Below are 72,089 nucleotides of genomic sequence, written 5' to 3' on the forward strand. Positions count from 1 at the left end.
GATGGTTGTTTGCAGATGTTTCTGCACAATTAGGTAATATCATCAGTGTTATTGAGTGTGGGGTTTGCTCTCAATTTATATATAGAAGCTTGTCCTGACAGTTTTGGTGGGGATGTGGTTTTCTACTTGTAGTTCCTTGAATTGGGTATTGTTTTTTGCTTGACTGTTATCTGGTATTAATCCCTGCTTATCTGAGTGTTGGCTGCAGGAGAGGATATGTTCTGGTCTTTTTTAGCTTTTCTGATTTTATTTTGAATGCTGTGTATATATGATTTGTTTTTATGTGTTTGTTGATGGTTTATTTGGAAAAATCACAGAATCTGATGGACGTTATCAGAAGAGCTGGTGGCATCTTTCTATCTTGCTTTTCCTCTGATACAGGAAGTAGTGCTAATATAAGTACTAAATACCAATACTCTAATATAGGAAGTATCATTAATATTACCACAATACTACACTCTTAGATATTGTATTAAGGATTGATAGTATTGGGCCTAAATCTTTACATTTCTATGAGCTTTATTCATAGTCATTTCCAGAATATTTTTATTTTTCTTGTGAAATATCCTAAAAAACTTATCTTTCGCCTAGTGTTTCATTGGGTAGTTTTTCCTATACCTAAACAAAGATGTTAAGGATTTTTTAATATTGCTGCTTTCTTATCACACATACCAAGAAAAAAGGAATAATGCTTGTGCTGCAAAAGGAAACAAAGGACGTTTCTGGGTGGTTTGCTTGTTAGTAACATTCCATTACATTTCAAGGTTTTTCACAGTTTGCTTAAGAGCAGTGGTGTGAATTTTTTCCTCCTAAAATGAAAGTTTTCTATGCTCATTCACCTGCTGAAAAACTCCTGAGCATCTTGCATAAAAGTTTGGAATAGTGAATTGGTTTATTTCCTGTTCGTGTGACTTTTGAGTATATTGATTCATAAATCCATTCTAGCCCTGTTCCTCATGACCAGGCAATTACAGTCAAATAGCTCACGGAAATGCACCTTCCTAGTCGTATTTTCTTTTAAAATACATACTTTCAAATGAAGTTTGATACATTTTTATCTGATAAGCAGTAGTGGGTTGCTACAAGTTTGCCCCAGTTCAGGCGAACTGGTAGCAGCAGCGGCAAGAGGCTCCACCCACCCGCTCAGACATCATCAAATACGCTCTGTGCATGCGCAGAAGTGATGCGCACGTGACTGAAGCAGTAGCAAAGGTAAGTGAAACCCACCACTGCTGAAAATTATGTGAGAATATTTGAAGAATACAAAGGTCAATGGACAATTAAATTTCAAACTTACATAAAATTTAAAAGGTTGAAACATTTTTCTCTCTTTCTTTTGGTTAGAGGTTAGGGGCAATAGTTACAGTTGTTTGGGGTGGGGAGCAAATGAGAAAACGTGTGTTGCACAATCATTGTCACAAATGCTTCCTTCATGTTCCTCGCTATGATGTCATGATGCAAATATGAAAGGACAGATCATGGCCCATGATGTCACAATGTATATTTTGTCACTTTGGCAGCATCATGGTTAGGAACAGACACCTATAAGGGCTGAATTAAAAGTAATGCCTCTCGCACCCAGAGAGACAAGTGGCTGTGTTGCTTTACTCTATGCAAAAGGCAAGGGTAATAATAAATGGGGAGACCCCAAATCTGTTTAAGACAATGAAAGGAGTTAGGCAGGGCTGTCCACTTTCACCTCTGCTCTTTATCCTGATCCTAGAGACACTACTACAAAGAATTAGACTAAATGTGGAAATAAAAGGAACTAAAATTAAACAGGAAGAGTGCAGGCATTCGCAGATGATGTGGTATTTAACATAGAGGACCCATTGGAATCTGGACTGATATTATTGCAAGAGATAGAGAAATATGGGGAGGTCGCAGGCCTTAAAATTAACAACAACAAAAAAAAGTTAGTCAAGAATTTAACAGAGAAACAAAAGGGAGAACTCGAGGAAAGAATGGGGCTTCAATTTTTTTTTAAAAAAGTGAAATATCTATGTGTTTGGCTAAGAGCAAGATGCTCAGCATTAAAAAAGGATAACTACACAAAATTAATACAACAAATAGGGAAAGATTTGGAAATATCGGGAAAGTTACAGCTGTCATTATTAGGGAGAATTGCAACAATTAAAATGAATATTTTACCAAAATTGCTTTATCTATTCCAAACGATTTCCATAAAACTAGACAAGAATTTTTTTAAAGAATTAAATAAGATGACTATGAAGTTTGTATGGGTAGGGAAAAAAGGCAAGGATAAAATTAATGTCACATCAGGATAGTAGAAGTAGAGGGGGCTTTAGACTCCCTGCATGGGAGAATTATTATAAAGCAGCAAGTTTGGTTTGGGTCAGGGAACGGATAAATTTAAAGAACAGGAGAATTCTAACATTGGAAGGACACGACCTTCAGATGGGGTGGCATGCTTTCATATGGAGGGAAATATACAGTGGAGTACCCCAGGGCTCTGTTTTAGGCCCAGTACTCTTCAACATCTTCATCAATGACTTGGACAAGGGGATAGATGGGGAACTCATCAAATTTGCAGATGACACCAAGCTGGCAGGAATAGCCAACACTCCAGAAGATAGGCTCAGAATACAGAAGGATCTTGACAGACTGAACTTTGGGCGGTAACTAACAAAATGAAATTCAACAGTGAAAAAAGTAAGGTTCTACATTTAGGCAAAAAAAAAAATGCACAGGTACCTTGTATGTGGTACCTTGCTCAATAGTAGTAACTGTGAGAGGGATCTTGGAGTCCTAGTGGACAACCATTTAGATATGAGCCAGCAGTGTGCAGCAACTGCCAAAAAAGCCAACACAGTTTTGGGCTGCATAAACAGAGGGATAGAATCAAGATCATGTGAAGTGTTAATGCCACTTTATAATGCCTTGGTAAGGCCTCACTTAGAATATTGCATTCAGTTTTGGTCAGCACGATGTAAAAAAGATGTTGAGACTCTAGAAAGAGAAGAGCAACAAAGTTGATTAGGGGACTGGAGGCTAAAACATATGAAGAATGGTTGCAGAAACTCGGTATGTCTAGTTTAATGAAAAGAAGAATTAGAGGAGACATGATAGCAGTGTTCCAATATCTCAGGGGTTGCTACAAAGAAGAGGGAGTCAAACTATTCTCCAAAGCACCTGAGGGTAGAACAAGAAGCAATGGGTGGAAACTAATCAAGGAGAGAAGCAACTTAGAACTAAAGAGAAATTTCCTGACAGTTAGAACAATCAATAAGTGAAACAACTTGCCTGCAGAAGTTGTGAATGCTCCAACACTGGAAATTTTTAAGAATTAAATAAGATGACTATGAAGTTTGTATGGGTAGGGAAAAAAGGCAAGGATAAAATTAATGTCACTTCAGGATAGTAGAAGTAGAGGGGGCTTTGGACTCCCTGCATGGGAGAATTATTATAAAGCAGCAAGTTTGGTTTGGGTCAGGGAACGGATAAATTTAAAGAACAGGAGAATTCTAACATTGGAAGGACACGACCTTCAGATGGGGTGGCATGCTTTCATATGGAGGGAAATATGCAGTGGAGTACCCCAGGGCTCTGTTTTAGGCCCAGTACTCTTCAACATCTTCATCAATGACTTGGACAAGGGGATAGATGGGGAACTCATCAAATTTGCAGATGACACCAAGCTGGCAGGAATAGCCAACACTCCAGAAGATAGGCTCAGAATACAGAAGGATCTTGACAGACTTGAACTTTGGGCAGTAACTAACAAAATGAAATTCAACAGTGAAAAAAGTAAGGTTCTACATTTAGGCAAAAAAAAATGCACAGGTACCTTGTATGTGGTACCTTGCTCAATAGTAGTAACTGTGAGAGGGATCTTGGAGTCCTAGTGGACAATCATTTAGATATGAGCCAGCAGTGTGCAGCAGCTGCCAGAAAAGCCAACACAGTTCTGGGCTGCATAAATAGAGGGATAGAATCAAGATCACGTGAAGTGTTAATACCACTTTATAATGCCTTTGTAAAGCCACACTTGGAATATTGCATTCAGTTTTGGTCGCCACGATGTAAAAAATATGTTGAGACTCTAGAAAGAGTGCAGAGAAGAGCAACAAAGATGATTAGGGGACTGGAGGCTAAACATATGAAGAATGGTTGCAGGAACTCGGTATGTCTAGTTTAATGAAAAGAAGGACTAGGGGAGACATGATAGCAGTGTTCCAATATCTCAGGGGTTGCTACAAAGAAGAGGGAGTCAAACTGTTCTCCAAAGCACCTGAGGGTAGAACAAGAAGAAATGGGTGGAAACTAATCAAGGAGAGAAGCAACTTAGAACTAAGGAGAAATTTCCTGACAGTTAGAACAATCAATAAGTGAAACAACTTGCCTGCAGAAGTTGTGAATGCACCAACACTGGAAATTTTTAAGAAAATGTTGGATAGCCATTTGTCTGAAATGGTGTAGGGTTTCCTGCCTCGGCAGAGGGTTGGACTAGAAGACCTCCAAAGTCCCTTCCAACTCTGTTATTATGTTATGTTATATTAAATATTTCTATAGACATACATTGTGAGATTCTCTGATACAGACTTGGTAGGGAATCAGGAAGAAGCACTATTTTAAAATACCAGGCTGGCTATCCACTATGTAGGCAATGATCCATCCTAATACATTAGACATTGGTAAGATGGTAAAATATAACGAAATTCTGGATAACGGGAAGTTTAAAATCCAACGAAGAATTAAAGGAGCAGGGAATAATTATAGATTGGTGGCTGTATCTCCAGCTACAATCGAGATAAAAAAAAAAGATTTAGAGGAATTTGGATTTGAACTGAATTTAACACAACTAGACAAATTATTAACAGGCCTGGAAGAGAAATTACTATTTAAAATATATAATTACTCATTAAACTTTGATTTGGAAGAGGAAATTGTAAAAGGGCCAATGATAGCATGGGCTAAAAATGTGGGACATAATATTGAGTTAGAAGATTGGGAAAAAATCTGGAAGAAAAATTATACATTAACAAAATCCACCGCATATAAAGAAAATCAGTATAAAATGTTCTATCAATGGCACTTAGGCCCAACAAGACTTGCAAAAATGTATCCCAGTTTAAACCCTAATTGCCCGAAAATGTAAAAAAACGCAAGGTACCTTTTTTCATGTATGGTGGCTTTGCCCAGAAATAAAAAAATACTGGATTAAAATGGCTAAATGAAATTACACATTGCCAAATAGAATTGAAGCCTGAACTGTTTCTTCTGGGGATTATTAAAGGAAAATATCCTAAAAAGATTAAATATGTGATCATTCATATCACTACAGCAGCGAGAATTGTACTTGCACAAACTTGGAAAATGTCCATTATACCGACAGATTGTGTAATAATCAGGAAAATTTTTGAGTGTGCAGAAATGGACAAGTTTACTATAGAATTAAATAATAAGGAAGACTCAACTTGGGAAAACTGATATCAATGGATAGAAAATAAAAATAGGAAATATATAGATCAAAATAGGACATAAATTGTGTTTATATATACTTGATCAAGTAGGAATATCTGGGAATATATGAATAGAGTTAAGATTTGTGTACTGTCAGAATGATGCTGAATTGTACAATTATTATGGATGTATTTTTGTTACAGATGTATTTGTATTTTAATATTTTAAACTTTAATAAAGATTTTTTGAAAATAAAATAAATAAATAAAAATAAAATTAAAGTAATGCCTCTACCTACATTAATATAGTTTAAAGAATAAATTAAATAGAAAAATAATCCTTGACATGAATTCTTTTATTATCTTCTCCACTCTTTGCTACACAATTTTGCGAATGGTAGACAAGCTTCTTAAAGCCATTACAAAAGAACTACAAACTCTTCAACCAGGGGCTGATGGTTCTTTTCACCTCTTCATCTGTGTCAATGAGATGCTCTAAGTATTCCTTAAATTTTGGGAAAAATGTGGAAGTTCTGTGGCACCAAGTCTGGGCTACCTGGTAGATGAGAGAAGATGGTGAGACCCTACTTCACAATTTCCTCTTGGATAGCTCATGACAACTAATTTTCTCATGTTGCAGCAAAATGTCCTTAAACTTTCATTTTCTGCTTAAAAATCTCTGTTTCAAAGTTGGTGGGATTCCAATTTTCCCCCACAAAATTGTAAGCTAGAGTTATCCTGGTGAAGGCTGGATTTTGATTCTTTTCCCCCATAGCTGAAGCTTTGTGATGATATTCCATGGACTGATACTTCATTTATGTTTCCTAGTGATGAGCCTATGTTTCATCAGCTCACAGTGCTATGAAGAAAAACCTCTTCTTCATTCTTGTAGCATGGCAACATATGCTGGTAAATTTGAACTCTTTAAACTTTCATATCTGCCATCAATATATGAGGAGCTCATCTTATACAAATGTGGCCCACAAGTTCTAGTGACATGCCACGTTTGACCACAATTTGAGTAATCCACCAAGGTCCTTAATTAGCTCATCACTTTTTCTTATATTAAACTCCATTGGTATCATTACTTCATTCTTGATCATATTTATCAGCTCTTCTCACTTCAACACCTTTATGTAATTTTTGGCCTGGTATCACACAGTACTCACAGCAGCAGTCATTATTTCCCAGGGGGTATGTTTCATCCAGAGTGCAGGACGTAATTATAATACAGCACAATTGGTTTATTGACAATGCCTGAGGCAAAAACACTGCTAAAAAGGTGCATCCTCTTTGTAAACTTATTCAAATCAGATTATATAAGAGATCAGACACAGCAGCAAGGTATTTGATTTGGCACAGTACATTATATATCTAATCTCATCAGTGAGGCAATTAGGGTATAACCATGAGGAAATAGCGCAGGACTACAATGGAGACTTGAAAGAACAAAATGCAGTATTCTAAAATATAACATTATTCATTTCTAGTGAGTAATTATCGTTTGCTTTTCCAGAGCTTTGCTTGCCTCCCAAAATTTTTCCTGGTTTATCAGCATTCCTTGCTTTCTAATATTTTATGGCTGGCAGATTAGTTTCCCAGGGAAGCATTTATGGAATAGCCTTGCCAAATTTTCAAATTAGCAGTTGCCTAATTTGACACCACAAAGCTGGACTAGTATAGGTAGTCGTCGACTTACAACAGTTCATTTAGTGACCGTTCAAATTTACAATGGCACTGAAAAAGTGTCATTTTCACTTTTCACACTTACGATTGTTGCAGCATCCTCATGGTCATGGGATTTATATTCGGATGCTTGACAACTGACTCACATTTATGATGGTGGCTGATCCCCATTTGCAACCTTCTGACAAACAAAGTCAATGGGAAAGTCAGATTCACTTAACAACTGTGTTACTAATTTAATATCTGCAGTCATTCAATTAACAAATGCGGCAAGAAAAGTCATAAAATGGGGCAAAGCTCACCTAACAAATTTCTCACTTAGCAACATCAATTGTGGTTGTGAGTTGAGGACTACTTGTGCTTTGTTTTCTTTGAGGAAGATGTATTAGTGTTATGATCTTTAGTGGAACACCCCAAATTCTCTTTCATTTGCCATTAGCGATGGCTCCCAGCAATGCTCTTAGTAGAAGAAAATCAAAGTGAGAGGGATCTTGGAGTCCTAGTGGATAATCATTTAGATATGAGCCAGCAGTGTGCAGCAGCTGTTAAAAAAGCCAACACAGTTCTGGGCTGCATAAACAGAGGGATAGAATCAAGATCACGTGAAGTGTTAGTACCACTTTATAATGCCTTGGTAAGGCCACACTTGGAATATTGCATCCAGTTTTGGTCGCCACGATGTAAAAAAGATGTTGAGACTCTAGAAAGAGTGCAGAGAAGAGCAACAAAGATGATTAGGGGACTGGAGGATAAAACATATGAAGAACGGTTGCAGGAACTGGGTATGTCTAGTTTAACAAAAAGAAGGACTAGGGGAGACATGATAGCTGTGTTCCAATATCTCAGGGGCTGCCACAAAGAAGAGGGAGTCGGGCTGTTCTCCAAAGCACCTGAGGGTAGAACAAGAAGCAATGGGTGCAAACTGATCAAAGAAAGAAGCAACTTAGAACTAAGGAGAAATTTCCTGACAGTTAGAACAATTAATAAGTGGAACGACTTGCCTTCAGAAGTTGTGAATGCTCCAACACTGGAAATTTTTAAGAAAATGTTGGATAACCATCTGACTGAGATGGTGTAGGGTTTCCTGCCTGGGCAGGGGGTTGGACTAGAAGGCCTCCAAGGTCCCTTCCAACTCTGATGTTATGTTATGTTATGTTAAAGTTGCCTCTACAGTATATTGTACTATATTTCTTTGTGAGCACATTATTTATATACATGTTCTCACACGAACCCCTTACTATGTGATTAGGATGTGATTAGAATTTTGAGAAAGAAAAACAAGAAGTTATTCAATAGGACATCTATCAGTATGAAAGGTTTTAGCAAGCAATAGCAAAATTCATTCTAGTAATTTATCTACCTGTGTCAATTCCCATTGACATCTTGAAAATCAGAATCAATATTAATGATACATTTTCAGTACCGTTCCTATGAACGTATATTTAATAAGCACAGCACAGAAATTATTCTTGACCTTGTGCCATAAAGGACAGATAATCAATATCCCAAATGTCCTTGCCCAAGGTGAACTCTGTCCTTGGATTATGCTAATGAAAAACTAAACAAACTGCTAGGCTGTTATAATTAAGAAATGGAGGAACAGAACAAGGAAACAAACAGCATGTGGTTGATTTAATATTAAAGGTATTTGATAATGACAAATTCTTAAGGCAACTTCAGCTTGCTCTAAGTATATTGTTTGCTTACAAGGAAATAGGAAGGTCATTCCAAATATAAAGCAAGCAAGGAGAGCTTTAAAAATAGTGGTAAAGTGAGGAACACTCGAGTCAAAGAATGAGATTCCAGTTTAGGTAAATTTTGTGAGCTGAGAAAGGAGAGATGTGCAGCAATTTGTGAATTATTTCTGACATTTTATGCATACTTGTAACAAATTTGAATAATTTTTTTGGAGTTAGTCTCATGGCTTAGAAAAATTAACCACTCTCTAGCAAAGGTCAGAGCACTACTAAATTGCAGCAGAATAGAAGTTTAAGAAATAACGTAGTTTTCAGAGTATAAGACGCACTTTTTCCCTCCTAAACGAGGGTGAAAATTTGGGTGCATCTTATACACCGAATGTAGCCCCGCCCATGCGGGTCATGTTTTTGGCCTCTGCATGCTGTTTTAGACCTATTCCAGGCTGTGGGGATCACCACAGCACATTGCCACCTTCGTGCCTTGTGTTTTTGGCCTCCGAAAGCTCTGTTTTATATCCATTCCAGGCTGTGGGGATTGCCATAGCACATCGCCGCCGATCGCCACTGGTCGCCACCGATCGCCACATCCATGTGTTTTCAGCCTCCGTGCATCGTGTTTTTGGCCTCCGCACACTCCATTTTTGGTCTCCACGCATCATGTTTTCAGGTGGTTTCAGGAAGAGGGGAGCAGTGGTGGCGGCGGCAATCCCAGCTGCCTGGAACCACCCAAAAACACAACATGCAGAGGCCAAAAACAGAGCATGTGGAAGCCAAAAATGCAATGTGCGGAGGCTGAAAACACAACATGCAGAGGCAGCAATTGGTAGCGATGTGCTGTGGCGATCCCCGCAGCGTGGAACGGGTATAAATTGGGAGGATTTGGAGGCTAAAAATGTGAGGCACAGAGGTCAAAAACGCGAGGCACGGAAGCGGCAAGGGTCTGTGGCAATCCCTGCAGCCTGGAACAGCTGATTGGGCGTATTCCGGGAGGCCAATCCACCCACCAATCAGTTGCTCATGCTGAATCAGACTGTGATAATGTGCTGAAGCTGACCAGGCTGTTTGCTATTTTCTTCAAGGACGCTAGCCCAAATAAAATTCTATTTGATTTTTTTTAAAAAAATGTTGTTACTTTTTACAATAAGCCTTGTATCTGATGCAGCACAAATCAATGACTTTCTCAAGTGAGTTCTTAGCTTTCATCATTCCCAGAGATGTATATCAGATGGGGATCTCACCTTCTTTATCTCTTCTCTCCCAGTCCTTGAACTGGACCTGAGTGATAGTCACAGTGGATTGAAACTGCATGTGATTCTATGTAGTCCCTGAATCCAATAGTAGAGCATATATGCTCTTCAAGGGTGATGTAATGTATCTTTAAGGGTTTTGGAGGGAAAATAGAGCGGGAAATAGCACGTTGCTAATTGGCTGATAGCCTCCAGCTGAACTGTATATAAGGAGGGGTTTTTACCGTTTGCGGTTGCTGGGTTCACCATATAGTAAAGAGCTGTTGTTACTCATCTGGTCTCCTGCCTCGTTATTGCCCGAATCTAACACTGGCGACGAAGGTGGGATCTCGAGGCAAAAGAGCACCAGGAACGAACCCAGCAAAATAAGGGCAGTTAGCAACGATGTCCAGCTATACACCGCCAGCGCCATTCGACCCAGCCAAAGAAAATGGGGTCATACATGGCTCGCTTGAGTGTTTCCTCGAAGCCAACGAGCTCAAGGAGTCTCGGACAACAGGAAGCAGGCGTACTTCCTGAGTCACTGCGGTCCCGAGGTTTTCGACACATGGAATCGCTTTCTGAGCCAACGCCGGTACAGGCGGTACCGTGGCAAACTCTGCAGACCGTTTTGAAAGCCACTATGCTGCGCCTTCCAAGTTCGTTCAGCGGTTCGAATTAAGGCAGCGCATGCAGCAAGAGGCGAGTCCATCAGTGTGTACATGGCAGCACTGAGGAAAGCCGCGAACCATTGTGAGTACCGAGACTTGGAAGATGCGTTGCTCGACCAACTAATTTGCGGGGTCAGGGACATCCGTTTGCGGCGGCTGCTGTCCAGAAGCAACCTAACTGCAATCGCCTGGGCGAGGCAAGGGCTCACGAGATGTCCGCAAGCGGCAGAAACACTACAAAGCCGGTCGCGCCAGGGCGGCAGCGAAAACAACCCCGGTCCACAACGAGGAAGTCCAGGCCGAGTCGGAAGAGGAGGAAGAGGAAGAAGTCTTCCACACCGGGAGGCCGGAGAGGGAAGACTGGGGCAAATGCGCGAGTTGCGGGGGCCAACATCAACGGCAACATTGCAAATTTAGGGATGCCACGTGTCGGCGGTGTGAAAAAAAAGGGCACATCGCGAAAGCCTGCCAAGCGCCCCAACCTTCTCGCCAAAAATTCAAACCGACCAATCAAAGCGCGGGAACCCTGAAACGGCCTGGGATTGGTCAAGGGAAAAAAGGCGCGAAGTTGAATCAGACCGCCGTAAGAGTGGGCCAGGCATCAACACGCCTAGAAAAAAAAATCTTTGTTAAAACACTCATCAAAGGAGTGCCATGCCGAATGGAAATGGACACTGGATCTTCAATTACAATCATGTCCTGGAGCAACTTAGAAAAAAACTTGCCGGCTATCGCGAAACGCAAACTGCGGCCACAGAAGCTACGAGTGCAGGACTATCAAGGGAACAGGATCCCTGTCCGAGGGGCGACGACCGTCCACGTCAAGTATGGACAGTTCGAAAAAACTCTGCCCATCACCATCGTCGATGGGACTCTGCCGAGTTTGTTGGGACTAGACTGGTTCCGGGCATTGGGCATGGGAGTGACCGGAGTCTTCCGAAATGAAGTCGACCTCAGGGCGAACTCATGAAGGAGTTCGAGGCGTTTTCAAAGACTGCCTGGGCAAGTACAAGGGGACCCCTATCTCCTTCAATCTAGACCCTCAAGTTGCCCCTATCCGTTTAAAGGCTAGGAGGTTCCTTCGCCCTGAAGCCCAAGATTGACCGGGAACTGGACAAACTAGTAAGCCAGGGATACTAGTGCCAGTCGATCATGCAGTGGGAGGCGCCAATAGTCACCCAGTGAAACCAGACGGTCAGTCAGGATTTGCGCCGATTACAAGGCGACGCTTAACAAAGCTTTGCAAAAGCGCTTACCCGTCCTGTGGTACAACACTTGCTACACTCGTTAGGGCAGGGCAGGTTTTGCTAAACTAGATTTGGCCCAAGCCTATCAACAGTTACCGTAGATAGCAGCACGGCCGAAGCTCAAACAATCGTAACGCACAGGGTGCTTTCAAATGCACCGGGTTACAATTTGGGGTCAGTGTCGCACCAGGATTATTTCAAAATTTAATGGGCGGCTTCTGCAGGGCTCCCGGGGTGGTACCGTACTTTGATGACGTACTGGTATCCGCCGACAATATGGAAGAACTTGGGGTGCGACTGAGAAAAGTTTTAAGTATTTTCCGGTCCGTCGGTTTAAAAGTCAAATTAAACAAGTGCCAGATCGGGGTAGGATCCGTAGAATTCCTGGGCTACGGATAGACAGGAGGATCCACCCACTGAGAGCAAGGTTAGGGCAATCAGAAAGGCCCCAGCACCCCAAAACAAAACAGAGTTGCAGGCGTTTTGGGTCTGGTAAATTTTCTGTGGTCTTTTTGAAAAACAAGGCTACCATAGCCGAGCCGCTACACAAATTACTAGGGAAAAATGCTGCATGGTCTTGGGGAAAGGCGGAAGCTAGAGCATTCGAAGCAATAAAAAACCTCCTGTCTAGCGATAGCCTATTGATACAATACAATAGCACACTACCATTGGTGCTAGTTTGTGATGCATCCCCCTACGGGGTGGGGGCTGTGCTCAGCCACAGGCTGCCAAATGGCACAGAAGCCCCTATAGCGTTTTACTCCCGAACAATGTCCTCAGCTGAAAGGAACTATAGTCAGTTGGATAGGGAAGCCTTGGCCATAGTCTCCGGGGTAAAGAAGTTCCATGAATATGTTTTCGGTCGCGACTTCGAAATCGTCACAGACCATAGACCCTTGCTAGGGTTGCTGGCGGGCGACCGCCCAACGCCCGTGGCACTTTCGCCCAGATTGACCCGATGGACTATCTTTCTGGCTGCATATTCGTACAAACTGCTACATCGGCCAGGAAAGGAGTTAGGGCATGCAGACGCCTTGAGCAGATGCCCTTTACCAGCGACTATCGAAGACCCCACTCCGGGCACACCCGTCTTGTTAATTGACTCTTTGGACTCTGGTCCAGTCACTTCCAAGGAGGTGGCTCGGGCTTCTTACAAGGACATTACATTAAGGACTGTAATGGGTTGGGTGCAAAGAGGATGGCCCGCTGCGCGGGTGAGCGTTTTAGGGAATTTGTAAAAAAGCGCGGGGAATTGTCGGTGCAAGGGGGGTGTCTGCTCTGGGGGGATAGGGTGGTAGTCCCAGAGAAATTGCGGAAAAAAGTTCTGGAACTTCTGCACGAAGGCCATCCTGGGATCGTGAGAATGAAGGGTTTAGCCAGGAGCTATGTGTGGTGGCCCTTGATGGACATGGAGATTAGCGATAGGGTTGGGAAATGCCAAGCATGCCAGGAATCCAGACCACTACCACCAACGGCCCCAATCCGAGAATGGAAGAAACCCCAGGGCCCATGGTCCCGAATCCATATCGACTTTGCCGGCCCGTTCCACGGCCAAACATTCTTAGTGGTGGTAGACGCATTTTCCAAATGGCTGGAAATCATTCTAATGAAATCCATGACCGCAGAGGCTGTAATTTCAGTCCTGCGGCACCTTTTTGTAACACACGGGTTACCAGACACACTCGTTTCAGACAACGGGCCACAGTTCACGGCGACCCTTTTTGAGGGATACTTGGCGGAGGAGGGCATCCGACATGTCCTCTCGGCGCCTTTCCACCCTGCGACGAACGGCCTTGCAGAGCCGGAGCGCAAAAGAGGCATTGTCCAGAATCAGACCCGGGGATTGGCAATTAGAAATTGACACCTTCTTAGCGGTACAACACAGAACCCCTTGTGTAGCGACTGGCCGCAGCCCAGCAGAGCTACTGATGGGGAGAAAGCTTAGATGCCCGTTAGACCAGTTAAACCCAAACTACACACCAGACGGGTACAAAACAACACCGGGCAAAACAAGAGAATTGACAGTAGGAAGTTCCGTATGGGCACACAATTATGGTGAAGGCCCAAGCTGGAAAAAGGGAACAATCCTAGAAACAACCGGGCCCAAATCATATCTTGTAGAAATAGAGGATGGCCGGGTTTGGAAATGCCACATAGACCAGTTAAGGAAAAGAATAGCCACCAGTCTAGAAACAGACGAAACAGGCCCTGACTATCCAATAATTGAATCCACAGCTAACTCAAACCCGAGAAAACCGCAGGACTTATCTGAGTTCCAGCGACACCAACCGGTCCCTCCGAAGGAAAGCAGGAACGACTCTGCAAGTAATCCAAGGCCGGATGGCCTGGAGGAGGAGCTGAGAGGAACGAACAGTCCCTCCGGCCAGCTCGACTCACTCCCAGATAATGAACTGCGCAGGTCCAAAAGAGTTAGGAGACGCCCTGCGTACTTACGTGACTACGTTGAAAAATAATTATTCATTTTATGTAAATAGGGGTAAAAAGTTTTCTGGGAGGGGAGGAGTGTAATGTATCTTTAAGGGTTTTGGAGGGAAAATAGAGCGGGAAATAGCACGTTGCTAATTGGCTGATAGCCTCCAGCTGAACTGTATATAAGGAGGGGTTTTTACCGTTTGCGGTTGCTGGGTTCACCATATAGTAAAGAGCTGTTGTTACTCATCTGGTCTCCTGCCTTGTTATTGCCCGAATCTAACAGGTGAACTCTTGGGTTTCGAGACTTTTTTTGAGTTTGGTTGTTTTCTTGCAGACATTTCATTACCCAACTGAATAACATCATCAGAATGCAGGAAAGTGAGGATTAGTGGCTGCTTATATAGTAGCTTGATCTGCCAGTCTTGGTGAGAGTGGAGGGAATGTGTTCTGGGATCTTTGTCCATGAATCCCCTGAGTTGCAGTGCAATTCATCAATCACCTATTTCTTTGCTTAATCCCTTGGCCCACCCACTCATTTTTCTATATAGCAAGTCACAGATCTGGCTAAATCAAGCAATGTGCACAGTGCTTTTGCACATAGAGGATGGAGACTATGCTCTATTCAGCAGAACACAAAGTTTAAAAATAAACCCAAACCCCTACTTTACCTACAGAAACATTGTCTGATTTATTGCCTGCTGAAGTCAGCAATCTGAGATTCCGGGTTTTCTGGGTGTGGTGAATTGATTGAATTGGATTTCATGAGGGTAAGCCAGGGGTGAAATTAAAAAATTTCCCCTACCAGTTCTGTTGGGAGGAGGTCATGTGACTGGGTAGGCATGGCCAACTCAACATCACTCACATTGAGGGGCTCCTCCCCGGCTCCTCCCCTTCCAGCCACTCCTTGTCACGAATGGCAGGAAAATGGGGAATATTCCTGCCTACCATCCTTCCCTCTGTCTGTGTTGAGATTGAAGAATGTCTGACAGGCAGGAAAATCCCCTTCCCCATTTTCCTGACTTTCACAAAAATGGCTCCATTCCAGCTGCTCCCCCTCATCCCCCTCCCTCCTGGCGACTACCTTAAAAGGGACAGGCTGCAGCAGCTCCGTTCTGAATGGAGAGAAAAAAGTTAGCATTCTCTCTGTTGCATTTAACTTTGAATTCTGTGGAATATCAAGCGGTAAGAAGAGGTGAGCAGTGACCAGCCGGGCATGGGTGGAGCCAAGGAGGGGTAATTACTACCAGTTCAGCGAACTGATGCCCATAATCCCTAGTGGTCCACCCAAACCTGTCCGAACTGGTAGGATTTCACCCCTGTGGTAAGCTACAAATATCTAAAGTAACTAAAGGTAGGAGGCAGAAAAATGGAAAGATGTGTATCTGTGTGTACTTTACTATTCTTACTATTCTTCAGTTCCAACTCAAGTATTGGTCATGCAGTGATGTTGATTGTAAATACAGGGAGGATTAGTTTTTATTTATTTATTTATTTATTTTGTCACAACATCATACAAAAAGATTATATAGTATATACACATATAAATATATATAGGAAGAAGAAAAGAAAAACAATAGGACAGGAACGGTAGGCACGTTTGTGCGCTTATGACATATATGGTCCTCTTAGGAATGGGGTGAGGTCAATAGTAGAAAGTTTTTGGTTAAAGCTATTAGGATTATGGGAAGAGACCACAGAGTCAGGTAAAGTATTCCAAGCACTGCTGATTCTGTTGCAGAAGTCATATTTTCTGCAATCTAGATTAAAGCGGTTTACATTAAGTTTAAATCTATTGGTTGCCCTTGTATTATTGCAATTAAAGCTGAAGTAGTCTTTGACAGGAAGGACATTACAATAGATGATTCTGTGAGTTAAACTTAGGTCTTGTCGAAGGCGACGGAGTTCCAAGTTTCTCTCTCCCTGTCTCTTGTACAACTGAAGAACAAGCTAAACAGATTGCTGCAAAAAGAATCTTGATATAGGAGCACGGAAAGTTAAAGCCATCCTCAGTAAGGTTTGCACCTTGGAATGGATGAGCCAGTATAAACATGCTTTTCAAATTGCCAAAGGTACAAATATTGCCTACACATTTTAGGGCAGTATTTACTAGAGCAAGATTTGAGCAGCTGAGCACAATGGTTAAATGTGGAGAATTTAACCAAGTCCCTCATGATGAATATACTTGCCTTTGTGAAGCCCCAGAGACATATATTACTTTAATATTAATTGTATAAAAATGTTATTGGACCACAATTTAGACAAATGATCTATTGGGGCACTTATATTAGAACAACATATTTTATGTGCACTCAGAATACAGAAATCACGTATATGGCCATTTATTTATATAATGCATTCAGTTGAGATCTGCATTTGTGAGTCTGACTGAGGTAAGTTGTAGGGGTGACACAGAAATAAGATTCATTTTCTTTACTCTATTTAATCAGTTTCTTTTGTTCCAAAACTGACACCATTTTTACATATATGTAAAACAACTGTATGTATAACAATAACTCTGAAGAGGCATTTTCAAAATGAAGCAACTCTGTATTTTTAAAGGCATTATTGAAGTTACAGTCAGAAGACCAAAAGGAGCATTTACACAGCGCACGTATTCATGTAAGTTCATTGCTGACAGCAACGTGAAATCTTTTCAAAATTTTATCTTTGTTGGTTTGGCTGGACAAATGAGTGTTGAGTCTTTTTGGAACATTTCATGTTCATTTGATGATGGATTTGGAAGCTTGCTGAACTTTTGAAGTTCAGAGCAATCTGTCTATGCTCTCATGCCTTGATGATTATGGAGTCTTAATAGTACATTGAGAAATATAGACTTTGGGTTGGTTTAGCCCATTTTGGCAAGCTTTTAATATCTACTGAACAGTGTGTTTTCTCTTCTGCCTGTTAATTACGGGGAATTTGGAATATATTTTCCAGGCAAAACCTGTAAAGTTGTATTAGCTGACTTTTCAACCAATGATATGTGTGCATTCAGTCCAGCATGTCAGTTACTGTTTGAGACATCACCTTTGAGTTCCAAATTTCAAAGTTATAATACTGTAGCAAAAAAGGCATATATTTAATTTTATATACTGTATAACACAGTACATACTCCTCTTCCCATTTCATGCATTATTGTATGACATTCAGATGCCATTCAGTCATAAAAAGTGTTAGTGCCACTTTATAATGCCTTGGTAAGGCCACACTTAGAATACTGCATTCAGTTTTGGTCGCTACGATGTAAAAAAGATGCTGAGACTCTAGAAAGAGTGCAGAGAAGAGCAACAAAGATGAGTAGGGGACTGGAGGCTAAAACATATGAAGAACGGTTGCAGGAACTGGGTATGTCTAGTTTAATGAAAAGAAGGACTAGGGGAGACATGATAGCAGTGTTCCAATATCTCAGGGGCTGCCACAGAGAAGTGGGAGTTGGGCTGTTCTCCAAAACACCTGAGGGTAGAACAAGAAGCAATGGGTGGAAACTGATCAAGGAAAGAAGCAACTTAGAACTAAGGAGAAATTTCCTGACAGTTAGAACAATTAATAAGTGGAACGACTTGCCTGCAGAAGTTGTGAATGCTCCAACACTGGAAATTTTTAAGAAAATGTTGGATAACCATCTGTCTGAGATGATGTAGGGTTTCCTGCCTGGGCAGGGGGTTGGACTAGAAGGCCTCCAAGGTCCCTTCCAACTCTGTTGTTATTATATTATTATAAGTTGTTGACTGGGGAGTTAATATATAGGCTTTGGCCTTTGGCCTTATATTATATATAAAACAATTGATGAATATAAATACAGTTGAAATCTCTTTAATTTAGATACTTAGTTTTCATAAAAATGAGCACCACACAAGCAGTGGCAATGTTTAATGATTAGATCAGCAATTGTGGATTAACTTTGCCACCTAGTGCTGAAAAACCAGACATGCAGAAACATATTCACCAATGTTCTGTACAATTTTGGTTTAAAATGTTATGAATTCAAGCATACACATTCTTTGTATACTGCTCAAAATTAGTGGGCTATCTTTGCAATTCATAATGGGGAAAATGTAGCATAATTAAAGAACAGGTTCAAAACAATGCAGGTATTTGGGCAAATATGCGTCGCCAGGGAAAATAGTTCAGATAATATGGGACAAAGTAGATTTTTATGCACTTGGATGTAGCAGTAGATTTACAAAATAGATTCAGTTATTGAATCTTCTGATGCTTAGGAAAATGGATATTTAAGATTCTCAATATAAGGAAGTTTCCTCACTATTTTTTTTATTTTTTTTCTTTGTAGCTATCCTTCACTCTAATATAGATTTTGGATTTTTCTTTTATATTGCCAAAACATCTCATTTTACTTTAATAAACTGGAGGCTACTGTGCTGTTTATTTATTAAACAGTAGGAATGAGGTTTGAATAATTCCTGAAGCTAGAATACATCCTAGCCAGGTATTTCTTTAAAAAGAAATTACCCAATCACTGGTTTCCAGATTTGTTAATGTAGCTGCCCTGAGTTTAAGAGGCTGTCTCTCTTAAAACCTGTCCAGGTAGGATCTTTGTGAACTCTTTGCAATTTACTGTGAACAAGTCTGTTGCCTAGTTTTCCCTCATCTTTTTTGTAAATTCAAGTACAAATCTTCCAGTTGTGAACATTTACAGCTTGTGCAATGGAGTGCATTGTTGGAAGAACAGAAGGACTAGCTTAGGAACAGATAATTACGGAGAATTCTGCTCAGAGTCATATGCAAGTGATGGGGCCATATAAATTTAATAAGTTAGAAAGAGTCAGCAATAACTTTACGGCACTTCATTATCAGCACATTATCAAACAATACATGTATGACAGAATAAATGTAAACAGCTCTGAGCTATTAAACCCATGAGATTTGGCAGAGCCCTTACTACTACTTACACACAAGTGAGTAGTTTCCTTAAAGTTGCAGTACATCTTTAAGGCACAATTAATACATAAACACTCCAAACAATTCAAAGTATCTTACAAAATACAAAAAGCAACGAGACACACAATATTTTATTTTCTGTTTTCTCTGTTCATCCTTCCTTCTGTACTGGATTGGCTTGTTTAGACCAGTCCACTTCTCCTCCCTTTCAAAGCTTCAAGTACAGAATAGGTGATACCTGGCTCAATAGCAGTAATTGTGAAAGTTATCTAAGAGTTCTAATGGACAGCCACTTAAATATGAGCAAGTATTAAAAAAGGGACAGAATCAAGATCACATAAAATGTTAGTACCAATTTATAATGCCTCAGTAAGACCATACTTGGAAATTTGCATCCAGTTTTGGTTGCCATGATATAAAAAATAAACCCTAGAAAGATTGCAAAGAAGAGCAATGAAGATGAATAGGAGACTGGAGACTAAAACATATGAATAACATTTGCAGGAATTGAGTATGTCTAGTTTAATGTAAAGAAGGATTAGGGATGACGTAATAGCAGTCTTCCAATATCTAAGGGACTGCCACAAAGAAGAGGGAGTCAGCCTATTCTACAAAGCACCTGAAGGCAGGACAAGAAGCAATGGATGGAAACTAGGTGGCTCAGTGGCTAAGATGCTGAGCTTGTTGATCAGAAAGGTCGGCAGTTTGGTGGTTTGAATCCCTAGTATAGGTCTCCTGCTTGAGCAGGGGGTTGGACTAGAAGGCCTCCAAGGTCCCTTCTCTTCTCTTCTCTTCTGATTTGCTTAGCAACTCTGGCAAGAAAGATTGTAAACTCATTTAACAATCTTGCAGACATTTGACCATTGTGCTTGTAAGTTGAGGACTACCTGTACCTTTATCGAGACTGGCCATAATAACAGAAGATTACAGGTCTGATCGTGTTGTATTTCCTCTTCCTTTTCCTCTTTTTTAGATTTTAGTGAATTAGAGAGGCCTCTGCCTGAACTGCTTGCAAGCGTTATCTGGCCATTCTAGACTTAGAAAATGTTTTGCCCTTTGTCACCTTGACTACAGAGCTTCATATCTCCATCAAGGTCATCTTCCTTATTCTCCAATATTGGGAAATACAAATATTTGGCCATGTAGGAGACACAGGTAATTCCAATGATTGACGACAGCCTATGATAACCTGTCAGCCTTTCTGAAAATTTAAATATAGTTTGGCTAATGATATCTACTGTTAAAAGTTCAGCATCGGATATTTTTGCTAATCTACTGAAAATCAACTATTCAGTCCAAAGATCCCAATGAATTTTCTACTTGCTGCTAGATTCCCCCCAGGCCTTATTAAGAAAACTTGCATACATGCATAATGAAGCACACTCTAGAGTAATTCTGTCCCCATTTTGAGCTTTATTTACTCAATTAATATGTCATGTTTCCACAATAAATAGAGTTCAGAAATTCTTCTCCCTTCTCCCAGGGATATTACCATCCAATGTTTGATGAGAAAGGCAGAGGGAGGAAACACACTCAGCTGCATTTTTTTCCCCTTTCCTTACATCATCATCACCACCTAGAATTCCTCCTTGTGGAGAAATTCTGGTTATACTTTTTTCCCATATCCTATTTATTGTCTTTTTATTTATGTTTGCGTATAAACTGCTTTAGGTGGTAGTTACATTGAATGAATGTAACTACAAAAAAATAACAGAGGAAACACCAAAAATATTAATTCAAATTTTCTTCTTCTTCTTTTGAAAGCAAATCTATTAGTAACCTATTGAAGGCAAAAGAAGAAAGGGATGGCAGAGAATGAGATGGTTAGATAGGGTCATTGAGGCAATGAACATGAATCTGGGAGATGGTAGAGGATAGGGGGCCTTGCATGCTATGGTCCATGGGGTCACAAAGAGTGGGACATGACTTAGCAACTGAACAATGACAAATTAGCAACTACTTAAAAGAAATTAAACAGCAGTCCCCAACACTTCTATCTGGAATCCTTACTTCTGACAGTGAACAGGCTGAAACAAATGGCAAAAGACTGAAGAATTTTTTTCCCCTTCTAGAGCACCTTAAAGATAAAATTTGCCTTGTCCCTTGATAAGGAAGCTGCAGAAAGCTAGAAGTATTCTGAAGACATCTTCTGCCTCACTTGTCAAAGAGTGGGAATGAAAACGGGTTCTCCCAAGGATTTTAAAACTCAGCCAGATTGATTTGAAATAATGTGTTATGGCCCAATTCCCAGAAATCTTGGCTACTTCTACTGTAGTTATTGTGATTTTATTTTCCATTATTTCTACCATCATCATCCTATTATTTCAGCTGTCAGTCAGATGTTACTTGAAAGGGATATGCAATAATCTCTATAACCTTATTGAAGAAAGAACTCTCTGGATGATTTGCATTCGAGTTAGGCCAGCAAGATGCTTGAATGCTAATTTGTTGAAGCTATAATTGTGTATTACTCAAAACGGGTGACATTTCAATGATATTATTAATCATTCTTTCACTCACGGCCAGGTCTTTATGTGATTGTCCTTCTTTATTGTGGTGGCTTTTTATTTCTTAGTGTAACTTTTATATTCAGTAATTGGACATCCCCATTAGCAATCTATTTAAATAGAAAGTGTAGACTTAAAATGATTTTGGAGGGTTATAAATTTTCTTTCTTTCTTTAGATTGGTCTAATGAAATTAGACCAATCTAAACCAAATGTGGGTGGTTTGAGGAGTTAATGTTATTCTTATTAGACATTTTTGTTAGATAGCTTTCTTAGTTGAATGTAATTCTTACTTTAAACATACTAATATTGAATTTATATGCATGTTGGTTACTCTAGTTTAGTAATGACATTTCCAGCTTAGTTTAATGTAGATTTCCATTTTTCATCCAGTCTCAAACATAATACAACTCTTGCTGCCTAAACTCCCAATGAAACAAAAAACTAATTAGAATCTATGGGTCATTCTTTTTAAAAAAAATGTGTACTCATTACATGCCCTGAATTGATGTTGCTGTTGGCCACTATTTATTTATTTAACTCAATTTAGACATTACCCAAATAAAGTATCCCAACCAGATTTCCTTACCATAGCTTCTGGCAGGATGTAATTATATGAATTGTGTCAAAAGTTGCCATTTTAGGAATATAGAATCCCTACTGATTATTCCAGGAAGTACCTGATAACTCCTGAGCACTTGCTTAATACTATCATTAGATTCACTACCCTCTTTCCTTTTGACTGGACAGAAAATTGGAGGCCTCACTTGGCCACTGCAAGCACTTCTGAGAAGATGTGTCCTACACTGCATGGCTCTGGCAGTGAAGAGTGCAATAGAAAAACTTGCTTTTCAAAACTTCTTTTCCAGCTTTTTTTCCTTCAGAACTAAGTAAACAAAATGGAGTAACTTATTGGGTTGTTTTTATATAAATCGGTTGACTGGGTTAAGTTAGTTTAACCTTGTGCACGAGTGGAGCTAAATCCAATCCCTTGAAATTAATTAACACTGGTAGTGTTTTTGGTTCTGCTAAGTCTTTTGTGGAAGTGAAGCCTTTTTGTAGCTGAAATCACCAAAATGGATTGAAAATGAATGAAGTCAAGATTCTTACTTCCAGGCTAGACTCCTAGCCTACTCTAGGAGTGAGGAACTTTTGATCTTCAGATATTTGGGGCTACAATTTCCAACGATTTCAATTTCAACTTACAATTAAATGGAAGTTAGAGCTGTAATTCAGACCACACCTTGAGGACTGGATATTATTCATCCTTGGTTATTGCATAGATAGGGCCATAACAGGTAATATGGGAGAATTGTGAATAGGAACTGTGAATAGGAATATTTGGATCATGACCATAGAGCTAATTCCCATCTTGAGTTGCTGATTTTCCTCAGACTTCTTATTAAATTATAAAATTCTGCATTGGCATGATTCCCAGACTCTGAGGTATCTTAACTTTCAGAAGAAAAATCTGGTAGTTTTATCTGAAGTGCTTCATTGAGGAGAAATAGGTTTGTTACTCCTAAATTTTATAAAATTCTGCTTCCATGTTTGGCAAATCTCCTGTTTGAGACATAATCCCTATTCGGGCATTCAGATGTCCACAATATACAGAATGCATTGGGGACACATGCACCGGCTTCTACCTCATTTACTTCCATCTTTCTCAAATTGATGGTGAAAATCTAAAGCATAAGTTCCAGAAATGACAATGCTTATACATCTACTGGTATAAGACGTTGACTAGTGAAAATGGTGAAATATGCCCCAAGAAAATATGACTTTGAAAAATGGCATAATATTTTAAAAATAAATTTAAAATGTTCTTTTAATCTAAAACCAGTAGGAAAGAGTAGATAATGGTCAAAGAATTAAACAATCTCTATTTATTGATTTTTTCTTTAGAAGGCCAGATCCTGAAGATGAAATTGAAATACTTTGGCCAGCTAATGAGAAGGAAGGACTCACTGGAGAAGAGCCTAATGCTGGGAAAGATTGAGGGCAAAAGAAGAAAGGGACAACAGAGAATGAGGTGGCTGGATGGAGTCACTGAAGCAGTAGGCGTGAGCTTAAATGGACTCCAGAGGATGGTAGAGGATAGAAATGCCTGGAAGAACGTTGTCCATGGGGTCGTGATGGGTCGGACATGACTTCGCAACTAACAACAAAATTTATTGATTTTATTGATTTAATTACAATAGTTTAGTGCTTCCTACTGACTAGGCTCTAATGGCTTACAATTTTAAAAACACTAAAATCAACATTCAATGTAAAATCAATCCATTAATATCCATGCAATCATTACCTGTGCTGCCACTGCTCTTCCATTCAAATGCCCCATGAAGAAAGACTTTCTAATTTCTAACCATCTTTCTAATTACAGCATCTTGACTTTCTAGAATAAGCTACTCTGATGTGATGGAGTTGCTACCAAGAAAGCCATCTTCGGGGCTTTTGCCTGCTTCTCTGCATGATCTCATAGGAAGTAAGCACCCTTTCTGACTAGGTTGTGTCTACTTAGTGCATGCATTTCCAAAAGTATTGGACTAAGAGAAGTGTGCCATCCTCACCCACATCCTGCTATAGACCATCACAAGAATGACCAATGTGTTTTTGACCCATGCCTAGGCTTGAGCCTTGACTGAAAAGGATCTTATGCAGGATTACTTCTAGCTGTAATCCTTTTTTTTTTCATTTCCACTTGGTCTTTGCATCCAAATTTTGATCACTGCTGCAACCACTGCATGGAGCTCCCACAATGGTCGTAAGTGTGAAAAATGGTCAGAAGTCAGTATTTCCAGCGTCGTAACTTTGAACAGTCACTAAATGAATCATTGTAAGTCAAAGACTAACTGTATTTCTGATAATTATTGGTTATTAATTAGTGGAGTGCGGTTAGAAGGAATGCTATCTTGGGTCTATCTCGACCCTGAACATTAGATGTGTCTATGTGGGTTTTTTAAAACAGCCAGTGCTTGTATTATGCATGGTGATTCTCACAAATAACCTCCTTTGGAGATTTAAGTAATCGTACATCATAGCAGGATCACAAAAAGTTTTTAAGAGGTTTCTTAGTTTTTAACTTTAAAAAGTTTTTAAAAGGTTTCTTAGGCTGCAGCCGATGCAAAAACAATGCTCACTGCTTTGAGTAAAAAGACATGTAAGATTCTTTACCCACTTAACGTACAAATACAAGTTTCTTGGAAAATGGTATATTTCATCAGATCTACTGTAACTCCCTTCTCAGTATGTTTCAAACCTTTGAATTTCACCCCAACAAATAGCAGAACAAAAGAAAACTACAGCGCAGCACTTTGATGAAAAAAAAAATAACCACAATTTGTCAATTTGTGTTCCTCAACTTTGACAACTCTAAGATGTGGACTTCAGCTTCCAGAATTGCCTAGTCAAGAGGGTTGGCTGGGGAATTCTGGGAGTTGAAGTACACACATGTTAAAGCTGTCAAGACTGAGAAACACTGCTGTAGAGAATCAACACAATACTAATAATACATTTTTTTTCAGATTATCACAAATCCTTCCCAAGCCTTTCAATTTCTTCCAAGAGGAAATCAACATCTGATTTTTGGGTTGCTGGATTAGAGAAGACCATTCGGAAAAAGTTCACATTATCCCCCAAAGGTTGGTAGCTAACCATAGTAGTGCCTTCTTCCATCATCCTTGCTTTCATTTTTGGAGCAACCTGGATAGATAGGGCAGAAAAAAAATGCTTAATTCTTGGAATAATGCACTGAAGAGACTAAGGAATAAGTAGTAGCAGCCATTATTTTGGAATGATGGAAGAAATATGATTAAAGTGTATATTTATATCTTATTAAAATATGGTGAACTTTATGCTTATCAATATTGACATTTTAGAGATGTCTTAATATTGATATTAATGTTTTTTCTTTATCTTTAAAGATTTAAACATTCCAGTGTTAATATTTTCTGGTCAATAAAGTACAGATAACACTGTATTCAAATAATGCAATATATTACTTGCCTTATCATAATTCAATAAAATAAATTAAAGAATGAAAAAAGGATTCAATGGTGTTTCTTTGCTTAGAAAAAAAAATAAAATAGAAACAGACTGGAATGGAATGTTGGATGACACCATGCAGAACAGAAACAGTCAGGTATGTCCATCAGAGGCTAAAGGCAAAACCAGATCTTCTGCCACTGCATATTGTATCTACTATGCACAGATTAAACTAAGGTAAAAGTAAAGGTTCCCCTCGCACGTATGTGCTAGTCATTCCCGACTCTAGGGGGCAGTGCTCATCTCCATTTCAAAGCCGAAGACCCAGCGCTGTCCGAAGATGTCTCCGTGGTCATGTGGCCGGCATGACTCAACGCCAAAGGCGCACGGAACGCTGTTACCTTCCCACCAAAGATGGTCCCTATTTTTCTACTTGCATTTTTTACGTGCTTTCAAACTGCTAGGTTGGCAGAAGCTGGGACAAGTAATGGGAGCTCACCCCATTACACGGCATTAGGGATTCGAACCGCTGAACTGCCGACCTTTCTATCAACAAGCTCAGCGTCTTAGCCACTAAGCCACCGCATCCCTATAGATTAGACTACCCTTCCCCAAATGCTGGGGAAGGGTAATCTAATGCATGATTCTCCATCCCTAGCTGTCATACTCAGTGGATCATTGGTAAGGATAGTAGGAGTTGTCCTCTAATATATTTAATTTATGTGAAACATGAAGGGATAGATAAAACATTTTATTGGTAGTTTTATAAACACTTGTACCAACATAGTGCTTTTAAAACTTTTTCAAAGTTTTAATATGTGTGGACTTCAACTTCTAGAATTCCATATCCAGAATGGTTGCCTAGAGAATTCTGGGAATTGAAGTCTACACATACTAAAGTTGCCAAGTTTGGACAAAAAACAAACCCTGCTCTGACAGAAAATGTACATATGAGCTTTTACCTGATGAAGTCTTTTGTCTCTTTCTGGCCCTTTTGGGATATGTCGAAGACTTGGTGGGATATACCAGAAACATACATTGCTAAATTCAGGCTTGAAGATTTTTGAGGAAAAAAAGAAGAAGAAGAAGAGGTAAAATCAAACATTTTTATTTCTGCAAAAAATGTTCTACCTTATCAAATAGGCAAATGAAATTGTAACCTGAAGTCTTATAAACAAAATTAAAATAAATCCACTCTTTAAGCAAAATCCTTACTAATCCCTATTATCAATATGAACCCATGGTAAGCCCATGATTTACTCTGTTGGCATTTTGTTGTGCCTGATGACATTGCACAAGTTCTTCTCTTTTCCATTTAATGCCCAGCGTGAAAAACACTCATTGGAAACTTCAGCCACTCTACTTCCTTCATTCCTTCGTTCCTTCAGAATTGTCTCTCCATTAAACACAACTGTTCCTGCCTGTTTAACATACGGTAAAATATTTTCTACTGCCAACCCAATAAACATCATGAAATAGCTCAGGGGGTCACTTCTCCACTGTGGAGTCAAAATTCATAATGAATTAAGCTAAAAAAAATTTTTTATTAAGTTCACTGCAACCTTTAATATTGGCTGAATTTGTTTCTGCATGAATATACATTTTAACTTATTTTATTGAGAATTATCATTGGTTCAGGTGTAGGATGTTTCCATGAGACGTTTATTAATATCTACTGAGATAAAATGTGTGAAAACACAGTCTATTTCAATTTCATTAATTATATACAAGTCTCTGAGGCATCTCAGTGAATTATTACATGTTTTAAAATTGGTTATTTTCCATTAGCTCAGAAAAAAAAATGATGTGTGTGAAGAACTTTCCATAAATACCAAAAATTTAGGCTGTGGAACCTTTTCAGATCTAACTTATATTTAGTTTAACTTTTCATTGTCCTTTTTTTTAGTTTAGTGATAATTTTACAACTGCTATTTGTGAAGCATTTTTATGTCTTTTGATTCTTATTGCACATTTGCTCCTCTATTTTTCTCTCCTGGGGCATTATGAAAACTAAGGATTGCCTTTTCCGATATTCACATATTTATGAAACATTTTACATTTTACACATTAATAGCTCAGGGAAATCTTCGGGGCTTAACATCAAATAAATATGCACCCACATGAATTTGTAAAGAAGTTCTTGAAAATGTAGAATTCTAGCATTAGAATTATACTCAGCTGAAGCAGAAATGTGAGGTTGATACCCATTTTTAAACATATTTTCATTTAATCTGATTAATTTATTTGGCAGCTAGTGAACCTAGGGAAAAAGATGATTCATTGTTCCTAGTCGCTGGAAATCTTGATTCACTCCCAGAATGTGTAATGCAAAGAATTCACTTGTGTGAAGATTTATGCAAAGTTTCAGCTAAGGAGAAAAAAAAAAAGACTGGGAAAAAAGGATTGGAGGGGTGGGGGTGAAAAAGGAAAAAAACACTTTTATTCCTTATAATCCAGCCAAGAAAGATTGGAGGACCTTTGTAACTTTCGTGATAATTAACTTAGTGTGCCCATTTATTTATTTTATTTATATTCTGCCATTATTGTTTTTACAAATAACTCAAGACAATACAGGCAATATTCCTTTTTCCTCATATTTTGCCACAATATGCAGGTTGCTGAAAGAGACTGGCCCAAAGTCACCCAGCTGGCTTTCATCGCTAAAGCGGGATTTGAACTCAAGGTCTCCTGCTTTCTAGCTGATGTCTTAACCACCAGACCAAACTGGCTCTTTTCATCCTTCGTGAAGAAGACTTTTGTGGGATCTGGAAACTATAGCTTAACAAAATAAAGAAGCAATACAGAGATTTCTTGCCGCTGTTAAATCCTAACCTCAGCATCAAAAACCAGCTCATAGTTGTTTCTTGTCTTGAGTTCCTTGTAAAGATATTCTGCAAGTTCCAAAAATTTGTTGATAAGAATTTCAAATCCTCCTGTGCCCTGTAAGGTAAAAAAAGGCAGAACAAACATGAGTCAATCTATTGTATGCTGCAAGTTTGCAAAGGAAAATGTCAATGATTTATCTGGGGCCAGCAAACAATTAAAATGAGGTCCTCCCACTGTAAAGTAACATAATGACGGTATTGAAATTTCAGAAGCTGCCTTTGCAAGAATACAAAGATTCCTCTGCAGATTTTCATTAGAGCTTCATTAAAAAGAAGTCCAGCAATGGTAGATTATTTTTATTACTGACTTTTATTGCTGAGGGCAGGAATTCTAATCAGAATCTATATTATTCTTCATTCATTCATTCATTCACTGATTCATTCACTTACTCACTCACTCACTCACTCACTCAAATGTATTGCAAATTGATATATATGTATACATTTATTAATAGGATTAATTTTCTTTGAAAAAAATATTCTCAAGTGATGCAATTTGTCATAGAATGAACTAAATCTAACATTAAAAACTAAGAAACTGAAAGCAACCGACTTGTTCATCTTTAGTAGTGAATGTGCCCCTACTTTAGCTCTCCACGTTAGCCATAGTTTCAAGACATCAACATGTCGGCCACACTGGATTGTCTTGTCTCCGGTGTCATAAACTGTATCATAAGCCTTGTCTGGTTGGAAGAGATAGTCAGCAGAGAGCTGATTGCAGGCTTGGAGAAGACCCTAGAAGAGATTCAGAATGAGAAAAGGTTCTACCCAGTGATGAAATCCATTTTTTAAAACTACCGGTTCTGTGGGCATGGCTTGTAAATGTGGTGTGGCTTGGTGGGCATGGCAGGGGAAGCTAGATTTCCCCCCATGGTTCTACCAATAATTTTATTTTACGTATTGTTATGATCTGATATCCTTCTAGAAATGAATTGGGACAGGGCTGTGATTCCCACCAAGCCAAATATATAATATCCATGCATTACAATTGCTCCTCAATTAATGGCCACTTGTTCAGTGACTAAAGTTGTGATAGTACTGAACAAGTGATAGTTACAGCCAGTCCTCAAAATTCTGGTTGTCACTGCAGCACTGTGCTCATCATCGGTTCATGATTCAAGTGTTTGGCAACAGGCTACCTTTAGCAATCTTCCTTGTCAGTTTCCCACAAGCAAAGTCAACAGGGAAGCCAGCAGGAAAAGATGCAAGTCAGTTCCATCACTTTTTTCTCCTAACGAGTCCCATTTGAATTCTGTAGCAAGCTCGTGCTGGAGCAAACCCTCCCCAGCTCCACTAAACGTCTCTATTGCCCATATGATTGTCCAAAAGTAAGCCAATTAATTTAGAAAATATAGAATAGAATAGAATAGAATAGAATAGAATAGAATAGAATAGAATAGAATAGAATAGAATAGAATAGAATAGAATAGAAACAGAGTTGGAAGGGACCTTGGAGGTCTTCTAGTTCAACCCCTTGCTTAGGCAGGAAACCCTACACCACTTCAGACAAATGGTTATCCAACATCTTCTTAAAAACTTTCAATGTTGGAGCATTCACAACTTCTGGAGGCAAGTTGTTCCACTGATTAATTGTTCTAACTGTCAGGAAATTTCTCCTTAGTTCTAAGTTGCTTCTCTCCTTGATTAGTTTCCACCCACTGTTTCTTGTTCTACCCTCAGGTGCTTTGGAGAAAAGCTTGACTCCCACTTCTTTGTGGAAGCCCCTGAGATATTGGAACACTGCTATCATGTCTTCCCTAGTCCTTCTTTTCATACCCAGTTCCTGCAACTGTTCTTCATATGTTTTAGCCTCCAGTCCCCTAGTCAATAATTTCAGTAAAAGTAGCTTCCACGTGATACAGTGGGAATCTTGTCTTACAAATCTTTCCTTGTGCAATATTATTTCAACATTATTTAGATAAAAATCTTATTTTTTTATAGCAAACAGGTAGGGCTACCTGAACAAAAAAAAAAAAGCAAATTACCTTTTCATGGACTAAAAAAGCTGAGCACTGTAGCGGAACACCCATCAGTTTGTGAGGATTCCATGTAACAGAGTTGGCTCTAATTAAAGAAGAGAACTTTAATATCTGCAACTGCATTAATATCTGTGTTAATATCTGCAACTATATCATTATAGAAACTCAAAAAAAAGAAAGAAACAAAAAAGGGATGCTAAATGTAGAACACTTAAAAGAAAAGAATGGAAGTATATTTTTTAAAGCTGGAAAAAATAAAATTATGTACAGCTCACCGGTCACTCTATGATCCTATATAAATATATGCATTTACTAGTGATTCGGGCACCATACAATCACACTAACTCAGTGAAAAATCACTGTTCACTGTATATAAGTATCAGACTGGAAGTGGTTGACGGATTAAGGGAAGACCCCACCCCCATGTTCATCCTGCTTCCTTCTTCTCCATCCTTTTAATTGTAATTGTAATGTAATACTGTCATTAGGAATATTTATTGTTCGTGATTTTATGGTTGTTTAATGTTTGTAAGCTACCCAGAGTTGCCTCAAGGCAGTGGTGAAATGCTACTGGTTCGCACTGGTTCGGGTAAACCGGTAGGAAAAAAAAGCTACTGGTTCCTCCGAACCGGTATTTCCAACGATTCGCTGTCCACGTGATTTAAAATTGCTAGAAAGCAGGAAATCCAGCTTTCTAGTGAATCTAAATCAGGGGTCTCCAACCTTGGTCCCTTTAAGACTTGTGGACTTCAACTCCCAGAGTCCCCAAAGCTGGCTGAGGAACTCTGGGAGTTGAAGTCCACAAGTCTTAAAGGGACCAAGGTTGGAGAACCCTGATTTAAATCGCGTGGCACAGCCGTTTTTCCCCCTCGCTGTTCTACTTATATTCCCAAGTCTCTTTTCTCCACGTGAAGTGCATGCGTGCGTGTACAGTGTGCATTTGGTGTGGAGTGCGCATCGGCATGCACTGCACATGTGCGCGTTTGGCATGCACCGTGCATGCGCAGGCAGCAAACCAGTGCCAAACTGGGGAAGATTTCACTACTGCCTCAAGGTGACATAGGTGGCAAACAAATCTAATAAAAACAAACAAACAAACAAAATATATTTATAGACAAGCTTGTATTTTTAGTTCCTGATTATTACCGGTTCTTTCACTTGGTATGTGAAATGAGGGAAGTTTTCTCACATTCAGTTTAACTGCAAGTGTGAATGAGTTTGTTTAGGGGGAAATTGTATCCTTTGGGGAATCACTCGAGTTCTTCATTTCTCTGTAAACAACAAAATACCTTATCCCAGCAGACTTGAAATCCTAGGCTTAGAAAACCTGGAACTCCGTCGCCTTCGACAAGACCTAAGCTTAACTCACAGAATCATCTATTGTAATGTCCTTCCTGTCAAAGACTACTTCAGCTTTAATTGCAATAATACAAGAGCAACCAATAGATTTAAACTGAATGTTAACCGCTTTAATCTAGATTGCAGAAAATATGACTTCTGTAACAGAATCATCAGTGCTTGGAATACTTTACCTGACTCTGTGGTCTCTTCCCATAATCCCAAAAGCTTTAACCAAAAACTTTCTAATACTGACCTCACCCCATTCCTAAGAGGACCATAAGGGGCGTGCATAAGAGCACAAACGTGCCTACCGTTCCTGTCCTGTTGTTTTTCTTTTTCTCATTCTTATATATATATATGATTATTCCTCCTAATATTTACTCTTATATATGTTTATACACTATATAATCTTTTCTGTATGATACTTATATATATTGTTGTGACAAAATAAATAAATAAATAAAATAAAAATAAACTGGTTCTATTAATGCTTTTTCATTTTCACAACACATATTATCTCTCTTCCTCCTTCAACTAATGTGCAGGTTGTAGGAATAGGACCTAGAGATTTCTTCCCCTGCTTCTCATAACACAATTCACTTTGGTTGTTCATGTGTCATTATCATTGTAATTATATTCTTTATCTTCTGTTCAGGGAGAGGTTAGAAACAAACAAAAATAATATATTAATCTCACTGCTGTACAAATAAATTACATCAAAAGATACTTACCTTTCAATGCCGCTCAACTTATGGGAATGCTTTCTTGACAATAATAAACCACCTCCCCATGATGCCTATTGAAATTAAACATACAGTTGTCTAAATGAAAATATTCCACCTTTTATCACTTTTTTCCAGCTATACTTACTTCAGTGGCCTTTCAAAAATATAAGGGAAAAGAGAAGCTAAATCCCAAAATGAGAAAACAGAGAAAAGATTGTCTGATTTTATAAATCTTTTGCTTTTTACTACGCAGAATACTGAATAGTTCTTTCTGTTCTGTTATATTCTGGTAGAGGAGCAGCACTTGAATGGAAATAATTGTGTTTTATAAAGCAGGGGTCTCCAACCTTGGTCCCTTTAAGACTTGTGGACTCTGGGAGTTGAAGTCCACAAGTCTTAAAGGGACCAAGGTTGGAGACCCCTGTTATAAAGAATTTTTAAAAAGTTATTGTATTAGTATTAGTTATGTACTTCAATAGTGGAAGGAAAAACTAGAATATCCAATTTTGGAGAATCCATGAAATCAAGTGTGAAGGAATAGATTAGGGATAATGATAAGGATAAGGATAAGGATAAGGATAGAGATAGAATAGAATAGAATAGAATAGAATAGAATAGAATAGAATAGAATAGAATAGAATAGAATAGAATAGAACCTTAGAAGTTGTCTAGTCCAGCCCCCTGCTCAAACTGGAGACCCTATAACATTTCAAGTGGCTGTCCAGTCTCTTCCACTGATGAAGCGCCCACGATTTCTGAAGACAACTTACAAGTTAAACATGAAATTGACTAACTATAAAATATTATTTCATGTTTATTGGACACTCAAAGAATGATCATTAGAGAGGTTTTTTTAATGTGGGCGTTGTAAAAGATTTAAAGGTTTCTTAATTCAGATGATCTGGTCTTTCCAATTGTAGCCTTGTTTTGGAATTAAATCACTTCATATGTCAAAACACATGGGAAAGGAAGTTATAGTTAAGAAACCATGCAATGTTTAATTATATTTCTAAAATATAAACTTTGTCATCTCATGAGAAGCTTTGGCTCTATTGGGGTAACTGGAAAGAAACTTACTCTCTGATATTGATGACAGTACATAGGATATGACTTAATAATAATATGATATTATTATAAATGATAAGCTTAAGGATTGAATTACTTTTATATTGTTATTGCAGTTATTGTGTACATCCTTTTTCTGTTTTTCTTTTTGTCACTTCCAGTATATACTAATCACCATTTTATTTATTTATTTATATCCCAACTTTATTATTTTTACAGATAACTTTAGCTTATGGTCACCCAGCTATCTTTTGTGGCTAAGGAGAACCCTTGGTCTCCCAGGTTCTAGTCTGGGCCTTAACTACTAGACCAGGGGTATCAAACTCAAGGCCCGAGGGCTGGATCCAATCTGCAGGGTGCTAGATCTGGCCCGCGGGGCTGCCCTGGAAACAGTGAAGAGCTGGCCCATGGAGCCTCTGCGAGTGAAAATGGCTCAGGAGGGCTGCGTGCAAGGGCTGCGTGCAGCCCTCCTCAGTTCCATTTTCACTAGCAGAGCGCTTGGGTCATGACAGGTGCCCCTGACATGAGTGATGTTGAACTGTTGAACTGTCCACACCCACCCTGGCTACAACCACCTGCCCCCAGGTTCAAACACAATCCTGATGCTGCCCTCAATGAAATCGAGTTTGACGCCCCTGCACAAGACCAAACTGGATATAATAATAATAATAACAACAACAACAACAACAACAACAACAGAGTTGGAAGGGACCTTGGAGGTCTTCAAATCCAACCCTCTGCCCAGGCAGGAAACCCTACACCATTTATGCTTGATGGTGCAGTAGGTTATTCTTTGACTTCAGTTTTCTACTTGTACCCATTATTGAAAATACTGTGTTTAAAACATTTTAAGTTAAAGTAAGCTTTTTAAAGTTCAAGTAAAGTACTGTTTGAGAGCTGGCTTGATAAAGTAGTAAAGGCATCAAGCTCAAAATCAGGAGTCTCTAGGTTCTAATCCTTTGGCACAAAGTTTTCTGGGTGATATTGAGTCTTTTAGCTTCTGCAGTCCAGCCAGTTGCCAGGACTCAACACAAAGTACTGTTTTAAAATGTGTCATATTATGTACTAAATAATATGAATTAGTCATACGAAGAAAATTACTGAAGTCAAATAACAATCTCCTGGAACACCCCATTAGTTATATTCTGGCTCAGGGTGTTATTCTGATATAACCAAGATTTTCTTCTTACCTGTGTTTATATTAAATGAATAATCTTAAGGATGGCAATGACCTTTCTCTCCTTGAAAGCCAGTAACATCTTTCATTGTTATCTCTTCTCATCATATGCAATTATAAATCCATTTTATAAATCAACCAATTCACTGAGTTCTAAATTGTCTTAATAACTGTCATTTATATACACATGTCTTTGGTGCGTGCGTGTATTTATCGGGGCTGTATAAATCTATCAAATAGGTTTTATACAATCTGGAAAAAAAACCTAGAGTTTGTAATATCCTGTTGTGGTCTGCCAGCAGCCCGCAAAGCTAGCAGCAGAGTCGGACAGTGAGGAGGCTGGGGAGGACAATGGGCCAATCCTGGAGTCGGGAAGGCCCAGATGAGGGTTCTGCATTGGAGGGCCATCTGGGAGCAATGCACAGACTCCGGAGCCTCCAGAGGTGGACAGCAGAGAGGCAAAGGAACAGGAGGAGCCAGGCATGCGAAGAGCTGCCAGAAGGCAAGAGCAGCCAAAGCAAAAAGGACAACTCGGGAGTAAGTCCAGGAGATGATTGGCCCCTCCCATTAGGCTTAAAAGAGCAGCAACGGCTCTTGGGCTCTTTGTAGGAAAGCAACGTTGCTACATTGGTTTCTAGTTGGTGTCTCTTGTTTCTAAACTTTGTGGGGCTTTGCCAAGAAAAGCCTTTCGCAGGGTGCCAAAGAAGACAAAGGTTTGTGATAAGGCCGAAGGACTTTTTCTGAAGGATTTGTTTTAGAATTAATTTGGATTAAGCTGAGAATGAAGTAATTCCCAGTTGTTATAATAAAATAGGGTTGTTTTAAGACAAAGTTTGTCTTTTATGTCTAAGTGAGCTTAGGTCACAACATATCCACAGAAACAAACAACCTCTCTTCAAATCATTAAAGAGTCATTTTGGAGTGTAAAATGGGCGGCATATAAATTTAATCAATCAATACACATTTTTTTTCCCCCTAGATTCATAAAGCTGATTTATAAGCTGCGTCAAGCTGGCTTTGCATACTGAGGAAGCTGGGCCTGCACATTTGTGAGGGGACAGCTGGCAGCAGCTTATAGACCAGCCCACTTCAGTCTCACCACTAGTTTGTTGCAGCATTGGGTGTGAAAACAGGGATCTTACATCCACATGCATCCAAAGATTGTGTTTTTCACAAATGTCAGCAATGTTGGCAAGAGGATCAAAAGCTCCATAGACTGTTGTCCCAGCTGTGGCACTAACATACAGCGGTATTTTTCCCTGAAAATGAACACAGCAACTTACATTAAAGCACATGTAATTTGTCCTCTGTCATAATCATTATTATAATTAAAGCATCTTTCTGTTTTGGATGAGGTAGCTAGGTACTGTATAGTTAGGTCACTATAGCTCAGAAGAGATCAATTCATGTATGTAACAACTTGTGTGCTTTAAACTTTGGTAACTTTAAACACCTTACTTATTAGCTACTAGATAATAAATATTGCATTAATAAAAATGTGCCAATAAAAATAAAATAAAATGCCTTCTTTCAACCAAACAAACAAAGCATTTCTTGTAACACCCTCAAGCTAAGAACTTCATGGTAATATTGACAACAATATGAAGTGACTAGTCACTGTTGCTTTCTGGGATGATTCTCAATCTAACACTTCCCTTCCAAGTCCAACTTTGTTTCCTGTTTATCTTCCAAGCCCATTATTAAAGTACTACTGAGTTTCATAGACATTATTATAAAACTAAAAAATGGTGAGTCGGTGCATCCTAAAAAAATTTTTTATGAGAATATGTCAATAAGAATCTGGGGTCATAGGACATATCTGAAGCACTTGAAAAAATAAATCAATAGTAAATGACTGGGTCTGCTACAGTAATCATTTTATGGACAAATACCCATCCTGTTTCCCTTGCAAGCATTAGACAATCCATTATAGGATGTCAAAATTGTAAACACGTCCATTGACTGAAAAGACTACCTATCCATTTTAGCTGTAGTCTCATGACTACGGAATTGGAATTGAGAAGGGGACATGTATTTTCACAACAGCAGTGAATACACATAGCTCAAGGCAAGATTGGCATGTTCCATTCTTGGACTTATAACTTGATTTTGAGGTTGCAGAGATTTCATTGACCTACTAGATAACTTCATCAGGAAGAGATTTTGGAAGATTTGTAAGTTGGCAAGGATTATGTATCCTTTTGTTTTGCCTGCTTTCTTACCCTGTTTTCTCCAAAATAAGACAGCCCCTGATAATAAACCCGATCGGGCTTTTAAACACATGGCAATAAGGCCAAGCTCTTATTTCAGAGTTCAAAAAAAACATAAGACAGGGTCTTATTTTCGGGAAACACAGTAGATTGGATGTGGACAGGTGTTTTGTAGAGACTGAGGCCTGGTTGATTCTTAAGGTACTGTTCTTTTTCTATGATTGCTGCATTGTAGCTTGTTTTATTGTTGGATTTATAAGGAGATGTCTCTTATCTATCCAGCTACTGGTGGATTAATCTGTGATGGTTGACTGTTGATGTATGTTGACCTGATATACTGTCATTTGATACATCTATAGAGAAGATTTAATCTACATCATATTTTTTTTTGCTAACTGTTTGCAACTTTGCCCTATACACATATGTGGTGTTCACAATATTTGAATTTTATTTTGTACATGACTCCTGTGTTGTCTCTCCTTAGTATTTGGTCAGTATATTCAATTTGCTTAATATATTCTTCAAGAACTTCGTTGGTTTATTTACCATTATTATTTTAAATTTGATTAAAATAAATTTGAGATAGGAGACTGTTATAATTTTTATGGTTTGTAATATTTATGTTTTTGTTGATTGGCTTGAACTTTTGATGAAAATGCGTGGCTATTTGGTGTATTGAAAGTGTCATGTAAGTAGTTTATTCTTTATGTGATACCAACATGTTGCAGTTGGAATCACATGTCATGACTCATTTTAATATGCAGTATTGTTATGTTCTATTTGGCTGAGATGATTGTAGTTGGAGATTTGGTTGGTGGATTGTTTTCTGGCAGATTTTTGTTCGTAATATGCTGTATTTTTGTATAATTAGGATGTCTATAAGGGTTAATTTGTTGTTTTCTGTTTCTGTGAATTTGATTCCCTTGTAAGTATGGTTGATTATATATTTTCTAACTATTAATTTTTATTTTGACAAAGATATCATCTATATAGTGGATTCAGATTGTTAAGTGTTAACATAACAACAACATACAATGAAAATATAGGTAGCGAAAAAGAATTTGAACAAATGCTTTGGAGACAGTAAAAATATAGTAAAACAGAGTAACCAGCTAAGTTTGAAAATGTTTTTTTAAAAAACTGATATTCAAATTATTGAAGCCAGTTGTACCTCTACAAACTATGGTTGAGGTTAGTATACAAGGTGGCCAAGGATACTATTTCTATATACCAACTTCCTTCCCCACTGCTTTTCTATTATAAATCTTTGCAGCCTGTCTAGTGCCAGCATTTTCTAATATAAAAAGTACCCAAAGGACGATTTTCCTTATGATATCTTCCTCTGGGGTGAAAGTGAACTATGAGGAAGTAGAAAATTCTTATGGTCTTTTTAAATCACCCTCTCATTAACCTGCTCTTTTTGGTGATGGATGTCTATGCTAGAAGCAAAGCTGAGCAAAGGGTTGTTGTTTCTATCTGTATCTGCTCATTTGTCTGTCTTTTCCCTTTTGGAAAAAAAGAAGGAAAATTCTACATATTTCTAAATATCCCACTAAAGCCAAATTGCCATTAGCATGATAATTCAAAATTATAAACCAAATTAGGTTCCCGAGGAATAGTCATGTGATTACAGACTGAAAGATTTTACAGGTTTCTTGGGACATGAATCTTTGAAGGGAAGTAGCCTACTTTATCAAATTAATACATATGCCATGAAGCATAAAACAAATACAGTAAGAAAACAAACCAACCAACCTGTCTTTTGACTTTGATAATATTTTCCTCCAGTTCAGATGGAATCATTTTCCCTCTGTTTAAATGTTTTAAAAAGTGAAATGTAATGTTTGATAAAGACGGCATGCTCAAATTTTCCAAACATGTAAAAAAAAACGTTTTTTTGCAAGCAAAACAATTCACAGATACTGTATGTATTTCTGAACAAATCCCCATGAGAATCAAGAATCCATTCAATCATTCTCAAAATGGACCCACCTACATACACAAAAAGCCCTCACATTAAAGAGAAGAAGAAAGGCTAGGGCTTGTACGTCTAATTCCTCCGTTGTTCATTTTTTTTCATGATATGTGGTAAACTTCCTCAGTACTGTAGAACATTATTCTCATTAAAAATCCATTTGTAGAGGGAGGCAACATTGATAATTATTTGGGAATCTGCACAAGCAGAGGAATCTACCAATAGATAATCACCTTTGAATATGCAGAAAACTGTGAGAATAGGAAATAAAGATAATAGAATTCATAAAGCAATGAAAATCTCCTTTTCCGTCTTCAAGGAATGATCAAGGATATCAATGAAGTCCTTATCCTTTTTCCCCTCTCAGCAAACAAAATAAAATAATAAAATAAGATCTGTTTACTGCTTGGAGAGGAAGTAGACTTGGATTTATAGTAGAAGTTCAGGAAAAAAAGTCACTTATTGTTTTAAATCGTACTAATATTCTTTGTTAAAGCATCATGCGTTTTCTAATGGACTCATTCATTATATGCATTGGTGTTCTTGATATCCTTATACATAAAGCCATTTTTTTTCCTGTGACAACTAACTTCAGCAGCTACATCTTGATGACACCAATGGGGACAATAGACCTAGTTTGAGCTGATATATTATTTATGAGAAATTAATTGATACATTTTACAAGAATCCCTTGACTTCATGGCAGATCTGTACAATGCTGGAGGAAAAATTGTCTGGAGGCAATAATTGAAATAAACTATGCTGCTCTGGGAAAAGTACCTGTTTCTCATTGTTTGTGAAATGCTCCAAGGAAGTGGAAATAATTTGCTCAGGGAGATTTAGCCTACTGGGATTTAGCCTATTTTGTGAAAATAAAGAAGCCAGAAGATGAAAATGCAAAATGCATCTCTATCAAAGAACATTAGGTAAAGGTAAAGGTTCCCCTCGCACATATGTGCTAGTCGTTCCTGACTCTAGGGGGTGATGCTCATCTCCGTTTCAAAGCCAAAGAGCCAGGCTGTCCAAAGACATCTCCGTGGTCATGTGGCCAGCATGACTAAATGCCAAAGGTGCACGGAACGCTGCTACCTTCCCACCAAAAGTGGTCCCTATTTTTCTACTTGCATTTTTTACATGCTTTCGAACTGCTAGGTTGGCAGAAGCTGGAACAAGTAACGGGAGCTCACCCTGTTACGTGGCACTCAGGATTCGAAGCCCTGAACTGCTGACCCTTCGATTGACAAGCTCAGCATCTTAGCCACTGAGCCACCATGTCCCCAAAGAACGTTAGAGGAAGTGAGTTATACATACTGATATTATACAGGAAAACTTTGAGAACCTTACCTTTCATCACATTTGATAGCAATAACATTATCCACTCCAATTCCTACAACTGCTGCTGCTTTTTTTATAGAATAGTGACTCTGAAATAATTTAGAGGGGAAATCATCAAATAGGAAAAAAAAAAGACTTCACAAAATATATTAAGAGATAAACAATTTCATAACTGCTCTTGTCTTAAGAAAAGTGAAACACGGTAACATTGAGTTTGAAACCATGACTGGTGCTAACATCAGTGGGACTACAGTTCAGTTTTAACAATCCTTATAATTCTGGGAGCAAACCCCATTGAATCAAATTAGAGGAACCTGTGAATAAGTGTGTATAAATAAGAAACAAATTAAGACTTAATAGTGATGATATTAGAGGAGGCAGCAGATGACTTTCAAAATTCTCAATACAGTTTGTAGGGTGATCAAGGAATTAAATACTTCTAAGGAGAAAAGATTTCAAAGTATTTTTTGAGAGTCAATTAGCAATGACCATAACACAATTTACTTCTTTCGGGTCTTTTTTACTGATGGAAATGCTTCCTCCCTTTTTCTCAGTATTGTTAATGTAATATAATTGTGGGGCGTTATGCAGAAAAATAGCAACTACCATAAACAATTTGAATCTGTTTTGGGAAAGTTACCTTCTTACAGGAGTGAAATCTAAAAAATTTCCCTACCAGTTCTGTGGGTGTGGCTTAATTGGTGGGCATGGCTTGGTGGTCAGATGACTGGGTAGGCGTGGCCAATAACAATAAATAATAAAAATAATAAACAAAGTATAAAAAACAATAAGAGGTACCAAAAAACAACTTTCACACTTTACACACACACAACACAAAACAACTGACTCACACACAACGTAAAAGCAACTGCACTTCACACTTCACACAGTCACAAAAAGCTCAAAAACCAACTTTCACACTTTACACACACACACAACACAAAACAAGACAACTGACTCTCTCACACACACACACAAAAAAAATGCCACATACAGCTTTGTGAGATTTTGTGTGTTTGTGTAGTTAGAGTGAAATACTAGAGACACACACCAAATCTCAGAAAGCTGCACAAATATTTTATTATTTTATTTTATTTTATTTTATTTATATTTTTTAGATCAGGGCTCTCCAACCTTAGTAACTTTAAGGTTTGTGAACTCCAGAGTTCCTCAGCCAGCAAAACTGGCAGATTAGTTGCTCACTGTGGAAATAGATTAGCTAGCAACTGATTTTGTCTGTGCTGAAACTGCTCCTTTCGGGCTGGGAAAGCCTGCGTTAGATCAGTAATCAGGTAAGTGCCTTAGAATCTCTTAAAAGGGAGTTTTCTACAAGCTCTTAGGCTGAAGAGCATGTAGAAAACATGTTTTTTAAGGTTTTGCTGATGAGGAACTCAGGTGAAATCGCCAGAGGAGCCTTTTAAAACTTTTTTTTAAAAAAAGAGTTTAAAGGCTCTGCCGATCTCAGTTGAGCCACGGGATCCTCAAATGCTTTTTTTTTTACTTTTAAAGGCATGTTTTCGGCTGAAGAAAAACTGCTTTTAAAAGTAAAAAAAAAACCTCTGCTGATGGTGCGGCTCAGCAGAGGCAGGGGGGGTGAGGCCAGGGATTTTTGCCACCGGTTTTCCAAACTAGCAGCCGCCATCACTACCGGATTGGGCGATCCATTCCGAACCGGGAGCATTTCACCCCTGCCTTCTTAGCATAGGGAGAGTAAAAAAAATAAGAACAAAATAAGCTAAATTATTTCTATGAAAGTGCAACTCATAAGCAGTTGTGAAATGTAAAATTTGTTACTACCCATTCTGTGGGTGTTGCTTGGTGGGGGGAGGGCTGGTTAAAAATCTTTTAAAAATGTTTTTAAAAGGCTCTGGCGATCAGGAAACTCAGCTGAGATCGCCAGAGCCTTTTAAAAGCATTTTTCTACAACCTCTTTGGCCAAAGAGATTGTAGAAAAAATGTTTTAAAAAGGCTCTCATAATCCCAGCTGAGCTGCGCGATCATGAGAGGCTTTTTTTTTAACTTTTAAAAGCATTTTTCGGCTGAAGGAAAAATGCTTTTAAAAGTAAAAAAAAATCCCTCTGATGATTGCCCAGCTCAGCTGGGCATGGGGGGCGGCAGGGATTTTTGCTACAGGTTCTCCGAACCACCCACCACCATCGCTATCGGATCGGGCGATCCAGTCTGAACCGGGAACATTTCACCCCTGCTCATAAGTGAAATTACCAACTGAGTGTGCCTTGTCTAAACTACAGTCAAAATATCACTATATAATATCACAATATTATATCAATATTGGGGTAATATGCTGACACTGTCAACCGCTTAGGGCTGTAAAGCACTGTGAAGCAGTATATAAGTCTATTACTATAACACACCTAGAGCCAGTTGCCATATTGAAATTAGCAACATTAAGTTGACACAAAATCATATTGTGCCAGCAACATGGAGCAGGGATGACTACAGGTATAGTAATTGTTTCTAGGCTAAGATTCATTTTATTTATTTATATTTATTTATTTATTTATTTGTCAATCATATATAAGATAACAGGTAAAAGTATAAACATAATTTGGATACATGAAAAGAGTAAGTAAAAAAGGAATATTAGGACAGAGACAGTAGGCATATGGGTGCACTTACGCATGCCCCTTACAGATCTCTTAGGAACAGGGTGAGGTCAACAGTAGGCAGTTTAAGCTTAAAGTTTTGGGGGTTTGGGGGAGAAACCACAGAGTTAGGTAGTGCATTCCAGGCATTGACCACTCTGTTACTGAAGTCATATTTTCTGCAATTTAGTTTGGAGCGGTTTACCTTGAGTTTGTATCTATTATTTAATCTAATATATAATATTAATTAATTATTAATTATTAATTATATATTATATTAATTAAATATTATAATATATAATATTATTTATCTAATATATAATATTATATTATAATATAATATAATATATCTATTATATTATCATGTATTAGATACCAGTCATTGATTTTGCTCTGGGTTTTGCACAACTCTTGTGGCGGTCATGACAGTAATAATTCACAATGCAGTGAAACCACAAACGTGCATTATTGCTATCAGGAAGCAATATTTCTTCACCTTTATAACTAGCCATGAATTATACATTAAAAATTCATTTTCCTCCCTTTTGAGAAGGTAACTTTCTTCGTGGTAAGTAATCAATTGCTAAAATCAGAGCGAGTGGAATTGAGAGTTGGTGAATGTCAGTCCTTTGCGGTAGGTAAAGACAGAAAAGAAGATTCATTAAGAGTCTTGAAATGTACTTTAATGTGTTTGGGTATTGTAACAGAATTTTGAAAGCCTATTAAAGCCTTCTTCTATTCCAACATATAGTTAATACAATGAAAGTAGACTTGCTTTAAGTTTCTTTCTCGTGGTTTCTACTTTCCCACGACTCAGATATCTTTCCTGTACTGGCTCTACATTCTTGTGGCATTCCATCATATTGAGAGTTCATTCAACAATCATGTATTATTAAGATAATTGCAGTCAGCCACATTCAAATAACTTTATACAAGCGTGATAGCACACATAAATACTCACATGTTCAGAAATAAACAATATGATCTCTGGAAGGGCTGCCATGCCTTTGGTTTTAATCTCAGGGTAGTATTTATAGCGAGCAACTAAAACACTGTAGAGGTTTGATATGCTTCCCCCTGGTAAAAAAAAATTAGATTTTATTACCATTTGAATAGCAGAGTGTCGTTGGGAAGTAATGCTTCATCTCATCATTTCAAATCAAACAGACAAATTTCAGGTACCAAAGGCAGATTAATTTAAGTTATTCCATGTAGTGCGTATGGATCATCCACACAGTTAATGTTCTCAATTGCAATTTTCTAGAGGCAGCTTATTTCCATTCAGGACATTTTTCAGTGCCAAGGAAGGTCTGTGTAGAAAAGCCATGAAAAGCTTGCTATGTAAGTACAACTAACCCGATTACATTCTCATCTATTAGGATACAACATAATTTATTAGTGTTAAAAATGATGCTGCATTGATTCCAACATGCTGAATTCTCCAACCTTCTATGATACTCAGATGGCGTATCATTGTTTCAATCTGGTATGGTCCAACTTTGTCGATCAGTGAAAATAGTTATCATCTCTCATCTACTGGTGATTTGCAGCATCGTTATAAAGCTTTGAGTGCCACAACAATAGTTGAGAACAGAGAATGGAACAGGATGAATAAATATGACTTTTTTCTTTGTATGTTCTTATTACAGTCCAGCCAATGCAATGATTTTGCCATTTCTGTATTCATTTTAAGGAAGGAGGGAAGTATTGAGTGGAGTCCAAGGCTGAGATTGCTGTCTCCAAATCTGTGGTAACATAGATTTTGCTTCCCTCCCTTTAGTCATGCCCCATTATCAGTGGTGGAATTCAAATTTTATTACTACCAGTTCTGTGGGTGTGGCTTGGTGGGCGTGGCTTGGTAGGCATGGCAGGGGACGGATACTGCAAAATCCCCACTCCTTCCCCACTCTGGGACCAGCCAGAGGTGGTATTTGCTGGTTCTCTGAACTACTCAAAATTTCCACCAGCATTTCTCCGAACTCCTCTAAATTTCTGCTACCAGTTCTCCAGAACCTGTCAGAACCTACTGAATAGCACTCCTGCCCATTATCCTCCCATAGCTTTTTTTCTACTGAGGAATTAAAAGCAATTGCTCCTTATCGTCTTCTCAGTATGAAGGTGCCACCTATTTCCACATAGAAAGAGTAAGGAAAAGATAGCCAGCTCTCTGGAAACAGAGGGGAAGGGCCTCCACAGGCTGGATGTAGAGGCAGATTATGATTATGTACAGATCAAAGTTTCCTTTCTCTGTCTTATAGTGACTTCACATGTTTGTGTATATACAGGAAAAAAAAGGAAGATATATTATCCTTATGTACGTATGTTCAGTATGTATATATATTCCCACCGTTATTATTTTTATAAATCACTCAAGAAGTCAAACATACCTAATACTCTCTCCTCCACCTATTTCTTCACAACCAGAACACTGTGAAGTGAATTAGGCTAAGAGAGAGTGGCTGCCCGAAAGTCATTCAGCCATCTTATATCCCTAGAGTGAGATTAGAACTCACTATTTGAAATGTCAACAGATTGTTCCATAATTTGAATAACACTGAACATTTTTAATCTACTTACCTGGAGAAAATATGCCATCTGATTCTCTTTCTTCCCATCCAATGATTTCCTGCATTTTCTTCAGCAGGATCTCCTCCATTATGATGAATACTGGTGCTATTTCATATGTAAACCTGTTAAAATATTTTAATGTAATCAACATAACACAGTCAGAAAATGCAGAAACTGAAACAAATCCAAATTGCTTGACAAAGTTAAAAGCAAGGCAGTGATGCAGAATTCAGTCTGGTTTATGTAGAAAAGATCTATTCACAAAATCCAGTAGCTATACATACAAATAAAACTATATACTGGCATATGCATGCATTTTATCCCTAAGGCTCACTTAGGAACTAACAGCATATAGCACTGGATATGTATCTTGGGCAAGTACTTCACCATTTTAGCCAATGTCTATCCACTGCAGGATGAAGGCCTCTTCTGCATATTTCCAACGCATATGCGGTCCTGAGCTTTCTTTTCCCAATTGGTCCCACAATACTTGCAAGTACTTATGACTACTTATGTAGAGCTAAACTTAGAATAACCTTTCAAAATTCCTAGAGTCACCCCTACTTTTCTCAAGTGCTTTTCTTATTATCCATTTGCCATATTCTAACTAATCGCTAAGCATGCTTCAGTGTTATCTGAACTATTAAGGGAATTCTATCCAACTATTTTTGAATTACTAATCATAATATCCTATTTTTTTGTCATGTTATTTAACATTGTACTATAATTTAGTAATAGAAGAACCTTCCTTTATATATTACACTTGCGTGTGAATGTTTAAGGCTTATACATTAGATTTTTAAAGACAGTGATGTGTATGTGTGAACCTTTGGTGATATGTAGACATTAGTTGTGGTTAGGTAATTTATAATAGCTTGTATTTAATTATTTTTTGATGTTCCCTTGTTTAGAATAGGCCAGTAATAAATAGAAAAGCATTTATAAAATCAGTCTTCTTTAACTAACCTGGTTCCTAACCTGGATTTATAAAACCCTGACATTCCCTATTGGCATAGTCTTAGCTCACTGATGGTGATGAGGTGAGGGGATGTAAGCCACAATTCAAACATAAAGGCAGAAAAGCAGCAGGACCAAACAGGTATTGAGGCCAAATCCAATAAGATTTCCTTTTTCTTTAGATCAAAATGCTTTTATCTGCCTGACTTGTCTTCTGTTATCTTCATAGTTTATGATTCCCAGCTTTTAAATGTTTTTAGTCACAGTTTTATCAGCATTTTATAATTATTATACTTCACATTTTAATGATTTTAAACCAATATCAATCCACTCTTGAATGTTTTAGGCATAATATATAAAAAAGGATTGAATGAACAATTCTTATAGAGTTACAGATTCCATAAATAGCATTTATCAACTATAGAAGTATTTCCTACTTTCATTCCTTAAATACCACTGTGTCAAATGTAAGTCCAAAATATAGAGCTCAAGGCCAGAAAGATGCAGGCTGGTCTACCCAAAATATGTTCCATTAGTAAAGATCTGAAATGTTATGGTACTCCATAAAATTCAGACATAGTATTACTAGAAATGAGGACAAATACCTTATGTGAATGAGTGAATACATCATACTCATTTTTCAATTTGTTTTGAACCACCGGACTAGAATTTGCAATCAACTTCAGATTTGGTAGGATGTTCACATATTTTTTATTTTTTATTTTGTCATATCAGTATATATAGGCATTAACATGAAATGAAATAGCTATATAATATATAAGCATATATATGAGCATAAGTATGTAATAACTATATTAATTGGATATAATGAAAAGAAACAATAGGACAGGAATGGCAGGCACTTTTGTGCTCTTTATGCACGTCCCTTACAGTCCTCTTAGGAATGGGATAAGGTCAATAGTAGATAGTTTTTGGTTAAAGATTTTGGGATTTTGAGAAGAGACCACAGAGTCAGGTAGTGTGTTCCAAGTGTTAATGACTCCGTTACAGAAATCATATTTTCTGCAATCAAGTTTGAAGTGGTTAACATTAAGTTTAAATCTATTGTTTGCTCTTGTATTGTTGCGATTGAAGCTGAAGTAGTTTTCAACAGGAAGGACATTGCAACAGATGATTCTATGAGTTAAGCACAAGTCCTGTCGGAGGCGGCGGAGTTCTAAGTTTTCTAAACCTAGGATTTCAAGTCTGGTGGCATAAGGTATTTTGTTTTTTTCAGAGGAGTGGAGTGGAATGGAGTGGTGATCACACCAACCAGCAGCCATTCTCTCCGTTTACCATGAGAGTACCAAATAAATTTGATATAAAAGCCTTGTCAGGAAACTCTTATCAGGGAAAATGTGATGATCATTCTCCTTCACATTTTTTTTTTACTGTTATAAGATTCCCATTACTTCTTCCTCTCTATTTTGTAGCCCTTCTGTAATGTTGATTGAACGCTTCTATAGCGCACTTTTACATTTTTGTCTGAGCCATTCTAAAACTCTCAATAAAATAACAACGTAACAAAATATGCAGAAGGGCAAATTGTGTCCTAGAATCATATTCTTCCCACCACTTTGGAATGAGAGTACTTTATTTCGATTTCATGTTGCTTTATATACCACATGAAGTAACTTGTTAGGATGGGCAGGCATATAAATGGAATAAATCAATACATAAAAGTTGTGTCTGCCCCTTCTAACTTTTCTATATTGAAACTTATGTTTCCAGGAGGATTTCCTTGAAAGAAAAGGAATGATAAGAAACTTCCTAATAGAAAATGTATATAAAATATGAACAGTAGTGCAAATTCTTTTCACATCCATACGAAATGAATAAGTTGGAGCTAAGTTGTGTATTGTAGAGCTTAAGGTTTTAGGTTCCTGGGCAACTAAGAGTTTAAGGATTCTATTGTATACACTAATTTTAAATATCAAACAGGCTGCACATAAATCAGACAGTTTAGCAATGGAAAAGGACCTTTTTCAAAGCTTTTGAAGTGTTGAACTGATGCCATCTTGTATTACAAATGGCTCTCTGTGTTCCATCCAAATTATTAGATACTTAACCCAGAAGAGGAAAATGATTACATTTGCTGACATTTTGTATAATTTACCATGACCGTTAATTCTCTTTGTATCTGAAGTTCTCAACAACCTTCCTACTGACTCCTGTGAATTTTTTCCAACAGCTTTTCCCCCTTACATTTCTTGCACAATAGCCATCTTGTTAACATTTTACCATGGAGATGAATTCTGACGCTCAGAATGTTACACTTGTGACTGAAGTATGAGCAAAAGTATTTCAATTTTTCTGTGTTGAGTAGGAGGCCTACCCTCTTCTATATCCTCTAGTCTAAACACTATTAATATTGGTAGATACTTGGGCATTAAAGTTTGTTTTCAACAACAAATGACAAATTATTTTTGTTTTTCTTGAATAAAGAAAAAATGGTGGAGAAGATATAGGTAGTCCTTGACTTACGATTGTTCATTTAGTGACCATTCAAAGCTACAATGGCACTGAAAAATGTTGCCATTTTTCACAGTTACAACTTGTGCAGCATCTCCATGATCATGTGATCAAAATTCAGATGCTTGGCAACTGGTTCATACTTATGACCATTGCTGTGTCCCAAAGTCATGTGATCACCTTTTGAGACCTTCTGACAAACAAAGTCAATGGGGAAGCCAGATTCACTTAACAACAATGTTACTAACATAACAGCTGCAGTGATTCACTTAACAACTGAGGCAAGAAAGATTGTGAAATGGGACAAAACTCACTTAACAAATGTTAACAGAAATTTTGAGTTCAATTGAGTTGTAAGTCGAGGACTATCTATACTACTAATGAGACTACAAAACTGTCAGCATTCATAGGGCTTTCCTTCTGGATCAACAAAGAAAAGAACTTTTCAAAGAACTAAACAATATCAACATACTACAACTAAGAAGTAGCTTTTATTTGTACTTATTACTTATTGCACATCATCCAATCAGTCAATTAGACACAATGTATCAAGGATTCATCATTTAAATTTTCAGTCAGACTTTTCTTAATACATTCGGGAAAACTGAGGATTTACTAAGCTCTCCAAGTTCTAAGAACTTAGTGGACCATGCTGTTCATGCTTCTTAACCCCCACCCCCAAAGGAAATAGTTTTTAAGAAGTGGTAATTTACAGATTTCTCAAAACTATAGTCCAAATCCAGGTGGAAATTTGTTTGCATGTGCTTTTTATTAAGAAAGAAAGCATGGAAGCATGTGCAGCTTAATCCTAAAGAGAAAAAAGTAACACATTAAAATATTAAGTGGCCATTGGAACATCTTGTTTTAGTACTTTAAAAAGTGTGTGCTCCTGCGCGTATATATAGAGAAGATGTCACTGTGGTTGGTGGCCCTAGGAGAAGAACTTAGTGGACCTACAAGAATCTTTGTATCAACAAAATCCTTTCTTGTTGAAGCTTGTAGTCTTTTCATTCTTAAAAAGCAACTAAAATATTCTGCTGAAATATTATTTAATCTTATATTAATCCTATATAAAACTGAGATTACAATACATACATGTTTGTATTTGCAGTAGCTGTCAACCATTCTCCAACAAGTCCTATAATGTCAAGGCCACTGGAGAGTTGGTTGAAATAACGGGGATGTCCTTAAAAATACAAATGTTAGAAATACGTCATTTTGAGACACTCTTACTATTGCAATAAAGCAGCCACAGGTAGTTGGAAGATAGTGTAAAAAAGCATTTTGCCCACATGCCTTGGTGTTTTATATGTAAAAAGAGTTCACATTTTTATGGGACTATAATATCCATCAAAACATTCATGGCACAGCAGTGAACAAAGAACAAAAATCTCCTCAAAAATCTGCATTACAAAAGACATTTCTGAGATGCATCCAAGAAAGAATAGTGTCAAAATTATACAGTCCATGAAAGTATGTGCTGTGGAGATTTATATTTTAAATGTCTGCATCAGAAAAGCTTACAATCATAAAATCTAGAATCAGGAAAGGCAAAAGGCCCTCCCCCCCAAAAAATTATAGTCTCTATAGATAATTAGCATTTGCAGACATGTTTTAATGCATAAAAAGTAATGGAATTAGCTTAGCTAGTAAAATCCTCAGAACATGCTTGCTCAGGTTGGAACAAGGCAATTGTGTGCACAAGAAACCTGAGGGCCACAAGATTAGGGAACAGATGATTATGTTGAAATAAATATATATTATTAGTTACCAGTTTTAACCCCATATTTCAAGGTGTCCCTGCAGTCTACAAGAATTTGCTCCAGTGGTTCAGGGTGATCAGAGAGTTCCAAATTGAAGCCTTCTAGCCCTTCCAGAAGCTGATGTGGATGGTGGAAATCAAGCACTTTGCTCTTTCTGTCAACAGCCTTTTTGATATAACTGAAGATAATATCCACTACTTCATGAAGAAAATGTTTGGTGCATTCCTCACCATTCCAAGCTGGCAACAAATCTAAGGAAACAGCCACCAATAAAACAGCATGATGGAACTGAAACAAAAAATTGCCACACAGTTGGAGGATTCTTTCATAATTGTACTTTCCCAACTGGATAGAAAAAACAAAGTGCTCCTAGTTCTTTCACTTGTTTCTTGGCTTTATAAAAAGATAAGGCACTTTCCAAATAAACCCATTAAATTAAAAATGTTAAGCCATTTCCTGCAAATTCATAGGCCAAAAGATCTGATAAACAGACAATTTTACTGAGAGTGATAACCTACATCACTAGTAGGTTGCAAATCCCGTCGCTAACAGTTCGCTCACGGGCGCGCACTCACACATGCACAGAAGCGTCCAGGCAGGTGGACGGAGCCTCCTACCACACCGCTACCAATTTGCCCGATCCATGGCGAATGGGTAGCAACCCACCACTGCCCTACAGAGATTAAGAAAATAAACAAACTAGTCGAGCAAAAGTTTATTTAGAAAAGAACAAAGCTATTGAAATTTTCATATACATGTTCACATGTATCCTTTCAAACACAGAAACTGAAAAATTGAAAAACGCACAAATTGAAAAACATATTTTTAAATAAATGCTAGTATTACCTGACCCATATATGTTTGAAAAATTTGTTTCAAAGTTTTGAAAAGCATTTTTTTTTTCTTTCTCTTCACATTCTCCATGGGAAGTAGAAATATGTATGGATTTCTGTTGGTGAGGTTCTGAATGGGCCAGTCCATCTAGGAAAGTAACACAAGAAAAATCATCTTTTAAAAAGTTACCATACCAATGTTTGAGTAGTAGGTAGAAGATCTTAAATGATTAACTGTCACACCTGAAGGTTACAGTAACTGCCCTAAAAGGTAGTCTCAAACAGGAATACAGAATTTTAGGAGCAAAAATAAGATAACTGATGCATTTGTCGTCTTCTTCCTCTGACATTTTTATCTGCTTTGGTACATGGTCTTAAAAGATTGATAGCTTTGATTATATTCTAATGATCAATTTTCTAGAGTTGGAGCCTTTTCATCGCCAGCATTTTCTTTTCTTTTTTGGCTTATGATTTCAACTATCTTTTTTTATCTTTAGCCCTAAATGTAATTCATAGACTTGAATATACTGTATTTACAATCTTCATGTCTATTATGAGATTAGGTCCATGGGCAGAGAGCAAGGTATGTTGGTCCCACTTTTCTCCTGCTCAGCATGATTATTGTGCGCAACTTGGTTTGAGAAGACTCTGGCTAGAGGGAGACCATAGCCCCTCTACAAAGTTCTATGTCATATAGCAGTGATGGCTAACCTTTTCTGGATCAAGTACCCAAAGCACCCAAAGCACATGCCTGGACCCCCAAAATGCAATGCACCCCGCCCCCGCACATGCGCCCCACCCCCACGCATACACACATGGCCCCCATGCATGCACCACACACCCCTGCGCATGAGTGTGCAGTCCCCACATGCACTCCGCCCCCCACGCATGGACATGTGGCCCCCCTGCATGTGACCCACCTCCACACATGTGCATGCAGGCCATTGCATGCACCCCACCCCTACGCATGCACAAGAGAGACCCGAAGACCAGCTGGCCGGTGGTAGGCACACACGCATGCATGGCGGAGCTGAACTGTGGTGACAGCTCCCATGCCATCAGCACCTGTGCCATTGGTTCGCCATCACGGTCATATAGGAAACTTGCAGTCTATTAGAGTAAGCAACCATAATAAATTTAATGTAAATAAATAAGTAGTGAACATCAGGACCAGATTCTCTATATATCACAGGAAAAATGAATATCCTAAAAGAGTTATTGCCTTTATTTCTGGTTTCCTTATACACTAGGATTCTTTTTCTCCTGTCTAGGTTTCTGCAGGTTCAAAGAAAGCCTATAAACTAATTAGTTCCTGAAATATTAGTTATTCATATGTGATTGTATTTTTTCCTTGAACATCAGCTTGTGGGTAGGTTGCATGCATTTTTTTGTTCATAAACCTATGTGAATCTCAGGAGTTTCCTGAGTAATCTCTTATTTGTTGATGTGTATGGCTTCCAGTCAGAATTCAGTCAACTGATGTACTCCACTACAGTGAATTGTAATTATTTAATTAACACCCTTAACTGAAGCATTTAACATCTCATGAAACTTTTACATTTAAAATTTCCAAATAAATATAATCATTTCTAGGTTGCCCTACTCTTCCTAACACCTTTACCTAACATATAGCTATACTGTTGTGTCTCGCTCGCTCCCCCTGCCGCAGCCGGGCCCCTCTTATCTCCTGCTGGATGCTGATAGTTCGGAAGAATGTCCTGGCATGCCTCCAGCCCCCAGCCCTGGCACCATGCCTGGACAGGCCGAGCAAGACGAAGGGCCTGACGTGCCTTCAGCCCCCAGTCCTGGCACCATGCCCAGGCAAACTGGAGCAACTAAACCCCTCCCCCACAGCATGTGAGCCTGAAGAATGTGAAGCCAGTCATGAGCTCAGATTACCAACAGCTGGAGGCTGGAGAGATCCTCACTTCCGGAGAATTGAGAGGCGACGTCAGCAAAAAGAAGGGAGGGGCAGGCCTGGATAAGTGCTGAGTCATGGAGCCACACCCCATGGCCTATATAAAGGATCTGCTTTCTGGCATTCTCTGAGTCAGGCAAAGTCTAACTTGGATTGCTGAAGTCACTTCCTGGTCTCCTGCCTGCCTTGAGAACTCTGATAGGACTTTGGCAGAGCTGCAGAGGCACGCTTGATACGGACTTCCCCAACCCGGCCGTCAGCGGAGGAGTGGGACATGACATATACTGTACTGAAAACCATAAGAATTGTTAGGGCTTCATCATGTACTTGTACAAATCCACACACCCCTAACTTCATGGGTGAAAGAGAGTTAATCTACTTCTCTTTGGCCTGATGTTACTCAAAATAATAACCACTCATAGCACAGGTGCAAAACATAGAAACTGCCCTGGTTTCTTTCATTTGAAAGGGCACTGGTAAAGTGGATGGCATTTGATCTGAGCTGAATTTCAGCTTAAAAAATCAATCAGTGAGATTTTGGTAGGCCCCTTTTTCTAGTACTTTCAGCAGCTAGATATAATGCCAATGATGATTTGGAAGGAAATAAACATTGACAGAGATGAAATGTTCTGCCGACCTTTATTATGATATGGCGGTGCTTTGGTCTGAAACAATATTTACTTTTTAAACAATTATTTGAAGAAAACATATTCAGTATGACTGCAAATGTTTAATATGCTGATTTACTTTGTGACACAGAATACCATATTTAATATGCACAAAGGAAAAACAACTTAAATAACAGGTTTCCTAAATGTAAGTGCAGTCTTATAGAATTTCATCTCACTTTTGCTTTGATTTGATTTTTAATTTGATTAAAGATAGATTGAACAAAATAGAGAACAAATCATTATATTGTGGAGGTGTAAACCCCACAGTATGACACAGATTAAAATGATGTCACTATGCAAGCATTAAGTTGCATAAGTGTTCTGGATTAGCTCTTTTTATAAGAGCTATAATGGGTTTATGGCATTCAAAGAAAAAACTAAACATGTCTTCTCTGCTTTCCTTTGTTCTATATTTCCACCTTTTCTTTTCTGTGTTTAAAATAAACACACAACCAAACCCCAATTAATTGTTTTCATTCCCCAAATTATATAATCAAATCCAACAACAACAAACACAATGCTTTCTTTAGAATGTGTGAGGTGGTTGTTTTTTTAATGGGTGGGGAAAATGAGAAAACACAAAGCAAGACAAAGACCAGTTCTACCTTAGTATTTTGACATCCAAGCCTATTATTTTAAAATGTTCCTACTTCCTTCTCCTTGCATGCCTTAAACATTCTTGCAGTTTTAAAGGCCTATCAAATATTTCCCACGCATTTGTGCGCAACCTATGGCTTTGCCTCTTATCCTACCTCATTCTACTTTGTTCTTATGCTCATTCTCTGCTATTAGCATAGGAACACCTGCTACTTCCTTAAGTATCCTTGCAGGTTTCCAATGATGCCACTACAGTAGAAATTTTGGTTTCCGTGCTTTGCCAACCCCCCTTCACTATTTTCCTTTCAAAATGATGCATTCACAACTATACAGCCAAGGTAGCGCAGTGGTTAGAGTACAGCACTGCAGGCTACTTCAGCTGACTGCTAGCTGCAGTTTAGCAGTTCAAATCTCACCGGCTCAAGGTTGACTCAGCCTTCCATCCTTCCAAGGTGGATAAATTGAGAACCCAGATTGTTGGGGCAATATACTGACTCTTTAAGCTGTTTAGAGAGGGCTGTAAAAGCACTATAAAGTGGTTTATAAGTCTAAGTGCTATTGCTATCTGCCCTTCCTGTTTGGTCCAGCATGATTCATTCACCAGTTCTGAAGTTCCAGAATGCATCACCTGACTATTTGTCCTTCTAGGTGGGCACAACTTCTGCCAATGTTCTCTTACTTTACCTCAGAACTAGTGTTTTTCACTTTCTGATAGAAGAAGGGATGACAACTGGTTTGTCTGCTACGTTTCACTGAGTACAAACAATGGACTAGATTGTGTTGTTGAAGGAGCAAACCTCCTCTTCTTTGTTGCTATGAAGCACAACCATTTTATTTGGGCTTGAACTAAATGTGCTGCTCAGAAGGAATAATGCACACTATCTAAAATTAAAATTCTTGCATTTTCCCAAGTTTGGGTCCATAATTTTTCCTGCAGGGATTGTTGTATTAGAGTGCCACTTGTATGATGTCTTCTGGTTTATCTGTCTTTTCTTTTTAGTTACGGTCTTGGGTGTTATGTCATCTGAGTATCAACTGATTGGTACATCTTCCAAGAACTGTGATTCCCCTTACTAATACTTTAATAAGGAAAATCCTGAGGAATCCTGAAAAGTACCACATTGTGATCACCTTGGATCCAAAGTATTTAAGGATCTTCTTAGTTCCCTTAATTGTACCTAGAAGCAAATTTTTATAGTCATGCATTTTTTCCTGCATTAGTGTCAGCCTTCCCAGGTAGATCAAACAGGAAAGATGAACTGATAAGCTACTACTACAGTCATGTTGGGATCAACAAAGCACATCTGGTTGAAAGGATAGAATGGTGACATCAGCGTTGTCCAGGAGATGCCCAGTTGGGGATCATTTCATATCACCATTAAGTTGCCCACCAACATGGTACCTATTTATCGGCTTAAAGTCGTCCAATTTTAGACTGCTGGATTGGCAGGAAATGGAGCATGGAAATGCTGACTTTATCTTGTGCCATCAACCAGGTCTTGAACAAAGGCCTGCCAATTCGTCAGCCCAGAATCCTAACCGTGAGCCACTGTGCTCCTTTTCTGATGAGCTAATTCTACTTTATTGTAGAACAGAACCATTAACAGAACCTTTCAAATCTGGAAGTACAAATCTTCAGCCTGATAGGTTAGGCAGGATACTTTCTGAATTCCTTTCTCTGTCTACTATGCAGATGTGGGAACAGCCTCCCATCTAATCATTCCCTATGAAGCATGTCTCCCCCCCACAAAAAAATCTCCCAAGGCCATTCCCCTGTATCATTACATCTAGAGGCCCAAATTGGAGTAGTAGTTAAGGCTCCAGTGTAGAAATCAAAATACTAGTTTTAGACCTGCCTTAGGCATAAATGCAGCTTGAGTTAGCCATTCCTAACCATTATCCCTAAGAGGCAGGCAAGGGGAAACCACTTCTGAAAAACTTTGCCCAGAAAACTGCAGGGACTTTTTCAAGCAGACCAAGTGTCAGGTGTCCACACTGGTGCCAGGTGTCAACCAGTGGTGGGATTCAGCCGGTTCGAGATGGTTTGGGAGAACTGGTTGTTAAATTTCTGGCTGTCCCTGCCTCTCCCCTTCCAGGAGTCCCCACAACCTATTTTTGCTCTTAGGAGGCTGCAGAGCAGCCTACTAGGCCCAAAACGGGGCACGGGAGGGTGTGGCATGTCATGTCCCCCCTCCCCGGTGGCCAGATTTTGCTCCCAGGAGGCTGCAAGGAGGCCTACTAGGTCCAAAATGAGGACCAGGGGCCAGCAGCGCAGCTCCCCTCTCCCACGTGGCTCGTTTTTGCTCCTAGGAGGCTGCATGGAGACTGAGTGCTGCCTGTCACACTCCCTGGCCGTGCCCACCATGGTCACATCCACCCAGCTGGTCATTAGGGCAGAGAACCAGTTTATTTGAATCCCACCACTGGGTGTCAACACTGACTTGAAGGTGTTGACTTGAACAAACAAGCAAACAAAACCCTACAAAAACACACCTTCCTTCATTACTTCTAAGAGCACAGCAGTTTCTTACTAGCTTACAGCACATCTGCACCACCATATTGCAACATTGAATCTACTGGCAAATGAAAACTACAAATGGTTGCTTGGAAAAGTGCAATTATCATCTGAAAAACAAAAACGGAATACTGTTTTCCTTTTGAATCAAAAGCACATATCCAAGATTCAGGATAAAGCGGATGAAAAAGTCACGTGAAAAATGAAGTTATGAAGTTCCATCATGAGACTCTAAACATACCTGAGCTTCAAGAAGGTTTCTTTGCTTATTTTTTCTTAAAAAATGAACTACTGGTAATGTATCTTCTAACCCCACAGGAAAGAAAAGAAAAAGGGTTTTAAGATTTAAGTATTTCTTTTCCAGCACACTTTTTTTTTTCATAAAACCGACAAATGAATTACATGGATCCTTTTGAGATGCCCACAGAAATACAAGCTTTACCTGCAAGAACTTTTTCTTTCCTTCTTGCAGGTGTTTTCCCATAGAGATCTTCCAATTGTCATCCATCTCAAAACTGTCATCCATCTCCCCCATTCCCAAGATCTTGATTAGCTGCAGAGCAATCCTAAAGCTGTTTTTTATTTTTGGAACTCTGGAAGAGCTAAGATATTTTTGGAGGGGTATTGGGGGGGGGTAGATGATGAGACAATCATACCTTTAGACTTACTTGTTGTATGGGTAATCATCTGGAAATCCATCTGCTTTCCTCTGAATAAGCATGCACCACTGAGTAATATCCACAATACTAAAAACAAAAAAGACAAGAAAAAATTGTAGCAATAGAACTGAATATAAGTATTCACAAATGTACGTCCTGCTGAACTTATTTATTTTATTACGGAGCACATAGTTTTATATTTCTAGACTGCTTGGTGTTTCTAGGCGTTCCACTACATGATTGGAAAATGGGTGGAGACAAAGGTTTCAGATTTAATTTATAAGGAACTTTTTTTTAAAGAGACATCGTTGATTTTATTACTATAGCCATTTGTTCATTCTTATTCAAGTTCAGCAAACTGAACAAGAACTGATAGGAAAAAAATACGTAGCCATTGATATCACTTGCTCTTCTTTTTCCCCACCTTCCTTGAACAAAATTTTTCATGAAAAGAAGTTTTTATGAAATGAGGTTTTTGAAAAGAATGTGCTGTTGGCTGAATCAGGAAGAAAAAAAAGACTGTTCCATAAAATATCTTGCAATCTTCAGGACATACACAAAGCAGGACATATCTAGAGATAAAAAGGACAATCTTATTCGGAATGACCTACCTCTTTGTCCTTTAAGAAATAGCTGATGGGAAACAAAAAAAGTATAGGAAAACACCTATGGAAGTACTTTGCACAATGCACAATGCACATTGGTTTTTCTTTTGTTGTTGTTAGTTGAGAAGTTGTGTCTGACAGCTCTATTTGTATCCTCTTTGGGGTAGAATGAAATAATGTTATGCCAAAATCTACTTTGAAGTTTCTCAAAACTTTTTTCCTCTTCCAAAAATCTGGTTGTTATTCCAGAAGATAACTCTATTTTAGCTCTTCTATCCTCTTCAGTTTTTTTTAAAAAAGTAATTTCATTAAACATTACAATTAAAAAGATAAAACTAGTGATTAAGGCATCAGTCTAGAAACCAGAAGATCATCTCTATCTATTGGACCATCTCTTATCTATTGGACCTAACTCTATCTATTGGATAATATCTCTATCTATTGGACCATCTCTATCTATTGGACCTGAGGAACTATGTGCATACTTCTTAAAAAAGCTTTCCACTGTAATTGCAGAACCTCTAAGCATATTTTTTGAAAAATCTTTCAGTACAGCTCCTTGCCCTACCAATGATCACAAGACATGGTCATCCCTATCTTCAAAAAGGAAGACCCTAGCCTAGTTGAAAATTACAGACCAATCTCTTTATGTTGCATCACCTGCAAAGTCATGGAATCAATAATTAACCAATCTATTACCCTCCATCTAGAGACAAACAACTTACTCTCCAACAAACAATTTGATTTCAGAAAAAAAATATATCCTGTAATCTACAACTACTACTTTGCAAAAACATATGGACTATGCATCTTGATCAGGGCAAATTTCCATAGACTTCTGTAAAGCTTTTGATTCAGTGGTACATGACAAATTACTTCTAAAACTAAAATCCTATGGCATTTCTGGACTCCTACATAAATTGATAGCTGCCTTCCTGTCAAACAGACAACAAGTGGTCAAAATTCTATTCTATTCTATTCTATTCTATTCTATTCTATTCTATTCTATTCTATTCTATTCTATTCTATTCTAAAATAGGAAGCGCTCTATCAAATCCTGTACCTATTAATAGTGGTGTTCCCCAAGGCAGTGTTTTAGGTCCAAAACTCTACATACTTTACATAAATGACCTTTGCGATCATGTTAAAAGCAACTGTGTTCTCTTCACTGATGATGTTAAACTATTCAACACCACTGACAATGCAACTGCCCTTCAAAAAGACCTCATCAGCAAACTCAGTTAGTACAGTAGAAAAGACAATGTATCTATTTTAACTTTGATTAAGTAAACCACCTTTAAATTCTGTCCTTATTTTAACAATTTGATCTTTAATTTGATCAAATAATGTCCTAGAACTTTATTTCTTTCCATTTTTTTTGTGCCCTTCTTATAAAATTTTTCAAAATTTTAACAAGTGTCTTATAAATCCACTGTAAGGAAATTATTCAGGTCACTCTTTTAGCTTAACCCTTTTAATTATTAAGACATGAGCCAGTTTCATTTGTACATCCAGTGTAGCATCTTTTTACATATCATTCCTGTAATCTGTTACATCACTTTCCAATCAGTCTCAGTCTATCTTCTTCATCTTTGAAATAAAAATTGCAATCTTGATAGTAATATGCAAGTTTATTCTCCCCAAGAAGTAAGACACTTTTTCCTGGGTGTCACAGTTTTTTTTTACTTTTTAGGTAAGGATCTAAGTAAATAGCCATTTCTTCAGAATATAGTGTTCTATCAAACAGGATGTGTATGATGTCTTCAATAAGTACACCACATTCTTTCTTTGAATGTATTAATGCAAAAGACTAACAAGATGACTATGCAATGATACAGGACATCACATATACACTTGTTCACCTCTCAGATAAATTAGTGAAGAAATAGCAGATGCCACACTAGATAAATTTATCCTGTTTCTCTGAAATTCATTTTGAAAGCAAATTCTGTTCCATAAATTGAGTCAGGATGAGATTTGAACAAAGAATATATCATTCAGCACAGCTAATAATTATTAAAAGATTTTTATGTCTGGATTGCTGGTTTCTCATTTTTTGGGACAGAACTGAATATTGGCACATTGGCTAAATAATTTCCTCCTTTCCTGTAGCATTCCTGATCAACCCTGGAAATAAATATCTAGAATACTATGTGAGATATGGCTTTACATAGGTTGATAAATGACAGCTCCCGTCACCTTCATGACTAGCTGTTCTGTTCAGAGAGCCACCAGTTCTCTGCCAAACACTAAGCATTTATTATAGCTTTTTGTGAAACAACAGTAAATATAACATGCTATGTTCAAAGTATAAAAGATTAGAAATAAATTAATAATAATCTTCATTTTCCCCAGTGAGGTTTAAATAATATGTGTTCTGCTCACTGATTTTCTAAAACTAATAAAACTGTCATATACCAAGTAACAAAACTTATTTACTCCAAAGTAAATCCCATTTAGTCTAATGGGACTTACTCCCTCTTAAATATGCAGAAGAATATGATAACATATTCCTTTTTATTCACACCACTGAAGTATTTTCAATAGACTAGGTAATTTCTCACACCTTTCATTTATGGCCATGTAATGTTATGTGATTTCTTTTATGGTGGGAGATTATTTATTGTAGATTTTTTTTATTACTGTTTTTTGTATGTTTCTCAGCTGACCCATAAGTCACATCAGCTTTCTTCCTCTTGTGGAAATGGGAATAATTGATCAATTCTTAACTGCAAATCTTTTAATACTAAAACTCTGTCATGGGTGAGTAAGAGGAGATCAGGTGTAATTGTAATTTTTGTTATCAAGAGATTGCTGTGGCAATAATCTTTCATGCTAGTGGGGAAAGATCAAGCATCTTTTGAAAATTAAAAAAACAAAGCAAACAAATAACAACATTAAATAAGTTGCAATTGCTATTTATAATGTCATCAGTTTTGTGGTTTACCAAGGAAAAAGTAACATCAGATTTTAAACCTGGGGATGACACATCTGGTCCAAAGAATTTTCTGAAATAGAAAATTGAAATATTACTAATTAAAAAAAATCTCACCACCAACACTAATTTATTTCCTTTTATTAGTAAACCCAATCATGCTACCTTGAATGGGGTGTTTTATCTTGGCTATTAACTAAGTCTGGAAAATCTAAATCATGAAATAAAATCTAGGCAAATGTCTTTTGTCACAATTCTGTTTCTCTTTTGGTTCAGCATACAGTATATGGTAGTTGAAATATCTATCAAACCTTGGTGACAACATAATTTATCAGACTTAATTTCCCATATTATGATTTCAATTCCAACTTGATTGTTGCCAGATTCTGTATTTGAATACACTTGGTGAGATTATTGTCTTGTGGCCAGCAGGAATTACACAAGAGAAGACACAGAGCCACATATTTGGATCCAGTTCACATTTATTTATTTTCCCTCACATTCTCTTCCTCATGTCCTCTCAGGTCCTGTCCTCATTACAGTGAACGTTTCCAATGATGTTGAATAGACACTGATTCTTCAGCACAGCTTGACCCATAAATAGCAGATGTAAATAAAGAGTTAAGAATGTATTTTGTGCCAGCCTCTTTATCTAACATCCTGTTTGTTCTCTGTCTAAGAGAGGATTAGCGTGAGATCCCTTCTGTCTTTCTTCCCAGGCTCACATGCACAGAGCACATGCTCTTTCGCTCCTCTGATAGAAAGCATCTAGCCAGGTACTAAGACTTATTTATCCCTAAAATGTAAGTCCTGTAAATAAATCTCATTTCTGTTATAGTTTAAAAACTTACTTCACTAATCATTGTTCAAGTCAGATTCTGCGTCTTGGGAACATATAGAATTTCAGAAAAAAATTATCATGTAACTTACAACTTCTTCACTGCAAAAACATACGGACTACAAATCTTGATCAGGGCAAAGCAATAGATGTGATCTACATAGACTTCTGTAAAGCTTTTGACTCAGTAGTACATGATAAACTTCTCCTAAAACTAAGATCCTATGGCATTTCAGGACCCCTCCACAATTGGATAACAGCTTTCCTGTCAAACAGACAACAAGTAGTCAAAATTGGCAATGGTCTATCAAATCCTTTTCCTGTCAAAAGTGGAATTCCCCAAGGCAGCGTACTTGGACCAATACTCTTCATATTATACATTAATGATCTCTGTGACCATATTAAAAGTGATGGTGTTCTTTTTGCTGACGACATCAAACTATTTAACACCACCAACAATGCAACTACCCTTCAAAAAGACCTTGACTTTGTATCCGAATGGATACAATCTAAATCTGTTAAACTACTGAAGTTCGTAGATGACACAACAGTGATTGGTCTCATTCGAGACAATGACGAATCCGCATATAGACGTGAGGTCGAACGGCTAGCCTTGTGGTGCGACCGTAACAATCTGGAACTGAACACACTCAAAACTGTAGAAATGGTAGACTTTAGGAGAAACCCTTCCATACTTCCACCTCTCACAATACTTGACAATACAGTATCAACAGTAGAAACCTTCAAATTTCTAGGTTCTATCATATCACGAGATGTAAAATGGACAGTTAACATCAAAAACATCATCAAAAAAGGACAGCAAAGACTGTTCTTTCTGCGTCAACTCAGAAAGCTCAAACTGCCGAAGGAACTACTGATCCAGTTCTACAGAGGAATTATTGAGTCTGTCATTTGCACCTCTATAACTGTCTGGTTTGGTTCTGCAAACACAGACTTCAGAGGATAATTAGAATTGCAGAAAAAATAATTACTACCAACCTGCCTTCCATTGAAGACCTTTATTTTATTTTTTATTTATTTATTTATAATTACATTTCTATACCGCACCATCTCCCGAAGGACTCAGGGCGGTGTACAGCCAATATTAAAATACACACACCAATACAATATAAATATAATAAATAACAATTTAAAAACAATTAAAAGCAAATATTTAATGGCCGAATCACTAAAACAGTCAAAGACCGATTAAAACCCATTAAAATTTCGCTAAAATATGTCTTAGGCTAGTCCCGCTCGGTGAAATAATAAAGTCTTCAGTTCACATTTGAAGGCCCGGAGGTCGGGGAGTTGGCGTAACCCCGGAGGTAGCTCATTCCATAGGGCTGGTGCCGCCACAGAGAAGGCCCTCCCCCTGGGGGCCGCCAACCTACATTGTTTGGTCGACGGCACCCTGAGGAGGCCCGCTCTGTGGGAGCGCACAGGTCGTTGGGAGGCAATCGGTGGCAGAAGGCGGTCTCGCAAATACCCCGGTCCTAAGCCATGGAGCGCTTTAAAGGTGGTAACCAGCACCTTGAATTGCACCCGGAAGGCTACCGGCAGCCAGTGCAGGCCGCGCAGGATGGGTGTTATATGGGAGCAATGCAGTGCCCCCTCTATCACCTGCGCGGCCGCATTCTGGACTAGCTGGAGCCTCCTGGTGCTCTTCAAGGGGAGCCCCATGTAGAGAGCATTGCAATAGTCTAGGCGGGAAGTGATGAGGGCATGAGTGACCATGCATAAGGAGTCCTGATCAAGGAAGGGGCGCAACTGGGGAATCAGGTGAACCTGATAAAATGCTCCCCTGGCAACGGCCATCAAATGTTCTTCTAAAGACAGCCGATCGTCCAGGAGAATGCCTAAGTTGTGCACTCTTCCCTTGGGGGTCAGTACTTCCCCCCCAACAGTCAGCGATGGCGTAAGCTGACTGTACTGGGACGCCGGAACCCACAGCCACTCAGTCTTGGAGGGGTTGAGCTGGAGCCTGTTCCTCCCCATCCAGACCCGCACGGCCTCAAGACACCGGCCCATCACCTCGACGGCTTCGTTGGGGTGGTTCGGGGTGGAAATGTACAGCTGCGTATCATCAGCGTACAGATGATAATCCACCCCGAAACCACGGATACCCTCGCCCAGCGGCTTCATGTAGATGTTGAACAGGAGAGGCGAGAGAACAGACCCCTGAGGCATCCCACAAGTGAGGCGCCTCAGGGTCGATCTCTGCCCCCCTGCCAACACCGTCTGCGAACGGTCAGAGAGATAGGAGGAGAACCACTGATAAACGGTGCCTCCCACCCCCAATCCCTCCAACCGCCGCAGCAGGATACCATGGTCGATGGTATCAAAAGCTGCCAAGAGATCTAGCAGGACCAGGGCAGAGGAACATCCCCTGTCCCGAGCCCTCCAGAGTTCATCCACCAACGCGACCAAAGCCATCTTGGTGCTGTACCCGGGTCTGAAACCGGACTGGAACGGGTCCAGATAGACAGTTTCCTCCAGGTATTGAGGAAGCTGATATGCCACCACACTCTCAACAACCTTCGCCAAAAAGCAAAGGTTGGAGACTGGACGGTAGTTCGCTAATACAGCTGGGTCCAAGGAGGGCTTCTTGAGGAGGGGCCTCACTACCGCCTCTTTCAAGGTGGTGGGAAAAATGCCCCCCAACAAGGAAGCATTGGTAACTCCCAGGAGCCAGCCTCGTGTAACCTCCTGGGTGGCCAGTACCATCCAGGAGGGACACGGGTCCAATAAACATGTGGTGGGATTCAGCCTACCCAACAACCTGTCCATGTCGTCAGGAGTCACAGGATCGAACTCAGCCCAGATAATACTCTCAAGACTCATCCCCGCCAACCCACCCGGATCTATCCAATCAGTGTCCAGTCTGTCCCGAATCCGAGTGATTTTATCAGACAGATACTGTACAAAATCCTCAGCACGCCCCTGTAAGGAGTCCTCCCAAGCCTCCTGCGTAAGCAGGGAGTGGGTCACCCTAAACAGGGTGGCTGGGCAATTATCTGCCGATGCGATGAGAGCAAAAAAATAATTATGTTTCGTCGCTCTGATCGCCACTAGGTAGATCTGAATATGCGACCTCGCTAGTGTTCGGTCGGGTTCGGAGCGACTGGACCTCCAAGCACTCTCTAGGTGTCTTTCCCAGCACTTTATCTCTCTCAGCTCCTTGTTATACCAAGGAGCTGGTCGAGTTCGTCGCTGGGTCAGAGGCCGCAAAGGCACGACGCGGTCTAAAGCCCCAGCCGCCGCCTCTTCCCAGGTGGCGACCAGTTCCTCGGCCGAGCCATAGGCTAATTCCCTCGGAAACGGCCCAAGCTCCGTCAGAAACCTCTCTGGGTCCATCAGGCGCCTGGGACAGAATCATCGAACCGGTTCCGTCTCCCTGCAGTGCGGTGCAGTGGTTCGAAAGTCTAGCTGAAGGAGCAAATGATCTGACCATGACAAGGGTTTGAATAGTAACTCCCCTAACTCCAGATCATTTAGCCACTGTCCCGAGATGAAAATCAAGTCCAGTGTGTTACCCCCAGTGTGGGTGGGACTGTTAACTAACTGGGTCAGGTTCAAGGCCGTCATGGAAGCCATGAACTCCCGAGCTGCTGTTGACGGGTCGCCCGCTGACGGCAAGTTGAAATCCCCCATAACCATAAGTCTGGGGGTCTCAACCGCCATCCCGGCTATCATCTCCAGCAGCTCGGGCAGGGCTGCTGTTACGTAGCAAGGAGCCAGGTACGCAATCAGCAAGCCTACCTGCACCCCACAGCCCCACTTCCCTAGAAGGGTTTCACAACCAGCTATCTGAGGGACAACGACCTCCCTCGGTTCCAGACTCTCATTGATAACAACCGCTACCCCCCCCACCCCTACCCTGGGCCCTTGCCTGATGGAATGCACGGAAGCCTGGTGGGCACATCTCAGTGAGGGGAACCCCCCCTTCTGCGCCCAACCAAGTCTCCGTAATGCCCGTTAGATCCGCAGCCCCCTCTAGAATAAGATCGGCTATGAGGGGGGCCCTATTCATAACGGACCTGGCATACTGCACGAATCAAGAAGAGGGCTGTGAAAATATTTACAGATCCCTCACATCCTGGACATAAACTTTCAACTCTTAGCATCAAAACGACGCTATAGAGCATTGAACACCAGAACAACTAGACACAAGAACAGTTTTTTCCCGAAGGCCATCACTCTGCTAAACAAATAATTCCAACAATGTCAAACTGTTTACTAAATCTACACTACTATTAATCTTCTCATCGTTTCCATCACCAATCTCTTTCCACTTATGACTGTATGACTGTATCTTTTTGTTGCTATCATTAAGGGTTAAATTGCAACCTATGACCATCAATTGTGTTGTAAATGTTGTACCTTTGATGAAGGTATTTTTTTTCTTTTATGTACACTGAGAGCATATGCATCAAAACAAATTCCTTGTGTGTCCAATCACACTTGGCCAATAAAATTCTATTCTATTCTATTCTAAAACTTGGCAACTCCAAATCTCAACCAGCAAATGCTCAGTCTTACATATTCAAAAAAAGAACCTAAGCACTAAGTACAAGCTTGATGGACATTACCTTACAGATGACCCCCACCCTGTTAAAGACCTTGGAGTTTTAATATCAAATGATCTAAGTGCCAAAGCCCACTGCAACTACATCGCAAAAAAAGGCTTTAAGAGTTGTAAACCTAATCTTGCGTAGCTTCTTCTCCAAAAACACTACACTACTAACCAGAGCATATAAAACATTTGTTAGAACAATTCTTGAATACAGCTCGACTGTTTGGAACCCATACCACATTTCTGACATCAATACAATTGAAGGTGTCCAGAAATATTTTACAAGAAGAGTTCTCCACTCCTCTGAATACAACAAAATACCTTATGCCACCAGACTTGAAATCCTGGGTTTAGAAAATTTAGAACTACACCGCCTTCGAAATGATCTGAGTTTAACTCATAAAATCATCTATTACAATGTCGTTCCTGTCGAAGACTACTTCAGCTTAAATTGCAACAATACATGAGCACACAATAGATTTAAGCTTAATTTTAACCGCTCCAATCTTGATTGCAGAAAATATGACTTCAGTAACAGAGTTGTTAATGCTTGGAATAAACTACCTGACTCTGTGGTCTCTTCCCAAAATCCCCAAAGCTTCAACCAAAAACTGTCTACTATTGACCTCACCCCTTTCTAAGAGATCTGTAAGGGGCGTGCATAAGAGCACAAGCGTGCCTACCATTCCTGTCCTATTGTTTCCTTTCATTATATCCAATTAATATAATTATTACACACTCATACTTATATATATGCTTATATATTGTATAGTAATTTCATGCTTATGCTTATATATACTGTGTGACAAAATAAATAAATAAATAAATATAAATAAAGAATCAGGGGTGAAATCCAGCAGGTTCTGGAGAACTGGTAGCGGAAATTTTGAGCAGTTCGGTGAACTGGTAGTGGAAATTTTGAGTAGTTCAGAGAACCGGCAAATACCATCTCTGGTTGGCCCCATAGTGGGGATTTGCAGTATCCTTCCCCTGCCACATTCACCAAGCCTCGCCCACCAAGCCACACCCTGCCCACCAAGCCATACCCACCGAACCGGTAGTAAAAAAAGTTGGATTTCACCACTGCATAGAATCCTTCAATCTCCCACAGTGCTGGTTTCCTAGGTTTCTTGTCAAGGACAGTATAGTCACTACCCCACAGTGAATTTCAGCTCTTTGCTGAACACCTACTGTAAATTTGCTTCTTTATCCAGTTTGGGAGGTCATTTGGCTTTGCTTGGAGATCACTTTGTATCATCTTGTGAATGCTGTTTTTTTTTCTTCCAGTCCTACTTTTGAATTCTATGTATAATGAGCTTGTACGATGTTTTAAATGTTTTGCTGACAGCCTGTTTAATTGATTTAAGAAACCAATTTAAATTAGATCTAAGTTTTATAAATAAATACATCTGCCTTAATCTAGTACAGACTTTTAGAGGTCGCATATAGTAATTTGGAAATGACTAATAAAGCTGAGGAGTCTGAAATGGGAGATATCATCTAAGGTCTCTGCCATTTCCATCCAGGGACTTATTAACACTATTTTCTAGAATTTACCTTTAGCCTTCATTTTGGCACATTATTTCTTCCTAGCATAAGTATGACATTACTGGAAAACTATTGGAAGATACTATTTCTTAGCATGCTGTCTTTGAGTCTGCTATTAATATACAACAAATGCTTGACACATAAACGTCTTGAATAACTGCTTCAAAATTCCTCATTGGGATTTCTGAAATCGACCTGTTTCATTTCAGGTGATAAAAAATATTTGGATCTTTTATGAATGAACAAAGAACTAAAAGAAAAGCTCAGTTTTCATATGACAAATGGAACTGACATATTTCTGCCAATTGGGCTTTTAAAACTGATAAATGTCCAAGTGACAGGTGACTTCTTTTAATGTGTCTTGTTTTAATCATCTACATTATGAAAGGACATCGATTTTATGGTTAAAATGTGAATTTGTCTGTCAAATCTAGTTAGAAATTGCACAGGCTGTCCCTTGCTTCATCCAGAAGGGCAATTAATCCTTCCTAGAGCTGCAGTTAAAATTTAAAATATTAGTTATTGATTTAAAGTTTGGACATAAACTCCAAAAGGTCACACCTGAATATCCTAATCCATTACATGCTGGAAGTGTAATTTTATGCTCTGAGGAAATGTTCAGAAGTGCTGAATTTCTAATATGTGCATCTAATATATGCATTTCTTAACCTTCACAATAAAAGAGTGATCCTAAAACTTTCTTGTATCACACTGACTTTTGATGCTTTGTCTGTTCTTTATAGCTCAGGACTTCCTGAGTCCTATGATTGCAACTTGGAAGTTTTCTGAAATAAAATATGCTCCAATTTCTTCTATTATAAATTATGAATTCTTAAGAGGCTCGAATCTTAAAATCAGAGCCCCATGAAGCTCTTTTTAAAGTGAATATTATAAGATTCCCCAAGCAACTCTCTGCTCAATGCCAACAAAGTTTGCCAATGACAAGGCATGAATTCAAATTAAACCAACCAATAAAATTGGACTGTTCTGAAGGTGATAAAGTTATGACTTACCAAGATGCAGAATTTCCTGTAACTCCACAAAAAAAGCCTACATCAAAGATGCTGTAAGAGAGAACAAAGCATCTGTTGCATAATAAAATAATTGCCACATCCTTAAAAAGTCTTATTGTACATTATTCTAGAGTTTATTGTTGGAATCATCATATAAAATTGAAAACCCCAGTTGGGTCATCTATTCCAGCATCTGCTATGAGCCAGAAAACAGGGTTCTTTTTAGTCATCCTCTGAGATATTGCTGCCTTTTTTATTGTCTTTGACAGTAGACCATTTTTCTAATCATTTAATTTGTTTTTGTATAGCTTACATCATTCACTTGTTTCCCCCTTATTGCATTATGTTTTTACATGAGCTCTGTTTCAAAATACTTTTATTAGTTCAACAATCTGTTCAGTGAAATAGCTAGTTTAATAATTAGCCAGTCTAAACTCTAGAACTAGTTGTATTAACCTTCTCTTAGAAAAATGAACAATTTTGTGGTGTTTTGGGATGCACACTTTTATAGGCAAACACCCAATTGATCAAGTACAATTCATCTTCAAAATGATAAATTATTATTGTTGAATAGATTTAGCAGAAGATGAAGTGATGGATGCTAATTCAGACAGGTTTAAAAGATATTCATCAAGTTCATGGGTACTAAGATTATTAGTGTCTATATATTATGATCATTATATAGCATCTCCAAATCAGCAGAAGTAGATTTCTGACATTAGTTGCTGGAGAAATGCTTTTATACTAAATTTGCAAAAACAGGGTGAAATGAACTTATGATTAAAAAATAGAAAACTGCTGGCAACGTCATCCATCTTGACTATAACTATGAGCTCAGTTGTGATGTACAGCAGAATACAACTTGTGTTGGGGGTTCATTTATCATCTTTAATATTTATCCTTGTTTCAAAAGAATTCTTGAGATGATTTTGCTTCATATATTTTGATATATTAAGATGGAAAGCTACGGTAATGTTACAAAACTGTATTTGTAAACAGATAAAACATATACATGAAGACGGGCTACAGCTTGCTGTCATTAGTGCTGTAAACAAGGGCTCACTAAATATATCATTTTCATGAAGTTATAATTACTTTTTTTTCAAAATGCTAGACATCTAATCATTTCTCTGAAGTGATCAGATGCCAGGTATTAGCAGTAGATTTGTTCTACAGTAGTTTTGATGCATGAAGTGAACATGTGAATAACAATCTAATAATGATCTAAGCATAGTACACAAAATTGTCTGCTATAACGTTTTGCCTGTCAACGACTTCTTCAGGTTCAACCACAATAATACACAGACAAACAATCAATACAAACTCAAGGTAAACCGCTTCAAACTCAGAAAATACGACTTCAGCAACAGAGTGGTCAACGCCTGGAATGCTCTACCCAACTCTGTTGTTACAGCCTCAAACCCTCAAAGCTTCAATTTCAAACTGTCTACCATGGAATTTACCCAGGGGTGAAACCTAAACATTTTCCCTACAGGTTCTGTGGGCATGGCTTAATTGGTGGGCATGGCTTGGTGGTCAGGTGATTGAATGGGCATGGCCAATAATAACAAATAATAAAAATAATAAAGTATACAAAACTTGGGAGCGCCACCGGTCTACCTTCTTTAAAAATAGAGGCACCGGTCTACTAGCTGCCTGCAGCGCTGATCAGTTGTAGCCCTTTGAAGTGCCGTGGCAGTCATTTAAGGCTGTTTGCAGCTATATCACCACCGAGAGCTTCAGGGACAGAGAAGAGGAACAGCGAGGTGTGGGCGGTGGGGGATTTTTGCTACCAGTTCTCCGAACTACCTGTCCCCATCACTACCAGATCGTACGATCCGGTCCGAACCGGGAGCATTTCACCCTGAACTCACCCCATTCCTAAGAGGTCCGTAACGAGGGCGTAAATAAGAACACCAGTGTGCCTACTGTCCCGTTCTTACTGTCCCCATTTATCTGTATTTACTTCCTTTGTTCATGTTTATGTTCATACCTATATTTGTTACCTTGTACATGTTTGACAAACAAATAAAATAAAAATAAATATAATAAATACATTATTTCTATGTATATTTTTTTAAATGTACATGAAAAAACAAATTTGTAAAAATATTAACATGGGGAACAGAAATTAATAAATGAAACTTGTTATATAAGTAATTCAAATAAATTCAATAACATTCTAATTATCCATTTAATATACCAATGGAGTTGTTGTGTAGATCAGCCTTTAAAAACTGTTGGATGCCATTTGCTGGATTTTACTAGCTTCTAATCTCTTGATGGTATTTGCTCTCTATATATTACATTGCATCGATGTAATGTATCCCTGCAATGTGGGACCGTAGGAGGAGCATAAAATTATCAGTAGTCCTTGACTTACAACAGCTTATTTAGTGAATGTTTGAAGTTACAATGGCCTTGAAAAAAGTGACTTTTGATTATTTTTCACACTTATGACTTACAGCATTCCCATAGTCATGTGATTTACATTCGGATGCTTGAAAACTGATTCATATTTATGACAGTTGTAGTGTCCCAGGGTCATGTG

At 38.6% G+C, this 72,089-nt stretch overlaps 1 protein-coding gene across 1 annotated transcript; it reads right to left on the minus strand.

The window, feature by feature from the left end:
* Positions 1-24,896: 24,896 nt before the first annotated feature.
* LOC131194776 (glutamate decarboxylase 1-like) lies at positions 24,897-58,171 on the minus strand. Its single transcript, XM_058176187.1, has 15 exons — positions 58,033-58,171; positions 51,677-51,811; positions 50,839-51,081; positions 50,163-50,253; positions 45,648-45,760; positions 44,032-44,147; positions 40,474-40,553; positions 38,910-38,964; positions 36,087-36,203; positions 32,709-32,773; positions 30,643-30,721; positions 29,243-29,392; positions 28,605-28,712; positions 26,735-26,824; positions 24,897-25,490 (listed from the first exon to the last, which is right to left on the minus strand). The coding sequence occupies exons 1-15, from the start codon at positions 58,061-58,063 to the stop codon at positions 25,317-25,319; spliced, it is 1,647 nt and encodes a 548-aa protein (XP_058032170.1). The 5' UTR covers positions 58,064-58,171; the 3' UTR covers positions 24,897-25,316.
* Between the last annotated feature and the right edge of the window lie 13,918 nt (positions 58,172-72,089).

This window comes from Ahaetulla prasina, chromosome 3 (assembly GCF_028640845.1).
Source record: "Ahaetulla prasina isolate Xishuangbanna chromosome 3, ASM2864084v1, whole genome shotgun sequence".
Classification (NCBI taxonomy): Eukaryota; Metazoa; Chordata; class Lepidosauria; order Squamata; family Colubridae; genus Ahaetulla; species Ahaetulla prasina.

What these genes read in the sequence shown, in the direction of transcription:
- LOC131194776 (XM_058176187.1), bottom strand. Translation starts at nt 58,063, where the DNA reads ATGGATTTCCAGATGATTACCCATACAACAA. An exon ending in TTATCAAAGTCAAAAGACAG is followed by an intron (nt 36,204 to 38,909) that starts GTTGGTTGGTTT and finishes GTTCATTTTCAG; the next exon opens with GGAAAAATACCGCTGTATGT. An exon ending in ATCTTTGGATGCATGTGGAT is followed by an intron (nt 32,774 to 36,086) that starts GTAAGATCCCTG and finishes TAATTTCAATAG; the next exon opens with GCATCATGGGGAGGTGGTTT.